The following is a 72,089-nucleotide window of genomic DNA, read 5'->3' as shown; positions in this document are numbered from 1 at the left end:
GAGCATGTAGCGAGCATATGCTAGGCCCTCGCTAGGCGAGGCAGAGGCGAACGGGACAGCCGTTGATATTTGTTATGTCCTATGCGTAACCTGATCTATTCTATGTTAATTATGCATTGTTTTGCCTGACATTCATGCTGCTGTGTTTTCTTTTGCGGTGTAATCCTCGATTGCACCCTGATTGGTATTCTAACCCGTTTGCTGAATTTTGTAAAGGTTCACATATCCCAGGAAAAGAGTGTTGTTTAGGCCTTCCACTTTATTTGTGGGATACCCTTATGAAGATCCACCCTAAATTGCTTAATTAATTTTAATGTATTAATTTTAATGTATTGATTTTAATGTGGAGATTCATCCTAATCACCTAATTGACTTTAAAATATGACCTTTAAACATGTGATCTTGGACCTCTCTTTGTTACCCTACGATTACGGTATAATGGTCATGTCCCGCGAATATGGGGATACCCTTAGCAAAGACCCTTCGATTAAATCATCATAAAATAAATCATAGTCCCTCGGATGTTGCCTTCGAAAATACGATTTTGTCCCTCGATGTCCCTTCGGTGTAGCCTACGGTTAAATGATGATAGTCCCTTCGAATGCTAAGGTATCCTCACAACTGTTGCCTTCAATGACCAATCGATGACCCTTCGATGACCCTTCTACATCCAAAGGATAAAACTACTTACTTCTCAATAGTAAGGACAGTTTTACCCTCATAAGGATAGGAAACGCCCGCAAAGACCTCGGATAGGTATAACTCTTAATTGCTCATTCATAACCTAAAACTACTTTTCACACCTTACACTTTTCAAAACCTCCATTAGAAGATCACCACTTGGCATACATTCGCACTAGAATCATTGCCGAGTTATATTTTTCTAAACTATTTTCAAAACTAAACGAGATAACCACTTTGTATACATTCATTCAAGAATCATTACAAAGTTAAGTTCTCCTTTTCAAAACATTTTCTACACATTTTTCAAACACTTTTTCAAACGAGAAAAACATAAATGATTGAGCAATTAAGAGCCCATGGATAACCATGGATACAAAGGGTGCTAACACCTTCCCTTTGTATAATGTACCTCCCGAACCTAAGAATCTAAATTAAGGTCTTTCCTGTTCTTTTCCACCTTTCCTTATTGGATAAAAGAAAAGTCGGTGGCGACTCTTGCTAACCGCGACATTGCGATTAAAAAAACACAAAAAGTCAGTTCACCGTATGACAATTATGCTAGTCCCAAGAGAGGAGGGCAAATTTTGAGGTGTTACAACAATGATAAAAATAAACAAGCGAATAATGCTAAGGTACATGGTTACCTCCGGTTAGAATTTTAGAATGCATTAAGAACTTTACTCTTTTCGTAATTGAATATTGTTCTTTTTGCAACATAATTGAATGAATGATTCATCTAAGACTTAAAACCACAAAGTGTGAGGAAACCTCCATTGTACACTTAAATGCTGGATTCTAATAAACTTTGTTGATTCATTTGATTCATGTCTTGTCTTTTATTATTGTGAATTTGTGGAAGCAATTAGAAATGATCAAGGCGCTTGTTTTCTTTCGAGCACAACCAGTTCCAAATACAACTTATCCGTGAGCAGAAAGAGTATTCGTTAACCCCTTTGAGCTTAAACAGTTGAATCTCAGCTTGAAATAAAGCGAGATGTCAAAAATCTTTTTTCTTGAAACCCGAAAATTTTTGATAATTGTTCTTTTGCCGTAAAAAGTCAAGAGCATTCACTTAGGGTGAGTAAAAGATAAGTTGGGGAGAACGAAAAAGAGAATCGGTAAGTGCCACAACTCTTGAATAACCGAGCAAGGATTGAAAAAAAAATAGAAAAGAGAAACATTGTTTTGTGAATACGATGTGAAAAGAAAAAAAAATATAGAGAAAATGAAAATGAATGCTTGCTTGGAAGAAAAATAATGAAAAACAAAATTGAGTTGTGAAATAAGAGTTGTGAGGTTTCAAATGAGAAACAAATGGAACGAAGTTGAGATGTGTGAATAGCTTGTACAGTGAATGTCTCTTTTGTATCGGCAAGTTCGTTTTCAATGGCCTTAGATATGACCCTTGTTTGTAAACCTAACCAAGCTACAACTGGAAAAGACCTTAGTGATCTTCGTGCTTCCGCATTTTCATTTATAATTGTTAGACATTGTATGAATTAAATTGTCTTTTGCATTGTTTGTTGGAGAGAGAGACTGTCCCCGCGGTTGCAAACGCGTAATTTCTTCAATCCTTATTCGAAGAGGAGAGATAGGGTGATTCATTCAGGATGACATTGTTGTAGATTGATACATGTTTTGCATTGCTATAAGGCTTTAGTTCTTGTGTATTATGTTATTCTAACCATTGGGAACTTGTGTCTGGTTGATTCTCTTGTGTTTGAGCCATTTTATCCGATTTCGGAGAAACCTTTTTCTTTAAGCAAATCCTCTTGTCCTTCAAGAGGCATAATTTGCTTGAGGGCAAGCAAGAATCTAGTTGGGGAGAGTTGTTAGATGCCCAAAAGTGCTTATTTGAGCTATCAAATGTGGACATCTTTCACTCCTTTTTGTCGAGAAAGTGTTTGAAACCGCCCTTGCTTTTGATGATTTGCAATACAATGTAAAATGATCTTGGTACCCTTAATTTATGTGTTATTGTGCAAGAATTAGGCATGAAAGAGTAGAAAACAAAGACACAAGAAAGTTGGCAAAGGAACCAAGAAAGGAAGCATTCATCAGCATGCTCGCTAGGCGAGTGATGTAGCGAAGTGCTCGCTAGGCGAGCACCCAACGAGCTGCCAGCGAACATTCCGAGAATTTTACAGTAGCAAAGTCAGCAAACTCGCTGTGGCGAAGGAAGTAGCGAACACTCCCAGACTTGGACAAAACCATAGCTAGCACTTACTCGCTAGGCGAGCCACTAGCGAGCTTCCAGCGAGCAATTCCAGTAGCAAAACCATCTAAACTCGCTGGAGCGAAGGAGGTAGCGTGGGCTTCGCCTAGCGAACGTATGCATTCTGGACTTGGATGTTTCTTCTAGGCGCAGGTACCTCAGATGGCCTATTTTGGGGCTCGCTAGGCGAACCATTATGCTCGCCTAGCGAGCATGACAGCGCAGGAATCAGTATTATAAGTAGCAGGGGCTACTTTTTGGAAGAGACCACTTTTTAGACTTAGATATTTTTCAGCATTTCTTGGGATCATACTTTTTAACCTAGAAACCCATTTTTTCTCATTTTCTTCATCTCTTAACAATATTCTACAAAAAGAAGGTGGATTCCCATCCAATCTCGATTCTTCGACTCGGATGTTGATCAACCTTCAACCGAAACTTGTTGACCAAGCTACCATGAAAATGAGTAGCTAAGTCCTTCATTTTGTCAAGGTTAGATGTAGATGATCATAAGCTTTGTATGTATATGGGATGATCTTCATTTGTAAACTCTTTGATGATGAATATATGGTGAAAACTTTGTTTTATTGATAACTCTTTGTGTTGGTTTATGATCGAGAGATGTTTTCCAACTCTTTACCTAGGTTTTCATCCAATCTTGTTTGTTAGCTAGAGATAGTAATGAATGATTTTGTTCACCATAAAGTTGAACCAAAAAGTTGTCATTTTGATAGATTGTGTGAGAGATCAACAATGGATCAAAATGGGAAAACCCACAATGTGTGTTAGATATAAACACATTGGGAGGACTTTGTGAAATAGTTTATCATCTAAAGGAGTTTATGAGTTTTGTTGATCGAACATATGCATGCAAAGTGATCGTCGAACCCTAACTTTGATAATATTTCTCAAATCTTAAAACCAAAACTTTTACCGCATTTTCTTACCTTTTATGCAAGATACCGTGACCAAAAACCAAAACCCCCCTTGTTACTACAAGTTAAGAATTAAACAACTGTCGAACGGAGGCGATATCTCGCAATCCCTGTGGAGACGATAATAAAAACCCGACACTCTAACCCTACACCCAACAGTGAGGTGTCAAGGTCTATACCTCATAGGGAAAGAATAAATCCAGAGTCTGTACTCTATAGGCTGAAGGAAGATGCCAAGGTCTGCACCTCGAGGGCAAGCAACAAAGTAGGCCATAGTCTGCACTGATAGGCGATGTATGAAGCAAATGATTAAGAGATGGGTATGTGACCCAACATAATGATCCCAAGAAATGTAAGAACATCCAGGAGGAGAGTCTGAAACTGAAGGAGGATTGATGTGCAATGATGTTTCACTATTGAAGTGTTGAATGCCTGATGTTTGCTTGAAGAGGAAGACTTATCAATTGTATGATTCAAATTACACTAAAGTCTATGAACAAAGGCAAATACCTTAAGCAACTGAGTCATTCATCACGTACCCGAGGATATTCTAGATAAGGATAAAATTTCTCCACTCTCATCATTCTTTATTTCTTAAGGCTCATAGCGTGCAACTCGAATCAAAATTAACAAGTTGCTGACAAGAGATCCTTGATGTAGTGCCACTTGTTGTAGAAGAAGACTTGACAATCATGTAATTTAAATTGTGCTAAAGTCTAGGAATATAGGTGAATACGATGAGCAACAGGCCAAACGTCCTGCACCCAAAGATATCCCAAATAAGGATAAGAATTATCCAGTCTCATCCCTTCTCTATTGCTTAAGGCTCGTGCCACACACTTTGAATTATGATCGACAAGTGTTGATACCTTTGTAATGCTTGAGAAGTAGTCCACTTTGCTAACTATGCTTGATTTGATATTGACTTGAAGTCTTAATCTTGTATTTGAAGCTTGAGGTCTTGAGCTCCTGAGATTCAACGTATCCACAATAGCTTGAGCGCAATGGACTTGCCATATCAAGTGATCAAGGGTCTTTTGATCACTTGAAATTGGCTCGGGGCTTAGAACATGATTACAAAGAATTTGATTGACCAAAGTGACCTTTGGTCAACACCAATCAATGAGATTAAAATAATAGTTGAAACTATGTACAATAATAATCTATTGAGTTAATCAACTAAATAAATGAGACAAATCTCATCAAGACCCTAAACTAAGGGAACATGTACAAAAATCAAGATTTTGAGCCTTAAGGGCAAAATAGTCATTATATGTAAAAAGGAATAATTAAGAAAATAAACTATATTCAAGAACTAATTCTAATTAATTAAGAGAACTAAAATCCTATTTTTATTTTTAAAAAAACCTAGATTACTCTAATGTGAATTAAGAAAAAAGGTCCTAAAAATAAATGTACATAACTATGATAATTTTTATAAAGAGTATGCATAAAATCATTTCTAAAATTTTTCAATTAATTATCAATCTACTAGTACCATGTAAATATGCTATGTACAATTCAGCACTAATGGCATGTGGTAATTATATAGAATTAATATAAAACTAATATAATACTAATATATAAAAAGTAATAGTAATAAAAAACGCAATAACAGTAGATTACATAAGCTTAATATTCATAAGATTAATATGCCTAATGTACATAAGATTATACGAGTTTAATGGCAGTAAACATAATATAATACTAATATATACATAAGCTTAATGTACATATGGTATATTACATATAATTAATATAAAATTAAATATAATGATAATATATAATAGAGTAATAGAAACAAGAGTAATAGCAATATTTAAAAACATGAGTATTGCAATATCGGAAAAGAAGCCGAACGTGAAACATGAGTATAACAATATCTAAAAAAAAAATTAAAGTAAGTGTTAGGTAACAGTCAACGGAACCAAATTTAACGAGTTAACATATCATTGAAATTAGAATTTTATAAAGAAATCAAATACATGTTACAAATTACGAAATAAACTATGAATTATATTGAAAAGGTAGAAAAAGCGTACGAAAATTTTGATTAATGAATGCGGCAGTTCGGTTAAAATATGCATCGGAACGAAAAGTTAATCATATGTTCATGATCGGCGCGAAAAATCGATTTAAATGGTATATTCACATGTAATTAACGGTTAAGAATTAAAAGTCACTATTTTCAAGTTTATGTGTCTCATGCCAAAATAAATGATTATTTAATAAGCAACATTCAAAACAATAGCTAAAATTGATCAACAAGAAAAAATTCAATAATTAATGGCAAATGTGTGGAAGAGATGATTACCGACGGAGCGGAGATTTGCTTCGGTTAGCGTTGAAAAATGAGCGCTGAAAAGAAATATGGAATACTTCAAGAATAAGCTCCATTAATCCAATTAACTTTCAAGTTTTGATAATTATTCTTGATGATGAATGAATGTAGAAGATGGATCATGAATGTAGAATATTGATGAATAAGCTTGAATTGATGAATCTTGGATGACAATTGTTGATAAATCTTGATAAACTTTAGATGATAATTGTTGATAAATTTTGATAAACTTTAGATGATGATTGTTGTAGAAATTGCTGATGGATGGTTTTTGATGATAATGCTTGAATTGTTGATTAATAATTATTGATGATAATATAGAAATTGTTGATGGCCAAGTTCCACCATTTTAGAACTTCAATGTGAAGTTCTAAATGGTGATGAAGATGAACTTTAGTGAGGGTGAGAGAGAAGATGAATATTGAGAGAGAAATTGAGAGAGAATAAAAGAAAAATGATGAAAAAATAACGGTTAAGTGTGAATTTTCTAAGTTAGGTTAGTGATATTATCTAATGCCAAAATTATGAGAAATAACATGTTTATATAGAATTGGTAGGTGAATGATCACCCTTGGATTGTGCTCCAAGTAATTGGTTTACCAATGGTTAGAAATTAATTTAATCCTTAGTTGCGGATCACCAATTTCAACCATAGGATTAATTGTTAAGAGTGGTTAGAATTGAGTGAAATAATGGAAGTGGAGATTTGTGCTTATTTGAAAGTTTTGTGTTAGTTTGGAAGTTATGGTAGTTAAGGGTAATTAGGTAAATTGATGACTTGTGGAGAAATAGGTAGTTAAGGATAGTTAAAGACCAATGGTGTTGGAGTTTAGCAAAAGTACCAAGTTAGGATGTAATTAACTTGAACTTTCATGCATTTGCCTTGATTTTTCTACCACTTTTGGCTTGAATTTTGAGTGGCTTAACCCATGATTTTTAGTACTTTCTAGAAGTGATATTTTCCAATAAATGAATTAAATCTTCCTTTTATTCCAACTTTGCCCTTTTCTTTGAATCCAAGCAAACCTCCGAAATAACCATGAATCTCAAATAAAGAGATGATCCCCACCACAAGTAATACGGGAAATAAACATGAATAATTACCAAATAATATCCACCTCGAAAATCCAATTAAATCGATTAAATCTATTATCATCGAACCTGTGGCCTAAATTTGTTACCATATACAAATGTCGATGAGTGCATGATCAAAATAGAAAAAGTATGCAAATGAATAAAATCATAAGTCAGTCAAATTAAAAAAAGCAGGGTGAATTTTGGGGTATAACACCCCCACTACATGAGCTTCCATTCTTCTCTAAAACTCGGATGCATGTTGATTTCCCCGCACTTGGATTGGCTGTTGTTGCACCTGAGGTTGGTAAAATTCTTCTTTGTTCCCTACTGGATCATCCTCTTTATCATGTTGAGCTACTTCTGCTGGGTGATTATGCTACAACCTCTTAATTGTTGAAGCATTAATAGGTACTTTTGGGCCTATCATCTCGTCATTAGGGTAGATGGGTACTCCATCTCTTGCACAATTAATTAATAACACAAAAATGCCCACAAGCTCGTTGTGCAACTTTATCCATATATTTAATATTTTCAGAAATTAGACACCCCAAATCAATTGATTCTCTCCTTAAAAGAGCTAAAAATACTAAACACCGCTTCACAATAAATTATGATTGGTTAGACGTGGCTTCCAAAGACTGCACAAAAAATGAGGCCTAAGCCCTCAGAATTTGGAGAAATTCAGCGGTTTTAAGCCGCGGTGCTAAGTCACACTCAATCACCCATTGCACCCATTGTCTACAGAAAATCTCAAGTATTTCTTGGGCCATAACTTTGTTTATCACCATATGCTCATTTCTATAGGTTCTAAGAGCATATACAAGAGGAGGTTAAAGATTAAAAAGAGAGTTAATAACACTAGTAGTGTAATCAATATACTCACCTCGCACATAAGAAATGTAAGTACCCACATCGCTAAAAGCCTCATTTGCATAAAACTCAAGGCCTATGGTTTATTGGTTTCTTGAATTAAATTATTGAAACTTACCCAATGTCGGTGCTGCAAAATTTCCATCACTTCACCAAAGCCTATCAGGTCCTCGCATGAAAATTCTCTCTATCTAACAATGTGGTAGTTAACCAACTTTAGATCTTTCTCCGCATTAGCTTCCGAAAGAAACTTAAGATTGGGAAAAGTTGGAGCATTCAGTGCGAGGACAGCTCGTGAAGATGAACCTCTTGCAATTCTTCCTCTTTTTGAAGCCATAATACCTGCAACAACATAACATAATAACACTGCATAAAGAAAAATTAAGCAAATGTTGGTGATCAGAGGGAATTTATGATGAAGAAAGAGTAAGAAAAGAGTTGGAATGAGAAGAGATTTAAAATCACTATTTATAGGACAAGTTTCCGTTATCATTACGCACGTTATGCGCCCATCGCGCGCGTGGTGCTAACAAACATCCCAGCGTCTCTCAACCAACGTCTATATCGCGTGCGTTATGTGTCCATTGCACACGTGATACCAACAGTTTACAGATTCCCCAACGTCTCTATCACACGCATTATGCAGCCATCGCGCGTGCGATATAACCCAATCACACGTGTGATGGCCTGTATTATTTTTCCAGGGGCTTCCTCCTTTTCTTCTTCTCTTGTTCTCTTTTGTTGTCTTTCCTTCTTTTCTTTCAACTGCTTTATTTTATTGCAAAACAACATACAAAAACTACATGTTTTAATAAACAAAATTAAACAAAAAAATTTAAACACTTACTTAGTGATGGGTTGCCTCCCATCTAGCGCTTCTTTACCGTCATTAGCTTGGCGACCAATGCCTAAGGTACGTCAGGCGCAAAGGATACCTTTACGCCGGATAAATTACCTTTCTTCTTTCCTTTGTCAACCTTGCTACTTTTTTCTTCAATCTGGTAGCATGTTTCCAGATCATCTACATACGATGTCCATTCATATACATTAAACACCACGTTTTCCTTGTTGAACTTCAAGCTAAGTTCGTCGGTTTTCGCGTCTATTAATGCTTTCCCGATTTCCAAGAATGGGCGTCTGAGAATAATTGAACCACCTGTGTCTTCGTTCATGTCGACTACAACAAAATCTGCAGCAAAAAATAGACTGTGGACATGTATTAATAAGTCTCGTAAGATACCATGAAGGTGAGTAATAGATGATGTTAGACGGTGTGGCTAGTGATCGAGAGAGGGGTGAATAGATCACCTCTTTGAAATTTAATGGATTTAAAGTTTTATCAGAGTTTTTAAAGTTGGCGGAAAATATCAGTCTCGAATCGACTTCCGTCTATTCTGAACCGCTACTAGAAAACCGGACACACGAGTTTAATGCTGGATTTGAATAAGAATGACAGAAACAATCAACACCAGAATTTTAGCTAATTGAATGCACTTATCATTAAAGTCTATTTCCAATGAATAAAACCTAGCTAACAATTTTGTCAAACAGTTGGTGTGTATGTGATCAATGATGAACAACAGTAGAGTTTAATTAAAAAGGTTTTCTTGCCACTGCTGTCTTGCAAAAGGAACAATCACAACACACTAACTGAAATTGCGAAAACTGTTTTAAACGTAAAGAGGAGTAAGGTAAGAATACGATACGCAGAGATTTGGTAAGGAAGTTCCCCACGTTGTCCTCGCGTGTGGGTACGTCTCCCTCTCAATTTCAAATGAAATTGAGAACTTTGATTATCAATTATTGCCGAATTCGTTGATACAAGGTTATGATACAAAGATATAATTCTAAATTCCAAGAACTTCTTCTTGTATGAACCTTCACTTGATCTGAGCACGATCAAGAATTTCCTGCACGAAATTGCAAACAATTCACCGGTTCCACGACCTGCTTGCGAAATCCCCCGATCTCCAAACGCAACGCTGCGACTGAATCTGTTCTGCAAACGTGACTCACAAACCCTCAAGAACACTCCAGTTCTTGAAGGATAAACCAGTAGGTTTTTCTTCGAAACCCCCTTCAATCTTCAACTCAGCTAGATCCTCTATCGTTCCACTGAAAACCACAGCTAGATCCTTGATCGTACCACTGAACGTTATCTCGATAATCCTTTAATCCAGAGAACAAGAATGGTTATGTGTTGATGTTCTTGAAGAAAAGTGATTGAGAAGATGAAGAAGATGAAGTCTCTTTCAGGTTTCTATGTGCTCTCGAACAATTGCTGCTACACTGCTTTTGATCTTGTGTTCAATTGTTTTTCCCTCAAAGAATTCGTTCTCTTCACTGCTGTCACAACATCTCTTATATATGTTGAAACATAAACTGTTAGAACATAAAACAAACTTATGCATTGATACATGAGGGTATGCATCGATGCATACTGTAAGATATATGAGTTTTTGGTGAAATGAATTAAGCATGTATCGATGCATAATTCGTATGTATTGATGCATATGACATTTCAACTAACATGCATCGATGCATAATTCATATGCATTGATACATAGGACATTTCAACTAATCATGGATCGATGCAAGGCACGTATGGATCGATCCATAGAGCATTTTTCCTGTCCATGTATCGATACATGACTCGTATGCATCGATGCATACTGAACAAAAAAAGTTTTGTGATTTGCAACATGCTGTATGTATCGATGCATAGGCTTATGTGTTGATGCATACTGACACAAAATGGATTTTATGAGTTCTTTTAAGAGATGTATCAATGTAGGTCTTTATGCAATAATAGAATGGGATAAAAACACAATAACAACACAAATGTATCATGTAATGTGATGCACAACCAACATTTGGATGATGATCACACAATTTTCTATCATTCAAAATATATTCAAAGTAAAGAATTTTCTCACAAACTCCCCCTTTTTAATGATGGCAAATTTTTGGCAAGATGTGTGATACTCCCCCTGAGTTTGTGCATGTCTGTCAACATCTGCATTGATACTCCCCCTGAGTTTGTGCATGTCTGTCAACATCTGCATTTCTCCCCCTTTGTCAACATCAAAAAGAAAAAAAAGGTTTATCAAGGCAACATGTAGCAGAACACAGCAAAATTGATAGATAAGCTAACAATCACACAGAATGAAGCTTACAAAGTAAAGAATCACTCACAAAGAGTGACAAATAAGGGCAATAACATCAGAAGTAAACAGAAGGTTATAAGCATTTAAGTAGTATGAACGAGTTTAAGAATTACATAAGCTAAACCATATATTGTGCAACAATTAAAAAAAAACTTAAGCAGCATGAAAAAAATGCATTTAATCCAAATAGCAGTCAGTATGTGTCGATGCATATGGCCATGAATCGATCCATAGCATGCAATTTGTTTTTAAAGGGTCTATGTATCGATACAAACGACAGATGGATCGATACATCCTGAACCAGTTTTGAGAAACTTGAAATGCATAAGATATGAATCGATGCATACATGTTTGGATCGATACATACTGATGCCAAACCAGATTTTAATGAATTTTTGTGCAGTATGGATTTGCATTATGCCCAGAAGTATGTCATGATAATTATGCCCAAGTATGATTCACAAATCAGAATTTTTAATGTTCAAACAGTATAAGAAAAAAACTTTTGTTCTAACATACACAATCATATAATTCTAAATGAGATATAGATAGGAGTGATATTACCTCTGTTGGTGTAACCTTGTGAGGAATAAGTGTAATCTAAAACAAATCTCATCAACCAAGGTGAGGCATAATAAAAATAAGAAGAAACATGCTTATCCTTATCCAGATTTCCGTTGGTAGGCATAGGGGTGTCAATTGATTTTGAGTCATTCATTCCAAAGCGCTTGAGTAGTTCTCTGCAGTATTTTGTTTGACATACTGTTGTACCCTCATCAAGTTGCTTTATCTGCAGTCCTAGGAAGTGATTCAGCTCCCCCATGAGACTCATCTCAAATTCACCCTGCATAACCTTAGAAAATTCTTCGACCAAGTGTATGTTAGTTGAACCAAAAATTATATCGTCTACATAAACTTGAACTAAAAGAATGTGCTTTCCCTTGTGTTTAATAAAGAGAGTATTATCCACTTTACCTCTTGAATATCCATGATCAATTAGAAATTTGCTAAGCCTTTCATACCAAACCCGAGGGGCTTGTTTAAGACCATACAAAGCTCGTTTTAATTTGAAAACATGATCTGGATTTTCAGCATTCTCAAAACCAGGAGGTTGTGAAACATATACTTCTTCATTTATGACACCATTAAGAAAAGCACTCTTTACGTCCATTTGGTAAAGCTTAAAATCATTAGAACACGCATAGGCAAGCAAGAGACGTATAGCTTCAAGGCGAGCAACTGGAGCATAAGTTTCCTCATAGTCTATGCCCTCCTCTTGGTTATACCCTTGTGCTACTAAACGTGCCTTGTTCCTAGTAATCACTCCGTTTTCATCAAGCTTATTTCTAAAAACCCACTTAGTGCCTATGATATGATGATCTCGCGGACGAGGGACAAGTTCCCAAACGTCATTTCTTTTAAATTGATTAAGCTCTTCTTGCATGGCCATTAGCCAAAATTCATCAATCAAGGCCTCTTTGGCATTTTTAGGTTCTACTTGTGAAACAAACGCGAAGTGAGAACAAAAAATACTTATCTTAGAACGGGTCATTACTCCCTTTGAAATGTCTCCCAAGATGTTGTCAATGGGATGGTCTTTTGAGGATTTCCAAGCTGTTGGAAGATCATTCACTTCAGCTGTCTTTTCTTCCTCATTTTCTTCATGACTAGTATCTTCCTCCTTCTCATGGGCAGCTGTTTTGGACTGATCAGTTTCCTCAACAGCTTCCTTGAGTATGTCTTCTGTAGATACACCTGCGTCATCAAAAGAAATACCTTTTCCGACATTTTTCGGATAAGACTCATCAAAAGAAACATGGACAGATTCTTCAACAGTAAGTAAACGCTTATTATATTATTTACTCTTACTCCCTTAAACACAATGTTCTGTTCAGCATGTTCAATTTTGCAGCAAGTTTTTGTGAAAGAAACTTTATAACCCTTGTCACGCAATTGACTTATGCTTAACACGTTGTGTTTAAGTCCCTCTACTAAATGGACATCAGAAATAGTAGTGGTAGAGGGATTACCTACACTACCTTTGCCGAATATAGTTCCTTTGTTATTGTCTCCATAAGTAACATATCTCTTCTTCTTTGCTTTGAAGTTTATGAAGAGCGATATGTCACCGGTCATGTGCCTTGAGCAGCCGCTGTCAAGAAACCATCTTCTATCTACGGAAGCAAGGCACTCATCCTACAATATCAAAAGAGAGAAGTTGGTACCCAATTTTCATTGGGTCCACGTGGGTAAGTGCTAACATGGTTGCCTTTTGGCTTCCATTGATAAATACCTTTAGGAACAAGAAATCTCCTAAACTTGCATTTCTCAATGGTATGGCCAGCACGACAACAATAATGACATAAACCATGATGATGCGTTTGTTTATTCTTGTTCATTAAATCCTTTGGAATAAAAGAGTATTTTGCATATGGAGGATTTAATGACTTCTTAAACAACCTAGAGTCAACGACATAAGTAACCTTAGGTTGTAACGCTTTCTCTAATTTGACCATGAGAGTGTTTACCTCTTTTTGCCAAATATGACAAGCGTCACAATACCTAACTTTACTACATCCATCAATGTCAATATATTTTGAATTTTCTGCAATACTAGCTTTTAACGCTTCTAAATCATTTTCAGCTTTGTATACTTTACCTTCCAAAAATGAAAAAAAATTGTTTATCGGAAGATAGTCTTTTAAAAGCATCTACAGCTTCGTTATGCAGTTTTTCAAAAGCTATTTTTAGTTCAGCAAAAGTCATAGAAGAGAAATTATTATAATAGGCTTGTTTTACCTTTTTATCATTGATTTTCTTCTTGTGGTAGGACAGATTTTTGGTGTGAGCCGTAAGGCACAGATTTGCGGTTTCATCACCATCACTTGAACTTTGTGTGCTTGATGAATCACTATCACTTTCCCATGCAATGTAAGCTCTTCTTTGTTTGCTGTACCCTTTTGGTGAAGCTTTTCTTTGATCCTTATACTTCATAGGGCAGTCCGTTTTATAATGTCCAGATTTACCACAATTAAAACAAGATCCTCTTCCTCTACTCTTCTTGTTCTCTTCTTGTTTCGAATCTGTAGATTGTCTTCGAAACTTCATGAGATTTTTGTCGGAATGCTTGACTCCGTTCTTTCAAATGAATCTATTATATTTCCTTACAAAAAGTCTCATTTCCTCATCATCCGAATCTTTGTCACTACTAGAATCATTGTCATTTTGCTCTTTTCGTGAGGACTTAGAGCTAGAGGCCACAAGAGCTATTGGCTTCTTCTCTCCCTCTTTGTCTCTTTTCTTCTCCTTTTCCTTCTTACTTTTGTTCTCATATTTTTCAAGACTTTCCAATGCTTGCTGATGTTCTTCCAGCTTTCCAAACAGAGTTGTAATCGTAAGTCTCGTTAGATCGTTGGCTTCCTTAATTGTTGTTACTTTAGGTTGCCATTCCCTGCTAAGACACCTGAGAATTTTATTAGTAGCAATTTCATTGGAAATAGGTTTTCCAAGCGCATTCAATCGGTTAGTGAGATGAGTGAATCTCTTTTGCATGTCGGAGATAGATTCTCCTTGTTTCATGCAAAAGAGCTCAAACTCTTGATTAAGTGTGTTAATGCGGGACTGTTTTACTTCAGTCGTACCCTCATGGGCAACTTCTAAAGCATCCCACATTTCTTTAGATGTCGTGCAATAGGATACTCGATAATACTCATCAACACCGAGTGCTGAAATTAGTATATTTCGAGCTTTCCAATCACACGATCACTTTTTCTCATCTTTCTCATTCCAATCAGCTTCTGGTTTAGGAACTATGGCGCCAGCCGCATTTGTCATTGTAATTTGAAAAGGACCATTTTCAATGGTAGCCCATACTAGCCTATACACAGAATTTATATGAACTCGCATACAGTCTTTCCAGTAGCCGTAATTTTCACCGTTAAAAATAGGCGCTCTATTATACGCCCCCTTTGGTTCAGAATCCATACTGTTACAGGCAGCCATAGAGCACCAGCGAACCGGCGCTCTGATACCACTTGTTAGACGGTGTGGCTAGTGATCGAGAGGGGGGTGAATAGATCACCTCTTTGAAATTTAACGGATTTAAAGTTTTATCAGAGTTTTTAAAGTTGGCGGAAAATATCAGTCCCGAATCGACTTCCGTCTATTCTGAACCGCTACTAGAAAACCGGACACACGAGTTTAATGCTGGATTTGAATAAAAATGACAGAAACAATCAACACCAGAATTTTAGCTAATTGAATGCACTTATCATTAAAGTCTATTTCCAATGAATAAAACCTAGCTAACAATTTTGTCAAACAGTTGGTGTGTATGTGATCAATGATGAACAGCAGTAGAGTTTAATTAAAAAGGTTTTCTTGCCACTGCTGTCTTGCAAAAGGAACAATCACAACACACTAACTGAAATTGCAAAAACTGTTTTAAACGTAAAGAGGAGTAAGGTAAGAATACGATACGCAGAGATTTGGTAAGGAAGTTCCCCACGTCGTCCTCGCGTGTGGGTACGTCTCCCTCTCAATTTCAAATGAAATTGAGAACTTTGATTATCAATTATTGCCGAATTCGTTGATACAAGGTTATGATACAAAGATAGAATTCTAAATTCCAAGAACTTCTTCTTGTATGAACCTTCACTTGATCTGAGCACGATCAAGAATTTCCTGCACGAAATTGCAAATAATTCACCGGTCCCACGACCTGCTTGCGAAATCCCCCGATCTCCAAACGCAACGCTGCGGCTGAATCTGTTCTGCAAACGTGACTCACAAACCCTCAAGAACACTCCAGTTCTTGAAGGATAAACCAGTAGGTTTTTCTTCGAAACCCCCTTCAATCTTCAACTCAGCTAGATCCTCGATCGTTCCACTGAAAACCACAGCTAGATCCTTGATCGTACCACTGAACGTTATCTCGATAATCCTTTAATCCAGAGAACAAGAATGGTTATGTGTTGATGTTCTTGAAGAAAAGTGATTGAGAAGATGAAGAAGATGAAGTCTCTTTCAGGTTTCTATGTGCTCTCGAACAATTGCTGCTACACTGCTTTTGATCTTGTGTTCAATTGTTTTTCCCTCAAAGAATTCGTTCTCTTCACTGCTGTCACAACATCTCTTATATATGTTGAAACATAAACTGTTAGAACATAAAACAAACTTATGCATTGATACATGAGGGTATGCATCGATGCATACTGTAAGATATATGAGTTTTTGGTGAAATGAATTAAGCATGTATCGATGCATAATTCGTATGTATTGATGCATATGACATTTCAACTAACATGCATCGATGCATAATTCGTATGCATTGATACATAGGACATTTCAACTAATCATGGATCGATGCAAGGCACGTATGGATCGATCCATAGAGCATTTTGCCTGTCCATGTATCGATACATGACTCGTATGCATCGATGCATACTGAACAAAAAAAGTTTTGTGATTTGCAACATGCTGTATGTATCGATGCATAGGCTTATGTGTTGATGCATACTGACACAAAATGGATTTTATGAGTTCTTTTAAGAGATGTATCAATGTAGGTCTTTATGCAATAATAGAATGGGATAAAAACACAATAACAACACAAATGTATCATGTAATGTGATGCACAACCAACATTTGGATGATGATCACACAATTTGCTATCATTCAAAATATATTCAAAGTAAAGAATTTTCTCACAGATGAATCAACCAAGGTAAGAGTCATGTTACTCAATATAATCTCTCCCAAATTCAACTCTTTAGCCTTATCAAGGGGCATTACATTGATATTAGACCCTAAATCACATAGAGTATGTGGGATATTTACCCTACCCATGGTGCAAGAGATGGTAAACTTACCTAAATATTTCAGCTTTGGTGGCATTGCTTGGGGCACTACCGTATCACATTTCTTAGTCATATCTACCTGCTCTTTGTCCGTCTTCTACTTTGTACCATTTAATAATGCCTTCATAAATTTAGCAAACTTGGACATTAACTCTAAAACTTCATGAAAATAAATACTTATCCGAAGTTTGGTCAACATCTCTTTGAATCTGACAAACAACCTTGCATCATCTCCCTACAATGGTTTCTTCTTAATGATTAAATAAGGTGGTTTTTGTCATACCCTAAATTTTTCCTACATATATTGTATTACATTTATCTGCATTCATATAGCCATTTCATTTAGTTATATCTCTTTTCATCTGCATACATTTAGTCATTAGCCTGACCCTATGATTTTGATCAATGCAAACATTTTTTCAATAAAGTTTCATTTGTGTCATTTCGTCATGACCATTTCATTTGGTCATGTACTCTCATAAACATGCATTAGGCCAATCTAGTAGAAGGTTAGGAAGTGAAAATCCAAATTTTGGTCTCTTTAAGTCACAATGTCCTAACCATGCCATAGTTATATGTTTGCCTTTTACTCATTCTTGCTTTTCGGAAGTGAGTTTATTTCGGATCATTTGGTTTCCAAAAGCTTTGATTATTGGGTCTCATAGCAAGCAACAATGTCGAAGATGTAATGACGGTGAAGGCTGAACTCAACAAAGAGTTCGAAATGAAGGATCTGGGAGCTACCACCAGGATTCTTAGGATTGACATCCAGGGAGATAGAAAGAAGTCGAGATTATGCTTATCTCAAGATACATACCTAAAGAAGATTCTCGATAAGTTTGGTATGTCAAATTCAAAGCCTGTCGTAAGACCAACAAATTCTCAATTCAAGATAAGTACAACTCAAATCTAAGTAATGAAGTCGAAAGAGCCTATATGAATAACATTCTCTATGCTAGTATAATACGTTCTTTGATGTATGATATGGTCTGTACGAGACTAGACATGGCTTACGGGGTGAACCTTGTAAGCAGGTACATGACCAATTCTGGAAAGGCACACTAGCAATCTTTGAAGTGGATTCTGAAATACATAAAAGGATCCTTGAGGAGGTTCCTGGTTTATGGTGGAGCCACGAGCAATGGAAAAGTCGAAATCAAAGGATTTGTTGACTCTAACTATGCCGGATGTAAGGATACCATAAAATCTCTTTTTGGATATGTTTTCACTCCGTTTGGTACAAAAATCAGTTGGAAAGCTTCACTTCAAAAGGTTGTAGCCTTATCAACCACTGAAGTTGAATACATTGCCCTTACTAAAGTTATGAAAGAAGCATTGTGCCTTGAAGGGTGTGCTAAGGAACTTAAACTTCAAGGCCAAATTATCACTATTAAATATGATAGCCAAAGTGTCATATATTTGTCGAAGAATTCAACCTATCATGAGAGAACCAAATACATGGATGTTAGGTTGCATTTCGCCAGGGAGAAAATCGAGAAAGGAGAAGTGAAAGTGCTAAAGGTTTTGACTGAAGATATTGTTGCTGATATGATCACCAAGTCATTGCCTAGTAGCAAGTTCTTTCACTATATGCAGTTGATAAAGCTGCATGATGATAACTAGCTTGTTTCCTTGATGTAGTAGAGTTTTTTTCAAGGTGGAGATTATAGTATTTGGATCGAACTCTAGTCTCGACAAGAACAACCTCTTGGTTCAATTGGGATGTGACATTTTGTAGTCGAAGTCTAATCTAGCATTCAGTAATCAAAGAGGTGCATGTTGTATTCAAATTCTGATCTAGCATGCAATGACTTTAGTTATGTACTTTGTTATGTAATAGTTATGTATGTCGTGTATGAGCGTTATGATCATACATAACATATATATACTAGGATACTATATATAGGTTGTACTCTAATTTGTTAGAGCGGTAAATGTTGGTTGTTGTTATTCACTTGTAATCTTTTAGCCCTAATTGAGAAAGTGAATGGAAAAACAATTATAATCAATTCTTCCTCCTTCTTCTTCTCTCTTTTCGTGAATTGAATCGTTTTCTTGATTATTCAAGACCTCTCTCTTTCTCACAAATTTACTGTGTTTGACATTGTTTATACCATCGGCTTGTTTTACTCTCGTATAGATACCCTTTCTTTTGTCTCATAAAAAAAATATCGTACAATTACAAACATTTTAAGACCTTTGTATATTGGAAGGTATACTATTGATAGCTTTTCACATTCAATATGCTAGATTATAATCCAGTTTCAACTCCTCTTGAGATTGATTCAAATTTAAAAGGGAGTGATACTAATGAAGATTGAAAGATAAAACCAAATATAAAACAAAAATGGTGGGGACACTAATACATGTACCTATTTGAAAATCTCAAGATTATTTTTCCTTTTTGGTAAACGTCTCAATTTGAGTCTCACTTGCTTTGCATACATTCTTGGCTTCTTCATCCAATGAAAGAGAAACAAGAAAAAAAAAGTAGATAATAAAAATGCTTTGGAGTTGAGTGAGAGCATCTTTTAATTGTCACTTGAAACATTGAGGACCATATGTTTTTTTTCCTCCTTTATCATTTTCATTATAAACTTCATTCTTTTCATCATAGAATCTAATAAATTTATTAATGTTTGAATGGACCAAAAACCAACATGACAGTTTCACTATCATCACAAAAGAATCTAGTGAAAAAGACCAACACAAAATGCAAACACACTTCTTTTACATGTTCCCAACACCTTTAAATGGTGGAATTTTTACTTTTACTTTAAGAACTCATGTATATAATCTGAAAAAAAAAAAACAGAATTTCCAAATTTAATATAAAGCAAACTAAAGCCAAAAAACTCTTTCTTCTATCATAACTATAAAAAATATCCATGAGTATCATTATTTTAAATCGGTCTCAATATATATTGTAGCACGGTTGTGATGTTTCTGAGAATAGTAAATCTTGTAGATCGCAATTTAAAACTATGATTAATCTTTCTGCTAAGTTGCTTTACATTCAAGCACTGGTTTCAAATTTCATTGAAATTTGTGACTCTATGCTCCACCCTATCTTCATAAGATAAGTTCAAAAAAAATTAAAATTGTAAGACTCATTAAATTAAATTGCGGTTTTTGTACAAACTGATCATGAAACAAATTTTGGATTTTTTTGAACTTATTTTGTTTGGGACACAAGCTTCTTTAAAAGACCACAAAACTCTTCCCATAATAAATCAATTTCCATTAGCACTTTGATTAGCCTTTTTTTTTGTCATCTTCTGCATGTTTGATGAAGCTTGTATGATTCTCACTTGACTAACTTTGACCAGGTGGTCTACCAGAATTTCCAGCTCTCCTGAAAGATTGTTACCAAAGGGTCATTCCAAGTTATTGTATTTAAACACTCTCAATTCAAAATATTTTTAAATCTTGGTATCCGAAAAATCAATTTCACAATCTAGACCCGTTTAAAACTAGAACAAAACTCTGTATGAACATGATCAAATGCAAGAATTGTTTGTATTTAACGGGACTCGAATATGAGATCTTGAGAGAATCACACTCTCGCAATCCAAATCTCCACTACTAAATCAATCCTTATACAAACTCTTTTAATTAAAAAATTATTTTTAATTTAAGATATATTTTTTCGATATAAATCACATATTCTCTACGTACAAACAAACAACAACTGCTCCCTCGAGTTGAGAAAAATCACAATAAAAGACAATTTTCTCTCCAAAGATTTACTATTGTTGCATGTCTAGTGTTAAATTCGAACCAATAATCTTTATTCAGTCTGGAACAAACATTTAGTGTCTCATGAGAACTTATTTGACTATTTTATACCTATTAAAAAATATATAAATAAATAATAGGAAATAATATTTTTATTAAATTACCTTTATTAAATCCTGAAAACTATAAAGATTCACTCATTGTAGAACATAAAAATATTTATGAAATGTTTTCTTTTCATAGGAAGTCTAATCTCATGCATGCTTGTGTCTTGTACTAAAAGAAATAAAGCAAAATCAAAAGAAAGACAATAGAAAAAGATATAAAAACAAAGTTGTTAGTTCAGAGAAAACAGAATGGCATAAATAACTTTAATTGCTTATGATTAATTAAGAAGTGGAATAAAGTTCTTAACATACACTTTATCTTTATTTTATAGCTTTATCCGTTAACCTATTATAAAGGACTATTCTTGTTAAAAGAAGTTAAATCAACAATTCAATGAAACAGTTAAAAGCATCATAATCAATCTTCATAGTTAGCTTTCTTCCTTTTTTTGTTCAAATTCCAATTTAGTAGGATAAAGATTTTATACTAGGGTTAAGGAAATTAAAGATAAAGATTAGACATATAATATATGTTTTATTGTACTTTGAGTAAGTTTAACATATATGATAACAACATAAGAAACCAAAGAACTCCAATCTATAATATGATTGTTTTAACTTACATAGCCCTTACTATAACATCGATATTTTAAAGGTAAGATCAAACTGAATGATTCAATCGGATAAATCGAAAATAGATTAGTTTATTAGTTGGTTCAACCTCGTTTGAAGCATAATATGATCAAACTAGATTTAATCGGGATTGAAATATGATTGATTCAACATATTTCTAGTTTTTTTCTTATTTTTATTACCTATTATTTATTTATTAGTCATTTTGTTCGATTAGGTTAAATCAGTTGAATAATGATTCGGAAGTCCGTCTATCTTAATCTAAAACTCGATTTTTTTAACATTGTATGTAAATTATAACTTGTAGTGCGAACCTATATTGCAACACATATAGAGTGTTACATGCTAAATAAATAAAGGAGGTGATTATATATAATAAAGAAAAACTTAATTTTCAATAAAAAATATTTTCATTTATTATTTTAAACAATATATATATGCCACTATAAGATTTTTATTATTACTCAAAAATTTTAAGAAGATTTTGAGTTCAAGTTTTATAGATGAAAAACATGCTTAAGACGACAGACCTTATTAAATATGGTTAATCAGATTTTCGAGACGAAATTAGTCATCAAGATAGTCGTAAATACATGACATTAATAAGATGGTTAATAATATATAAAATAAAAACAATGTAATATGAAGAGATATTAAAGAAAATAGAAACCTGTTGTGAATAGGATCTGGTCCATTGGGAACTCTTCTTTTACTCATATAATTGAAATCCAATTGTGCATCATGGTTACCAACAACAACAACTTGTTCATCATCATGTTTTGTTGTTGTTTGTCCTGTTCTTGCACCACTAACTAAGCTACCAAAAAACATAAAACAAACAAACCCCACCACTACAAGTACTCTAAACAAAAACCTTGAAACAAAATAACTACTACTAGTTTTAGTATCCATATGCAACACTTTTTTCTTGTTATATAATTTTTATGTCATAGGACACTATATAGGAGGATGAATCAAGATGTGTGACCCTATACTACTATATAAGACATATAGAACAAGATACAAAAAAGGCTATAATAATTTCATAATGATTGAAGAGGAAGAAAAACAAGAGGGAGAGAGAAGAAATGAAATATTTTGACTACGAAGGATTAAGGGGTGAGGTTGGTTTTCTTTATAGGTTGGAGAGATTATGTTAAGACTTTCTCGAACTAAGAGCGTGACATGGAGGCAACACTTTGCTTTATACGGAGAAAGGTGATAATACACGACACTATACTTTTGCTTTGGTGTTTTTATTGTGTGTGAGTGTGTATTTTCATGCAATGCAACTACGATGTGTGCCAAAAGACTGCTTATACTTTCATTCTTTACGTACAATTGTGTTAAAGGAAAATTATATGTTGCCTTGCATGTTGTGTCATACTTACACACTCTCTCTCTCTTGATATGCTTGTGGAATCAATCAAGAGAGTGGAAAATGGATAGAATTTGATCTAGATTGATGACGCGTGGCGGCGGGTGGCAGTTCATTTCTCATATCGGAGGAATGTATGTGTAAATATTCTAACGAGCAAGTCAGTTTAAAAATGAATATGGGAGAGATTTTCTAATTAGACGTGTGTTGGTGTCCTTATTATATGAGACGTGTAGGAATGAAAGATGAAAAACTTGATGAGTCGGTTGAGTAAAATTCGGTTTAATTCTCGAGTCTGTTTTTTTCATGATCTTTTAAGTTAGAGAAAAGATAATTAACAACCTAATAAAAAAAATTATATCAATTATATTTGTATTTTATGAGATTATTTGTGATGCAGTGCTGAGTGTTAAGCATAATAATCAAAAATAGGTTTATAACAATTGGTTTGCAAGTGTATTTGTGGTTGTGACTTCAAAAAACTTGATGCTCTTTTGTAGAATGATTTAAAACTCTTAGCAATCAAATATAGTTATTCTTTAAAGCACTCAAATGGATATATTGGAGAAAATACTAATAAATTAATTTAGAGCTGCCATTGGAATATTTGGTTCTCTGTTTTTGGACTTAAGTTTGTTATGTGACATGATTTTGAAAATAAAGCATTTTGTGTATTTTTATTCTAATTTGACTAGTAAAGTAAAGCTAGAAAAAGTGAATTAATAATACAAGAGTACAGAAGAAACATAAAGGAAATAAATTAGATCACACTGTAAACATGTTAGATTGTGTGGGCATTCAACATTCTACTTCTTCATAAAATTTGAAACCTAAAGGGTTGGTCAAGTCTTACATTTTAAAAGGCACGTGATTAAACCCATTATTGCAACTTCTCAATGTTTCAAAAATATTAGTTTTCAATGATTGAATAGGACAACTATATCATTGAGGTTTTTGATATTTTCAATAAGTGGTAAAAAAGGGTCGCACCTATTTGTTTATTTCGTTGGTGGATTAAGGAAGGTAAGGTGTTCAATTTGTCTATCTATTTTGTCAATTTCGTCTCTTTTTTTTTACGGGACTTCAACGAGTAGAGTCCAAAACCGGAAGACATAGTTTTTGTCATTTTTAGGTTTTAGAGGTACTAGACTCATTCATTTTGTTAAAGTTTGAGTGATAATTCAAGTGCAAATATGCAGTTCAGTAGTAGAGAAGTCTGGTTTTCGAAGGCGTAAGCAGTTACCAGGATTGGTGTAACCGGTTACCACTGGAACTGAATTAATTCTAAAATTAATTAGTTTCAGGTGTAACCGGTTACCCACTTTGGCGTAACCGGTTACGAGCCTGAGTTTTTGTTTTTTCTGCTATTGTACTTGGTCAAAGTGTATTCCAATCATTGTGTAATCTCTGTATAAGTATGTAGGGTGCACTTTCACCCCAGTTAATGAAATATCTCATTCTCACCCTTAATCCCCCCTCTTTCTCTCTCTCTCTCTCTCTCTCACACACACACACACACACACACTATTCTCCTCTTTCACTCTCCACACACCAAACTTACTCATTCCAAGTTTCACCAACTTTGTGGTTGCTTGTTCTAACATTTGGCATCAAAATCCTAGTTCAGATCCACAAACACCTTATATGCAACATGAATTCAGTTTCCAATGAAAGAATCCCTGCAAATTTACCCATTCTTGATGCGAAGAACTATGACAAACGGTGCAAGCAAATAAAGATGTTATTTGGCTACCAAGATGTTCTTGAGGTGATCAAGAACGGTGTTACTTCTCTTGTTCAGAATGCTACTAAAGCGCAACAAGCAACGCATAAAGAAGAGAAGAAGAAGGATTACAAAGCATGGTTCTTGATTCATCAATATGTTGATGGTGACAACTTTGAAAAGGTTGGTGATTGTGATTCTCCGAAACAAGCTTGGGAGATATTAGAGAAAGCTTATGCATGGGCTGAAAAAGCAAAGGTGGTATGGTTACAAACTCACAAACGGAAACTCAAATTGATTAAAATGCAGGAAAAGGAGACAATAAGAGATTTTGTGACGAGAATCACTTGCTTGGTGAACCAAGTGAAGGCATGTGGAGAAACCATTATGGAGCAGTATGTTGTTGCTAAGATCTTGTGTTCTTTAACGCCAAGATTCGATAACATAGTTGTGGCGATTGAGGAGTCGAAGGATCTTGTGGCGATGAGTAAAGAGGAGCTGCAAAGTTCTCTTGAGGCTCATGAGCAAAGGATGGAGGAGAGGAACAATGATAAGGAAAAGGCGGAGATAGCTTTGCAAGCTCGTTTCAATGAGAAAGAGAAGAGATCGAAAAGAAAATGACCCTTGAAGAACAAAGGAAATTTTCAGAATTTTGATGGAAAAGAGTTTCATAATTCAAAGAATTCGATGAGTCAAAGGGGTGAGAGGAGCTACAAGAAACATGGTGGTTGTAACACCCCAAATAAAGAAAAAAGAATTATTTAATTAAGTTGATAATATAATTATTAATTTAATTAAATAAATTGGATTATTGGATTATTATTATTATTATTATTATTTTGGAATAATAATAATTGGAATATATATATAAGTGGGAATAAAGAAAAGGGTTTCATTCTTAACAAAGAAATTTCACGTGAAACTCAGAGAAGCTGCAGAGAAGAGGAAAAAGGGCAAAGAGCCGAAAAGCACGGTTGAGGAGCGGAAAAGCTAAAGCTTAGAGAATTGCCGGATTATCTCAGGTAAGGGGGGTTTATCGTCGGTTAATGGGTATTATAGATTAACATGTCATGGGTAGTGATGAGCCGTTGATTTAACCCTAATTGGGACTGTATATGCTGAAATTGACGTTGGATAAACCGTGGTAAAAACTGCAAATTGAATTGATAGTTGTGTGAGTCGTAAATGTTAGACTATAGCACGGATCACAATTAAAAACTTGATTCGGCACTACTAAATTAAAGACAAATTAGGTTTTCTTAGAAAGGGTTTTAGATGCGGAAGCGGCCGGAAAACCTGATCTGCGTGAAGCTGACGGAACTTGGAATAACTCAGAAAAATCTGAGTCTGCGCGCGAGCGGTCGACCATAGGGTCGGCGTGCGCTGACCCGTGGGGCATGCGCCGACTGCATGCGTCGACGCAAGGCATTTTGGCGCCGACCCGTGAGTTAAGCGTCGACCCCATGCGTCGACGCAAGGGGTCTTTGCGCCGACTCCCTCCAGTTGAGCAGAGCCTTTGCGCCGACCGCGAACTTTGAGCTGACCCCTACGGTCGACTCAAAGCCTTCAATTTTGTTCGTAGACGTGCATGATGGTTTTTTTTGTCAGCAGCGAAACTTGATAACACTGTTGCAGTGTGGAAAATAGTTGATTTTTATGTTGTAAATGCAATTGGTAGTTGCCTTATTGCAGTTAAATTGATGAATAAAAATTGTTGGGTTTGTGTTGCGAAATGTTGATGCAATTATGTTGAAAAGTTAAATTCTAAGTTGTGTTGAAAAATACTGAGTTGTAGGCTGATGAGCCAAAGTTGATTTTAAGTTGCTTTGTTGAAAAATACTGAGTTGTAGGCTGATGAGCCAAAGTTGATTTAAGTTGTTTTGTTGAAAAGCTGTTGTGTTGCTGTTGCTATTATGTTGTTAAAGTTTCAAGTCGTACATGTCATATACATCCATATGCATTAAGTCGGAGCTTCGTCTCACACCACGTTGGCCTGGATTGGCAAAAATATGGGGCTTTTGCTCACACCACGTTGGCCTGGATTGGCAAAATTTTAAGTTGAAAGTTGAAGGCTTATGCCTTGATGCCCACTAAACTGGCAATGATTTTAAGTTGGGAGTTTTACTCCAAATGGTACCACATGCATGAAGAGTCGAGTCTCATTGAGTTGCATTTTATGTTGTTATTGAGTTGCCTTTACGTTGTGTTTGAATATGATAATTGAGTTGACTGTGCCGTTGCCTAATGCATGATATAATTAGGGTGATTAACGTGTAGAATTACTTAACATAACATGATAAATTATAATATTTGTTATATCGATTGAGGAACTCACCCTTACAGCTATATTTTTCAGGTAACGAGCAGTGAGTCGAATAGAAGCTAGTGCTTGGAGTCTAGTGTGGTTAGAGGGTCATGCTCTGATAGATGTAACATCGGGACGGGATGTTTGAATTGTTGAATAAATGTTAATTTTGATGAATTACAGATGTTGAAATATTTTATCCGCTGCGTATTGTTAAAGAAGTTTTATGTTGAATAAAATTGAGCATGACTGATTTTATATTGACTTTTGTGAAGAAGTTGTTATGTGACACCCTTGAGATGCATGATTACTCTGATATGTATGATTTAATTGTTGTTGTTTTATAATTAAATATTTGGGGTATTTTAGAAGGGTGTTACATTAGTGGTATCAGAGCAGGTCGGTCCGTCCGGCCAGTTGTCGTGTCGTTTTGTCTAACAATTGTGTATTGTTACCAATCTAACTTTAAGTTGTGTTGTATTGATAAGTTGAAATGGCTGGAAGGAATGACGCTGCAATGGCTGCCGCAATGCAAGCAATGGCACAAGCTGTGCAGAACTTGCCAAATGCTGGTGGAGATGCTGGATCACGTAGCTTGGCGACTTTTCAAAGAGAGAATCCGCCGGTGTTTAAAGGAAAGCATGATCCAGATGCAGCCTTGGGATGGTTGAAAGAGATTGAGAGAATCTTCCGTGTTATGGATTGTACTCCAGCTCAGAAGGTTCGGTATGGTACTCACATGCTAGCAGTCGAAGCTGATGACTGGTGGCTAGAGACTCACGAGAGGTTGACCGCGGCAGGTGAAGTCGTTACTTGGGATGTATTCCGTAGGGAATTTATGAGGAAGTATTATCCAGAGGATGTCCGTGGTAAGAAGGAGATTGAATTCCTTGAGCTGAAGCAAGGAAACATGTCTGTCACGGATTATGCTGCGAAATTTGTGGAGTTGTCCAAATTTTATCCTCATTACACTGGTGCTGGTGCTGAATTTTCGAAGTGCATCAAGTTTGAGAATGGATTGCGCTCTGAAATTAAGAAGGCTGTTGGGTATCAGAAGATACGCATTTTTACCGAGTTGGTTGATAGCTGCAGGATATTTGAAGAGGACAATAATGCTCATTACAAGATTGTCAGTGATCGCAGAGGCAAGCAACATCAAAACCGTGGCAAGCCGTATGATGTTCCAGCTGGAAAAGGGAAACAAGTAGCTGCTCCGGCTCAGAGGACTAGTAGGGGAGGTGCTCCTACTGGTATAGTTTGCTTCAAATGTGGTCAGGCTGGTCATAAGAGTAATGTATGTACTGCTGAAGTGAAGAGGTGTTTTCGCTGTGGTAAGACTGGGCATGCAATAGCTGATTGCAAGCACAAGGAAGTGATTTGTTTTAATTGTGGCGAAGAAGGGCATATCGGAAGTCAGTGTCGGAAGCCGAAGAAAGGGAATCAGTCAGGAGGCAAGGTCTTTGCTTTATCGGGTTCTGAGACCTCTGCAGATGATCGTTTGATCCGAGGTACGTGTTATATTAATGGCTTTCCTCTTGTAGCTATTATTGACACAGGTGCGACTCATTCCTTTATATCTTTGGATTGTGCTGTGAAACTTAAGTTAGAGATATCTGAGATGTTTGGTAGTATGGTGATTGATACTCCTGCGAAGGGTTCAGTGACTACTACTTCGATTTGTTTAGATTGTCCTTTGAGTATTTTTGGTAGAGAATTTGGGATGGACCTAGTGTGTCTTCCACTAGTGCAGATTGATGTTATTCTGGGTATGAACTGGTTGGTGTTTAACCGAGTTTCTATCAATTGTTTTGATAAGACGGTAGTCTTTCCTGAGATTGAGGAAGGAAAGAGTTTGTTTCTATCAGCAAGGCAGGTGAATGAAGAAGTAGCTGATGGGGCAGAGTTGTTTATGCTGTTAGCAACTTTGGAGGCCAAGGATAAGATGGTGATTTGTGATCTAGCCGTGGTGCGTGATTTTCCTGACGTGTTTCCTGAAGAGGTGAATGAATTACCACCAGAACGCGAAGTGGAGTTCTCGATTGATTTGGTACCTGGTACTAGACCGATATCGATGGCTCCGTACCGTATGTCTGCTGTTGAGTTAACTGAATTGAAGAGTCAGTTGGAAGACCTGTTGGATAAGAAATTTATTCGTCCGAGTGTGTCACCGTGGGGTGCACCAGTGCTATTGGTTAAGAAGAAAGAAGGTACTATGAGGTTGTGCGTGGACTACAGGCAACTGAATAAAGTGACGATCAAGAATCGGTATCCTTTGCCGAGGATAGATGATTTGATGGATCAGTTGGTTGGTGCAAGTGTGTTCAGCAAAATAGATTTGAGATCTGGGTATCATCAGATCCGTGTGAAAACCGAGGATATTCAGAAGACTGCTTTCAGAACAAGGTATGGACATTACGAGTATTCTGTAATGCCTTTTGGTGTGACTAATGCGCCTGGAGTATTTATGGAGTACATGAATAGGATTTTCCATCCGTACCTAGACAAGTTTGTTGTGGTATTTATTGATGATATTTTGGTGTATTCGAAATCGGAAGAAGAGCATGCTGAGCATTTGAGAGTGGTTTTAGAAGTTCTCCGAGAAAAGAAGCTATTTGCTAAACTCTCTAAATGTGAATTTTGGTTAGAAGAGGTTAGTTTTCTTGGTCATGTAATTTCAAGAGGTGGTGTTGTTGTTGATCCTTCTAAGATAGAAGCGGTATCTAAGTGGGAAGCTCCGAAGTCTGTTGCCGAGATTCGAAGTTTCCTTGGTTTGGCTGGTTATTATAGGAAGTTCATTGAGGGATTTTCTAAGTTGGCGTTACCGTTGACGATGTTGACTAGAAAGGGGCAAGCATTTGTTTGGGACTCAAAATGTGAAGAAGGTTTCCAAGAGTTAAAGAGAAGGTTGACTACTGCTCCTATTCTGATATTACCGAGTTCGTCGGAACCATTTGAAGTTTACTGTGATGCTTCATTGTTGGGTTTGGGTGGCGTGTTGATGCAGAATAAGCAGGTTATAGCTTATGCTTCAAGACAGCTGAGGATTCATGAGAGGAATTATCCGACGCACGATTTAGAGTTGGCGGCTGTGGTGTTTGTTCTGAAGTTATGGAGACATTACTTGTATGGGTCAAGATTTGAAGTTTTCAGTGACCATAAAAGTTTAAAGTATTTGTTTGATCAGAAAGAGCTGAATATGAGACAGAGGAGATGGTTAGAGTTTCTGAAGGATTATGACTTTGGGTTGAATTACCATCCGGGTAAAGCAAATGTAGTGGCTGATGCGTTGAGTCGGAAATCATTGCATATGTCTATGCTAATGGTTAAGGAGTTGGATTTAATTGAACAGTTTAGAGATTTGAGTTTGGTGTGTGAGAGTACTCACAATAGTGTTAAATTGGGAATGTTGAAGTTAACAAGTGGTATTCTGGATGAGATCAGAGAGGGTCAGAAATCTGATGTGCTTTTGGTTGATAAGTTGACTCTGGTGAATCAAGGTCAAGGTGGTGAATTCAGAGTTGATGAAATGGTGTTTTGAAATTTGGTAATCGGGTGTGTATTCCGGATGTTGCCGAGCTTAAGAAGAGTATTCTTGAAGAAGGACATCGTAGTGGCCTGAGTATTCATCCTGGAGCTACGAAGATGTATCATGATTTGAAAAAGTTATTTTGGTGGCCGGGAATGAAGAAAGAAATTGCAAGTTTTGTTTATTCCTGTTTGACTTGTCAGAAGTCAAAGATTGAGCATCAGAAGCCGTCTGGGCTAATGCAACCGTTGGCTATTCCAGAGTGGAAGTGGGATAGTATCAGTATGGATTTTGTTTCTGGGTTACCGAGGACAAGTAAGAATTTTGAAGCTATTTGGGTGATTGTGGATAGATTGACGAAGTCGGCTCGTTTCATTCCGATCAGAATGGATTATCCGTTAGAGAAATTGGCTGAGTTGTATATTGAGAAGATTGTAAGTCTGCATGGTATTCCGTCGAGTATTGTTTCGGACAGAGATCCTAGATTTACATCGAAATTCTGGGAAGGTTTGCAGAAGGCTTTGGGAACTAAACTGAGATTGAGCTCTGCATATCATCCGCAGACTGATGGTCAGACTGAGAGGACGATTCAGTCACTAGAGGATCTTTTGAGAGCTTGCGTTTTGGAAAAGGGAGGTGCTTGGGATTGTTATTTACCTTTGATTGAGTTTACCTACAACAATAGTTTTCATTCGAGCACTGGTGTGGCGCCGTTTGAAGCTTTGTATGGTAGGAGATGTCGGACACCTTTGTGTTGGTATGAGTCCGGTGAGAGTGCTGTAGTTGGACCGGAGATTGTTCAACAAACTACGGAAAAGATTAAGATGATTCAGGAGAAGATGAGAATTGCTCAGAGTCGTCAGAAGAGTTATCATGATAAGAGGAGGAAGTCACTTGAGTTCCGAGAGGGAGATCACGTGTTTCTTCGTGTTACTCCGATAACTGGGGTTGGTCGAGCTTTGAAGTCAAAGAAGTTGACACCTCGATTTATTGGTCCTTATCAGATTTTGGAGAGGATAGGAGAGGTAGCCTATCGTATCGCTTTACCGCCGTCACTTGCGAATTTGCATGAGGTTTTTCATGTGTCTCAGTTGAGGAGGTATATTCATGATCCGTCGCATGTGATCCAAGTAGATGATGTACAGGTGAGAGATAACCTGACTGTTGAAACATCGCCTATGAGGATTGAGGATCGAGAGTTGAAGCAGTTGCGGGGTAAAGAGATTGCCTTAGTGAAGGTAGCTTGGGGAGGACCAGCAGGTGGCAATGTGACTTGGGAGCTGGAGAGTCAGATGAAAGAGTCCTATCCAGAGTTATTTGCTTGAGGTATGTTTTCGAGGAAGAAAACTCTTTTAGTGGGGGAGAGTTGTAACACCCCAAATAAAGAAAAAAGAATTATTTAATTAAGTTGATAATATAATTATTAATTTAATTAAATAAATTGGATTATTGGATTATTATTATTATTATTATTATTTTGGAATAATAATAATTGGAATATATATATAAGTGGGAATAAAGAAAAGGGTTTCATTCTTAACAAAGAAATTTCACGTGAAACTCAGAGAAGCTGCAGAGAAGAGGAAAAAGGGCAAAGAGCCGAAAAGCACGGTTGAGGAGCGGAAAAGCTAAAGCTTAGAGAATTGCCGGATTATCTCAGGTAAGGGGGTTTATCGTCGGTTAATGGGTATTATAGATTAACATGTCATGGGTAGTGATGAGCCGTTGATTTAACCCTAATTGGGACTGTATATGCTGAAATTGACGTTGGATAAACCGTGGTAAAAACTGCAAATTGAATTGATAGTTGTGTGAGTCGTAAATGTTAGACTATAGCACGGATCACAATTAAAAACTTGATTCGGCACTACTAAATTAAAGACAAATTAGGTTTTCTTAGAAAGGGTTTTAGATGCGGAAGCGGTCGGAAAACCTGATCTGCGTGAAGCTGACGGAACTTGGAATAACTCAGAAAAATCTGAGTCTGCGCGCGAGCGGTCGACCATAGGGTCGGCGTGCGCTGACCCGTGGGGCATGCGCCGACTGCATGCGTCGACGCAAGGCATTTTGGCGCCGACCCGTGAGTTAAGCGTCGACCCCATGCGTCGACGCAAGGGGTCTTTGCGCCGACTCCCTCCAGTTGAGCAGAGCCTTTGCGCCGACCGCGAACTTTGAGCTGACCCCTACGGTCGACTCAAAGCCTTCAATTTTGTTCGTAGACGTGCATGATGGTTTTTTTTGTCAGCAGCGAAACTTGATAACACTGTTGCAGTGTGGAAAATAGTTGATTTTTATGTTGTAAATGCAATTGGTAGTTGCCTTATTGCAGTTAAATTGATGAATAAAAATTGTTGGGTTTGTGTTGCGAAATGTTGATGCAATTATGTTGAAAAGTTAAATTCTAAGTTGTGTTGAAAAATACTGAGTTGTAGGCTGATGAGCCAAAGTTGATTTTAAGTTGCTTTGTTGAAAAATACTGAGTTGTAGGCTGATGAGCCAAAGTTGATTTAAGTTGTTTTGTTGAAAAGCTGTTGTGTTGCTGTTGCTATTATGTTGTTAAAGTTTCAAGTCGTACATGTCATATACATCCATATGCATTAAGTCGGAGCTTCGTCTCACACCACGTTGGCCTGGATTGGCAAAAATATGGGGCTTTTGCTCACACCACGTTGGCCTGGATTGGCAAAATTTTAAGTTGAAAGTTGAAGGCTTATGCCTTGATGCCCACTAAACTGGCAATGATTTTAAGTTGGGAGTTTTACTCCAAATGGTACCACATGCATGAAGAGTCGAGTCTCATTGAGTTGCATTTTATGTTGTTATTGAGTTGCCTTTACGTTGTGTTTGAATATGATAATTGAGTTGACTGTGCCGTTGCCTAATGCATGATATAATTAGGGTGATTAACGTGTAGAATTACTTAACATAACATGATAAATTATAATATTTGTTATATCGATTGAGGAACTCACCCTTACAGCTATATTTTTCAGGTAACGAGCAGTGAGTCGAATAGAAGCTAGTGCTTGGAGTCTAGTGTGGTTAGAGGGTCATGCTCTGATAGATGTAACATCGGGACGGGATGTTTGAATTGTTGAATAAATGTTAATTTTGATGAATTACAGATGTTGAAATATTTTATCCGCTGCGTATTGTTAAAGAAGTTTTATGTTGAATAAAATTGAGCATGACTGATTTTATATTGACTTTTGTGAAGAAGTTGTTATGTGACACCCTTGAGATGCATGATTACTCTGATATGTATGATTTAATTGTTGTTGTTTTATAATTAAATATTTGGGGTATTTTAGAAGGGTGTTACAGTGGTCATGGCAACTTTAGAGGTGAAAGAAAGAGATTTGACAAGAGCAAGGAGCAATGCTACAAGTGTCTACGGTTTAGTCATTTTGCGAAATAATGCAACGCGAACAAGAAGAAATCTCAAGGGGATGAAGGAAAGGTTGCAAGGCAAGGTTGCAAGGCAAGAGTTTGATGAACAAAATACACTCTTGGTCATGATCACAGAAGCGAATTGTAGCAATTTACAATTGCAGGATAGAAGCTGTAGCAGCTCAAAGAACGCAGAAAAATTGGGCTGCAACCGGTTGAATGATACAGTTGACCGGTTGCATGAAGAGGAAGACGTCATGATGAGTATGAAGGGAGTTCAATGAAGTGAATAGTGGTATTTAGACTCGGGTTGTTCAACTCATATGACGGGAAGAAAGGATTGGTTTGTCAAAAATCAATTGTGTCGTGAAGAACAAAGTAATGTTTGTGGATGACACCATTTTAATGGATGAAGGTATCATTGATTTTTTGATCATGAGAAGGGATGAAGGACATTCCTTGATCAAATATTTCTTGTATAATCCGGGAATTAAATGTAACCTTCTAAGCATTGGCCAATTGCTTGAGAAGGGGTACAAAATTCATATGGAAAACAAGGGGATGCGCATTTTGGATGCAAATGGAGTTTTGGTCCTTAAAGTGCCTATGGATGCCAATAGAACATTCAAGGTTGAGTTGAAGGTTATGGAGCATAGATGTCTTGCTACTGCAAAAAGTATAGAAGAATGGATGTGGCACTATCGTCTTGGGCATCTTAGTTTTAGAGATCTCAAGAATTTGCAAAAGAATGGTATGGTAACTGGGCTGCCATCTATCAACATACCAGCTGAAATGTATGAAGAATATATGCAAGCTAAGCAACATAAGGGAAAATTCAGCAATGATGCATACTGGAGAACCAAGAATCACCCTGAGGTAGTGTATTCAGATGTTTGTGGACCGACTCAAGTAGATTCTATTGGTAGCAATAAATACTTGTCACTTTTATCGATGATTATAGTAAGAAGTGATGGACATACCTAATTAAGAGAAAGGATGAGGTATTCTAAGTGTTCAAGAAGTCCAAATCCAGGGTGGAGAGGCAAAGTGGTCACAAGCTCAAAGTGCTCAAAATGGATGATGGAGACAAATATGTCTCAAATGATTTTGGGAAGTTTTATGATCAAGAAGGCATTGTACGTATACACCACAAAAAAATTGTGTATCCTAATGGAAGAATCGTTCGATTATAAACATGGTGAGAAACATGTTGAAAGGGAAGAACCTGCCGAAGGAGCTATGAGGAGAATCGGTATCCACAACTACCTATTTTTTGAATAGGTGTCCTACTAAGAAGCTGGAAAAAGTAACACCGGAGGAAGCATGGTCGGGGTTCAAGCCAAATCTGAACCATTTGAATTTTTTTGATTTTATTGCATATCGACATGTTCCGGGTCAACTTAGAAAGAAGTTGGATGACAAGGGAGAGCTGATGATTCTTGTTGGATATCACTCCACCGGTGGTTACAAACTGTTTGATTCTATTAACATGAGGATCGTGATTAGTCGGGATGTCGTAATCGATGAAATGAAGCAGCTAAAATAGGGTGTAGCCGATTACCAACAATCTGTAATCGGTTACATGCATGATGTAACGGGTTACCAGCCTGTAACCAGTTACAGGTTTTAAATTTTGGATTCTGAGGTTGTAAGAAGTACGAAACAACATGTCGTCGAAGCCCATGATGAAGGAAACGTTAGAAGGTCAACAGGGAAAAATGGTTTTCCTCAGAGACTCTAAGATTGTGAGTTGTTTCGTGACAATGAGGTCAATGATGATGGTGATTTTGTTCACTTTGCACTTATGGTCGAATCTGAACCCGTTAATGTGGAAGAGGCTTTCAGTGTTCCAAAGTGGATTTGTGCTATGAAAGAGGAGCTGGAATCCATTGGGAAAAATAGTACTTGGGAGCTTGTTGATCTACCAAAAGCGAAGAAGGAAATTAGTGTGAAATGGGTGTTCAAAGTGAAGGCAAATCCTAAGGGTGAGATAATCAAGCATAAGGCTAGATTAGTGGCTAAGGGATTTTTACAAAGAGAAGGTATAAACTTTGAGGAGGTATTTGCATCGGTTGGTAGGATTGAAATCATTAGGCTTGTTGTTGGTATTTCTCATAACCACAAATGACCTATCTATCAAATGGATGCCAAATTCGTGTTTTTGAATGGACCACTTGAAGATGAGGTATATGTAGGACAACCCCATGGTTTTATAGTGAAAGATCAAGAGATGAAATTCTACAAGTTGAGGAAAGCACTATATGGTTTGAAGAAAGCTCAAAGAGCTTGGAATAAAAGAATTGATGGTTTCCTAAAGGGCATTGGCTTCAAGAAATGTGTATCGGAGCATGGAGTATATGTGAAGATGGATGCTAGGGAAGGAGTAATCATCCTTTATTTATATGTGGATGATTTATTGATCACGGGCAACAATGGCGAGTGCATTTCAAAGTTCAAGAGTGAACTTATGCATGAATTTGAGATAACGGACCTTGGTATCATGACTTATTTTCTTGGCATTGAGTTCCACAAGTCTAAAATGGGTTTGCTCATGCATCAAAGGAGACATGCTCTTAAGATATTGAAAAAGTGTGAAATGGAGCATTGCAATGATGTCATTTGTCCAGATGAACCAATGTTGCAATTATCTAAGAATGAGGATGAGGAAGATGTTGATCCAACTCAATATAGGATGTTGATTGGATCTTTGCGTTACTTGTGCAATACGCGACCGAACTTAGTGTTTAGTGTCGATATTGTTAGTAGATTTATGGAGAGACCGAAGGTATCTTATATGAAAGCAATCAAGAGGATCTTGCGCTATGTCAAAGGTTCTGTTGGTTGCATAGTACTCTTTCCCGCAGCGGATATATTCAGAAAATGCAATTTGCTCGATTTTACCGATTCTAACTGGTGCGGAAATAAGGATGATCAAAAGTCTATAGCTGAATACATCTTTATGTTCGGTGCAACACCAATCTCTTGATGTTCGAAGAAGGAACCAATAGTTGCACTATCATCTTGTGAGGTTAAATATATTGTCACATTGTTATGCGTGTGCATGGCTTATGAGTCTATTGGAGGAGTTGAGCAGCAGTTAGGGTGAGATTATCACATTATTAGTTGACAACGTTTTCACGATTAATCTTTATAAGAACCCAATTGCACATGGGAGGAACAAACACATAGAAATGAGGTTCCACTATTTGAGGGAACTAGTTGGTGAAGGGAGGTTACGATTGGGATACTACAGAAGCGAGGACCAAGTTGCTGATTTGTTGACAAATGGAGTCACAAATGATGTTTTCAAGAGGTTGAAGATGATCATGGGGAGGGTAGACTTACAACACTTGAATTAAGGTGGTGTGTTGAAGTTTGAGTGATAATCCAAGTGCAAATATGTAGTTCAATAGCAGAGAAGTCTGGTTTTCGAAGGCGTAACCGGTTATCAAAATTGGTGGAACCGGTTACCATTGGAACTGAATTAATTCGGGAATTAATTAGTTTCAGGTGTAACCGGTTATCCACTTTGGCGTAATCGGTTACGAGCCTGAGTTTTTATTTTTTCTGTTATTGTACTTGGTCAAAGTGTATCCCAATCATTACGTAATCTCTATATAAATATGTAGGGTGCACTCTCACCATAGTTCATGAAATATTTCATTCTCACACTCAATTTTTTCTCTCTCTCTCTCTCTCTCTCCCTCCCTCTCTCCTCTCTCTCTCTCTCACACACACACACACTCACACGCACACACACACAATATTCTCCTCTTTCACTCTCCACACGACAAACTTACTCATTCCAAGTTTCACCAACTTTGTTATTGTTTGTTCTAACACATTTGACCCGTCATTTTTCACTGATCAAACAAAGGTTTTCAACCCACCCTCTACTTTGTCCACCCCGTTGCTTCCCATCTTATTTTTTTTCCGGATTTTAAGCAGATAAATATATCTATTTGTCACCTCTAATTGATATTCAATTGCAAATATAATATTGAAGTATTTTATTCACTCACTTGTACTCTGTTGGGAATTATAGCCAACACAATATTAAATAAAAAAATATATTTTTGTCCTCACACATTCTCACTTTTTCTCCAAACAAATCTCTAATTTGAACAATTCTACATCAAAATATCCTCCCATTAATTCCAATTATGCTCTATAGTATGTACCAAACAATAGCTGCCCTAAAAATGGCCCACATATTTATATGCTGTGTAGCACTCTTAGTTGAGGCTGCAAATTCTATACAACCTTAATGGTACATAAATAATTATTTAAATAGGAAAAAAGAAGGGCATATGCATAAGAATTAAGAACTATAGCATATAGATTACAAACAGAAGCTGGTTCTTTTGAATGTGAGTTTTGATAGGGGGAATATATATATTTATATACTCTCTAACACCGATACATCTGGAAAAAAATGTGTCAGCGTCGAATACCAACAATAATATTTCTGATTTCTTTTAATTTTTTTTCTTCAAAAAACGTGTTGTGTCTAGTGTCCGTATCTGTCTTTTACGGTTTATATGTATACAGCACATCAAACAGATTAATACTTCTTTTCCATAAGGCCAAAGCATAAAGAACATTTTACTGTCTTATCCATTATGCATATGAATCTTCCTGTAATCAAAAACCAAAAGTAATTTTTGTTGGAGAATCTAATGCTTTTTACTGTAATAGCTTCCCCTTCAAGTTACATGGATAACTGTTTTGTTCATAGCATCAACTGATATATATTACTCTACATAAGTTGCTTTAGGCATTGATGCCATTGCCTATGGCACACATGTTTGAGGTGTGGAATATTGCAATATGTATTGATATTTCATATTTGACAGTGATTTATACCTAAAGACATCAATACAAAATCAATCCATTTGAGAGTTGTAAGGTTGAGGGAATGAAGCATGTTGCCTTATGCTGATTTGCTCATTCAAGAGAAGTTTTTTTTTTGGACTTTATGTCCATGATTGATTAAATACTAAGCAATTTTATATGAAATTTGTGTTTTATTTTGTGTAGAAAATAACAAAAACACACCTCCAGGTGAATCGATTCATATTGTCCAAAATTTTAATTCATAGAATTGTGTGAATCAAATCACAGTCAAAAATCCTAAAATAATATTTTGAGCAGATGAACCCTAATTTAGATGAAGACCTAATTTATGGTGTTAATGTATACTTGGTCTATTCTATTCTATTCACTATAGTGAACAGTTCAAGTGAGCTATAACATCTAACAGAACTAATCATCCTTCAACCTATGACATACATCAGAAAATTTAAGATTTCACAACTGTTGAAAACATTGAGTATAAATCTTTATTCTTGGAATTCATATATTTTCTCTAAAGCTAAAAACACATCCAAACATTAAGCTTCATAACAATTTTGTATAAAGCATGTAGTATAATTTGAAAGCTGCATGAATAAAGGAGGTTACTAAAACTAAAAGTAAAAGCATTGGTATACATTTTCCTAATCAATATACCATATAATTGTTACCATCAAATCAAACAGTTGAGAATGTTTTTTTGGAAAAGAATCTACATGGAAGATATTATATGGAAATGAAAGATGGCAAACACATATAAGAAGTGGGGGCTAAAAATTATCTCATAAGTTTCTGAATTTTGTTGATTTGTTATGAAAAAAGTTAATCTTTTTGTATCTAAAGCTAGAGGACTGACAGTAGAGAGTGATATACCATTGCTTTTGTTTATAAGCATGGATTCTTTATATGGAATAAAATAATGTATCAAGCTTCACACTTTAATTTTGTGCAGGAATCTTTACTATATGTTGCACATTTTGATTTTGGCTTTTCTGCATGCCTAAAGAAGCTTCTGTAGAATTGTGTATCCTCTGCATTTGAAGTTGGCATGTGAAAGATAGGTTACCGCACATAGCTCAAAATTCGACAAGTTTAAACTGTGGCTAAAAAGAATCTCAGAAAATATTTGTCACGGTTGAACCATGACCAAATATGACACATGTTTGATTTTCCACGCTTAAGTTAACCTACATAGGACCTTTAGAAACTTAAGACAGCTCTGAATATCAGATATCAAATGTGTAAACATAATCATCTAAAGAGACATACTAATATAGTACTATGCATCATAATAAACCAAATATAGGTTAAAGATTTTCCACCTTGTTGTGAATCTCACACCTTTTATGGATTCGTACACTACAACTTTGTTAAGTGCTTCCCTACAGTTAAATGTGATTAATAATATTGTTCTGTCTTGGACTGGAATAATTAACACAAGAATGTAACATGTGTCATAGTCATAATTGGTCATTAGGAACTCCATTGCATGATTCTATACAAAGGAACAGAACATGTAGATTGATTTTGGGTGTAAAAGCTCCTAATCTAAATATGCTTACAGTACTAAAGTTCCACTTGGGAACATCATTCTCTAATAAGCTTCTTTCAGTTTTACTTAATGTTTTATTTTGAGGTAAGTATCTGGTTAATTAACTATGTAATCATTAAGATACTGATGTTTAAAATATTCAATTAGACATATTGATTGAGAAAAAGGATTCTCCATTGCATATGTAGAATTATGGTAATAACAGTAACACTACATTTCATGTCAGTATTATACAACATTTGAAACACTACAAAAAAAATGAATACTTTGGAGGCTGTTGCTGAATCTCAACATTTCCTATTACAATCAAATATCATACATTGTAATTAAAAAAAAAAATGGAAGGAAAAAAAAGTTTAAGTGTGGAAGAAATCTCATCAGAAAGTCTTGTATTTCAAAACCGAGAGTTTGGTTGACCCCTTCCGGCTACTACATAACCTGACATAGCGGCGGCCCTCTTTTTTTTCAGGTATACAAATGACCCGCTAATGAGCAACAAGAATATCACAATACCCTGTATAAAGATTCCCATAAAATGTTTCATGTTAACATAAAACCTCTTTTATGGTTAAACAAGTAAACTGCAATGTAACGAAGAACTAATGAGATGACAGCAGCAGTAAAATCTCGAGCATTTCAGGGTACATTGATATCAGGATGTGCGGTTGAAGTATTTTCATTTGCAATTTTTTTTTAAAATTTGCGGTGGAAATTAAAGCCCCTCAGAGACATATCACTGAGAACTAGTCCTAATAACACCAACAAACTATCGAATGAGTATCATAAAGTAGTATGCTAGATCACAGAACAAGGACAATATACTGTATCCAATCTCCTTATGACATCGAAGGAGGAAGGATAGCTTCTGAAATGAGATGAAGATTAAAACAAAGGTTTAGAGATTTTGGACATCCTTAGAGATTTGAATATCTAACACCGTCAGTGTAGTCAAGATCCAGTGTTGGATTGTAAGATTGTAAGATCTTGCGTGCTAAGGATGCCTAAAAGTGCTACAATCAGAGAAAGATCGTTTTCGACACCAGCATGATCAAGATCGAGATTTTTGAAGCAAGATCGTAAAAAAAACGTGTCGGGCCTTTTATTTTTGTTTGTATTATGATTTTCATGTTGTTGTGTGTGTGTGTGTGTGTGTGTGTGTGTGTGTGTGTGTGAAATTACCCTTTTTCCCTTCGGTAGGATCTTACATGTCGTGCTAAAGATTCGAGTTTTACGATCTTTCACAAGTTGACCAATCCTACATTGGACACTGTGTTTGGATCAGTTATGTTTGATTTTCTCACATCCTCTATAACTTTAAGACTTAGTTTAGAGAAGTGGGAAATCATAGAGTTAGTGCATCGGGTAGTGGCACCATGCTTCCTTAATCCTTATTAAATGATAATGTTGCACCTAACTTATGAACATGACTGACATTTTGCAAGCTTTTTGCGAGAATTACCTTAGTGCTTAAGAGCCATGACCACATGGAAAAACTAAGTTTATGCAGATTCATGCAGCTTGGGATCTAAATAATAGAACTTTCCTTTGTTTCTTCAAACTCTACCAACAAATATCCTCCCATTGACAAATGCTGATAAGTGAGAGTTTTTCCATCAGCTCAGCTCAAAAGATAGTGGCCATTATTTGTTTATAAGAGTAGTCAATAGCAGCGCTATCCCGCTACAGCGGAGCAGATCAGAGGCTGACCGCTACGGGAAAAGCCTTAGCGGTGCAGAACACAATAGCGGCCGCTATAGAGTAATTAGCAGATAGCAGGGGCAGAGCAGTTCTCGGCCCGAAGTGGTTTCTGTTCTGCTATCCTTTCCCCTCTGAAAAACCGAAACAAACACCAAAATTTAAAACGTATCAAGGATAATTTTGGATTTTTCAATCAAATTTGAGTTGAGACTCAACCCTAACCTTCCTTCACTGACGTTTTTGTACTTCAACTATTCAAAACAAAAATCAAAAGTTCTTCCCTTTGCACTTTGATCCAAAAAATGATCAAATAGTGGTCATCCTGCTATACGCTATCCTATTTTTAGGGTCAGCGGCTCCGCGCCGCTATCAGGGATTGACTACTCTGATTTATATATGCATATATAAATCATCACACCCGTGGTTTGCCATTAGACATTCTTCCTTGCGATTAAGAACCAAACACTAAATAGCGACTGACATCACAAGTTAATCCTCTAAGATGGACACATTAGTTCAAAAGAATGCGCAACCAAATATTCAATATACAATATGCTTTCTCCATTTGATTAAGTTCAGAAGCTAAATATAACAATAAATCTGAGCTAGTAACTGAAAATTACCTCAAAACCAAGCACCGATAACTTCTCTTCAGAATCTGCGGGTATACAGCTTCTATAAGTGACATAAGCCTGTGACTGATTATTTGAAGCCAATGAATCATCCAGTAAAGTTCTATGTGACCGCGAAGTTGTTACGACTCCAGAAACATGTGAAACTTTATGAGATTTTGCAATACTACTAGAGATTTCCAAAGCAGTCCGAGTTTTCTTAGCATCCTTCTTTGAGCCTTTACTCTCTTCACATTTGAATGGAATTCGATACCCTGTCTCACTGCAGCGATATTTCTCATCACCCTACAAACTCCCCCGAGAAAGCTTGTAGTTAACAATAAAGTAAAGAGGCCTATAAATAACAACTAGGCATGTAGGGATGTAGTACAGAGTAAGAAGGACCCAAGCATACATACAATACAACCAAGAGATCCTAAACGTAGACATCATAAAAGGACGTACCAAAAGTCCAGAACCAAACCAGACAGTCTAGCCAGTTGAACTCTGAACCAACATTGTCCATGATTGGTCATTTGAACGATTTAATCGTGGTTTATCCTAGTTTGAGCGGTTCACAATGGTTGAACTATGATCACAAGGACTTGCGGGTCAATGTCCAGACCGGTTTTTAAAACATTGCATAAAAGGTATTCAAATCTTTTAAAAGCTTCACAAAACGCTTATAGGTAGTGGAGACATAAGATTTAACTTTAATCATATTTCATCTACGATCCTAATTAGAGGAATGCCAGGAACACTCTCTCTAACACTCAATCTTTTATTGGGTGAAACTCATGTGGGTCCTACCACTTTATGTGGGACCCATTTTCAAAGTGAGAGACTCGCATGTGTTTCATCCAATAAGAGAGTGTTCCTATCACTCCTCATGTGCACAAATACATAATAACACATAACACATTAGTCCATATATTGGACTCATATCTTTGCATTCATATATGATATATCTTTCCAACCTTCAATTCTCATTACCTAGTTTCAAAATGTTTAATTCTATTAGTCTTCAAAAGTTGTGCAAGCACTTCAAATATTATTGGTAAAGTTTTAAATAAAGGTTCAGAGTCAGGTTAAGGACTGTAATGTGAAAATTAGACCCAGACCCATGCTAGGTGTAAGCGTGGGTGTTGAAGTTGTATTTGTGTTGTTGGAATCCAACATTGCCAGAGTTCCTAGGAATCCAATTGTCACATTCCATTCTTTAACTCGGCTCTGATATCATGTTAAATGAGTTTGGATCTCATCCCAAATGCTATCTCATAGGATGAAATTGTCCAAACACATTTATTTATACATCTAACAGTTCCGGAACCTAGGCAATTTAAGACTCAAACCACAATATCAACCGCAAACGGACATCCATTGAGGCCACATTTGACTGAAAATCTCCGCAATATAAAAAATTCAAACGTGACCAAAATTGTTACTATGACAAACTCAAATCCCTACTTATGTGAATAACTCTAACTATTATTCTTTAAAAAAATGAAAAATGGAAGCACCTTCTCAGAGTAGATGCAGGGAACACAAGGACCAAAAGGAGTACAATCAAAGGTAAAGTTACTTCCTGCGGGCTTTTCTTTCAAACTCATAAGAACTCTGTGCCCAAACCCATGTCCATGTTGAGAATCATCGCTGTTCCCAATTCAAATAAGAAGAAAAAGATTATAAATTTGAAGTAAAAGAGATCAAATCAAATTGAATAGATCATAATCAGGCTAATCAGCGAGAGAGATTAGAGCTTACGTTTGTTGACCTAAAACGTGAAATGGTGTTTCGTGAAATAGAAAATTGGCGAAGAAGATGAACAAGAATGGAAGAAAAAATGGTGAATTTGCTGAATTCATTTAACTTTCCTCAAAGATTTTCACCTCTCTTCTCCAAAACTCTCCAACGCATTCTCTCTGTTTCTTATTTTATTGTTATTTTTTATTTATAAAACACTAAATTTATATGAAACCCATTGTTTATTTAAATTCTATTTTTTACTGTACGAATTAGACTTTTGAATCACTTATTTTTTCTCGAAATTTATGAGAAAACTGTATTAAAAAATCATTTTCAAAAGCGTTTTAAATTATATAAGCCTTCGGAATTAGCTACATATCTCATTTTTCTCATTTTTTTTAAATATTGTTTCAACATAATAATTTTTTTAGGCCAAAGTATATTAAATAAAATCAAAGTATATTAAAGTAAAAAATCACACATGTAAAATTAAAATGTATTAACCATACATAACAGGTTTCAAAAATATATAAATAAACAATACAACCAAACATAAACATGTCTAAACCCTTCGACTTCTCAGCTTGTATTGCAAGGAATCTCGTGCCTCGACAATAATGTCTTCTACGAGGGTCAATTAGGGATTGTCTTCCTCGAAAAATCATGCATTTATGCCTGATCTCGTCATATCCATAATACGCTGACAAACACTGCTTACGTCCTGGGTGTGGTCATTCCTAACCTCAGATACCTCTTAATTAGATGACCTAGGTGGTCTTCTAGGAGTGTCTAGTGTTATAATAGGTGTGACACCCTATAGAGCCATGTCATGTAGCCATCTGCATAAATCCAGTGTACATGAGCTAACACCTTGCCATACTCCTCTGATACAAATGACTCTCGAAATCCTTAAGTATCGCATCAAGATCTCTGCGGCGAACGGTGGGAGGAGCGGACTCTGAGGGGTGTCTCGAAATGATTTGCAAATATCTAAACTGACGCATCACTCGTTCGGGCAAATACTTACACATCAGACTTGGCCCACATATGTCAGTCATCTGGAGTATAACGAAATGAGGTACATCTGACGCGTCTAGCAGTTACCGTCGTATCACTACAATAAATAATGCTTTTAATGACGAAGCTTGCACCTCAAACAATAAAAAACTGAGGTATAAAGTCAAGGCGCGCTATTTTTTATTATTTAAAAAATAAAAAACCATATATTTCCTCGGGTTTTCATAACACCGGGGTGAAAAAATAACTCAGTACAAGTTTTGATTCTCAACTAGATTTTATTTGGTTATAGGTGTAAACAAAATGTCTTAACCCTTCAGTTTTCTATTTAACCAAGGTGTTTAATCATCATATTTTACTATAAAAATACTCGTTAAAACAGTTTTTACCCTAACATTTTCCTGTCCTTGCAATCTATCTCACATAATGATGTTGATGTTGTTGTTGTATTTTTATAATAAAATTCCTATGTTGTCAATCAAAGAAAATATTGAGAAATTTATTGCTTTCATCGGTTGACAACATTGAGAAATTTATTCCTAGAAACAATTATCAATTTCTCTTTCATGTTCTCTGTCATGTGAAAGCATTTGGCATGAAAAACATTTGCTCAAGATAATGAAATCTCTTTGGGATGAATTGCAAGTATAATTTTTTTTTAATCTTATTTGGAACAAATAACTTATAAAAAAATTAGAAAGATATGTTGTTCTCCAAAAATCTTTTGTCAAACTCATGATTTGTTTGAACAATTTATTTTATTATTTTGTGTAAACAATATAAATATTTTAAAACAAGAGTTTTTTTCCTCGATTTTTAACGGAAACCGAGAGGTGTGTTGTTGATTTGTTTGAACAACTTATTTTATTATTCTGTGCAAAAATGTAAATATTGAAGAAAAAAAAGTTTTTCCCCCTCGGTTTTTAATAGAAACTGAGGTATTTGGCGCTTAGGTTGGAACATATTTTATTAAGGTAAAATATAAGTGTGTTTCTTCACCGTCCTTAAACAAATCTTTGTCGTCCATTTAATGAGTATCAACGGCCAAGACACTGCCATGAGTGATTCTCGTGAAACCTAAAAGCCTCATGATAAAAGTTTTCTGAATATTAGTGAATCCACAAGAAACTCAAACATTGTGAAATCATATATGTTTAATCAGAGCATTGTATCAATGTGATAGATTTTGCAATATTAGAAAAAAAATAGGTTTTTAATATGTGGTTGGTGAGAGTATTGTATTTACTTTGCGATGGATTGCAAGTGTAGAAAATTATTTGGGTTTCAATGTTTGTGTTCTTATATAATCATATAACTAGATATTTATTTTATTTATCTAACGTTTTTTTGTTTTATATCAGAAACAAATGAATGCAAAAGTCATAGAAAATATATTACATTCAACATTTGATTTTCCTCAAGATCAATGAAACGAGGATCCCCAACAGTTGCTCTTCTCCAAGAGATTCATAATTTATTCTTTACCGACAACGATGACGATGAAGAACAACATTTTTACTTTAATATTATGTGCAAACAATATAATATTCTATGTAAACAATATAGTTTGTAAACAAATTAATTTATTAATATTTTATGTAAACAATGTAATGAGTATATATATATATATATATATATATATATATATATATATATATATATATATATATATATATATATATATATATATATCTTACCCTTCGATTTTGTTATAAAATCGAGAGGTATATGGTGTTAGTTTGGAAAATATAAAAAATCTATTGATGGGGTTCGAATCCATGACTATTTAAACTAACCCCTCAGTTATTTTTAAACCAATGGGTAAAGCTCTAACTTTTCATGTCACCCTTTGTTACTTCGGCATTATAACCGAGGTGAAATATATTTTGCGTCCAACATGACATGGATTATTTGTAGTAGTGTATGGGCAGAAAGACAATGTCATCTGCTACATGACAGTCAAGATACACCTAGAAGGGCTCTATATTTAGATTTTCTCTGATTGAGGCAAAAGGGGCAGCATGTGGCCAATCCTCAATGTAGTCAGGCACGGGTTTTCAACTGGAGATGCGAGGAAAATGGGAGGTGATTCATCCTTAAAATGGTTCAGATAAAATATTAATAACAAGTACAAAAAAAATCTGAAAATATCGATAACAGTAAATTACCGTAAGCAGTGTGCAGATTTATGTCATCTACTTTGTCTTCCAAAGACAACCCTCCCCCAACTCCGAGTACATGTAGACCAAACAAGCAGGCCCCAAATTATACTCGTGTGTTGGTTCTTGTGTTGGCAACAATTTTGGTAAAACCTAGAGTGTTCACAAGTTGTCACATGTGTTGTCTTAACATAAGATATCATGTACCTGCAGGATGTTTAAAATATGATTATGCAGGATTTTACTAAGATGTCAGAACCGATGTCATGACATCTGTATATAGAACATTCAGTTTGAATGTTATGTATTATGTGATTGTGTTTTTAATGTTAATCTGTGTATGATTGATGAGATGATTGAACACGCTATCAATCAGTAATTACAACTAGATTGACTTATTTTCCAAATAAATATAATCAACTGTCATGAGAAGATATGAATGGAAAATAGTGTTAGGGTTTTATGATGTCCAAGCCCAGCCAATTGCTTATATATAAAGGACATGGAAAACCTGGTTTTATACATTAGAAATAACAAACGAAATATTGAGAGAGAATAAGGGTTTAAGTCTTGTGTGGTCGTGTGAATGGTAAGCCATTCAATTCATCCATAGATGATTGAATTGGTCTGATTTTTGAGTTATAATTTGTCCACTCTAAGCTTTGAAGCATGAGTGTGTGTTTACTTGATTGAAGCTTTTAAGTAAGATCAAGTATGTGTCTTTGAAGAGTGTCTTCTTTTCATTGTAATTCTTGTTTTATATCACTGATGTGATTGAGGGGGAGTGAGTAGGATCTCATATCTAAGAGTTCTTAGGTAGAAGCCACACGGGTAGAGATTAGGTGAAAAGACTGTAACTTGAAGTTGTTTATTGAGAGTCTTTGAACTGATTCTGTTTAGTGGATTTCCTTCCTGGCTTGGCAGCCCCCAGACGTATGTGAGTCTGCACCGAACTGGGTTAACAATTGCTTGTGTCTCTTGCATTACTGTTCTTTATCTTTTATCCTGCTTGTATTGTTCAGATATTAGTGTCGTGACATTACCTTCGACATCTCATATCTGATACCAGAATTTCAATTGGTATCAGATCAGGCATCCTGCTCTGGTTCTGGGTGAGATCTAAGGACGTTACTTTCTGGTACTATGGATAGAGAAAGAGGATCTGTTCACAGACCACCTATTCTGGATGGATCCAACTATGACTACTAGAAACCTCTAATGGTAGCCTTCCTAAAATCTCTGGATAATAAGGCTTGGAAGGTTGTTTTAACAGGCTGGGAACATCCAGTTATTACTAAGGATGGAGAAGCTACAACTGATAAGAAGGTTGAGGAACAATGGACCAAGGAGGAGGATGATCTATCCCTTGGGAACTCTAAAGCATTGAATGCTATATTCAATGGAGTAGATAAGAATATCTTCAGATTGGTAAACAACTGTGAGGTGGCTAAAGATTCTTGGAACATTCTCAAAACCACTCATGAAGGCACCTCTAGAGTGAAGATGTCTAGACTGCAGCTGCTCACTACCAAGTTTGAAAATTTAAGGATGAAAGAAGATGAAAATATTCATGAATTTCATATGAATATCCTTGAAATTTCTAATGCCTCAGGAGTCATGGGTGAGAAGATGTCAGATGAAAAACTAGTAAGGAAAATACTCAAGTCACTTCCTAAGATATTTGCCATGAAAGTGACAGCCATAGAAGAGTCTCAAGACATTTCCAATATGAGAGTTGATGAGCTAATTGGATCCCTTCAAACATTTGAGATGGGAATGTGTGATGAACCTGAAAAGAAAGTTAAAAGCATAGCCTTCATGTCAAACAATAAGGAGAAAGAGGAGGAAAGTGGTCAAGATATTGATGAAGATCTGGCAAATGATGTAGCATTGCTGGGAAGACAGTTCAACAAACTTCTGAAAAAGATGGATGTAAGGTCTAAGGCTAATGTTAAGAACATCTCATCTGACATCAGTAAATCCAACAATGTTGGAAGAAGAACAAGATCAGATGAAAATCCCAAAGAAGGAAAAGGAGTTCAGTGCCATGAATGTGATGGGTATGGACACATTAGAACTGAATGTGGAACCTACCTCAAGAAACAGAAGAAGAGTTTTGCTGCTACTTGGTCTGATGAAAGTGAAATAGATGAGTCTGCAAATCTTATGACTGCCATGACTGGAAGATGGGGGTCTGATGAAGACTCAAGTGATGATGAAGTGACCTTTGATGAGTTAGCCACTACCTACAGAAAGTTGTGTCACAGAAGTGAAGAAGTGTGTCAACAAGTTGAAAGTCAGGAGAAAGTGATAGCACAACTGAAGAATGAGAAGGAAGAACATTTGGAAACCATCTCTAAGTTAAAAACTGAAGCCGTATTCTTGAATTCTAAACTTGATGAGATGACAAAGTATGTCAGAATGCTAAACAATGGAACTGACACCTTAGACAAAATTCTCCAGACTGGACAAATGACAGGAGACAAGTTTGGCATTGGGTTCAATGAATATAAACCTGAGTGCAGTCACACTGGTAGCAAACCTAAATCCAAACCTAAGTGCAGTCATACTGGTAGAAAACCAGAGATGTCACATCATATGTCACAACATCATAAAGGAAGACAACAGAAAGGGAAACACCAAAGATGGAGATGTCATTACTGTGGAAAATTTGGCCACATAAAACCATTCTGCTATAAGTTGTATGGCTATCCTAGTCCTTCTCATCATCAACCTAGACCCTAACATCACATACCTATCAACAGAAAACAATGGGTTCCTAGGACTGGTGTTACAAACCTGATAGCTCACACTTACTTCAGAGTTTCAGCCAAAGAATACTGGTATTTTGACAGTGGGTGCTCCAGACATAAGACTGGAAACAAAAACCTGCTAACTGGCCTTCATCCTCATGCCACCAGCTATGTAACCTTTGGTTATGGATCAAAGGGTGAAATCAAGGGTATTGGTAAGCTTAACTGCCATGAAGTTCCTAATCTTGACAATGTCCTACTTGTTAAGGGAATGACTGCAAACCTAATAAGCATCAGTCAAATGTGTGACCAAGTTCTAAATGTAAACTTCATTAAAACTGAATGTCTAATTACTAATATAGAAAATGAAGTGATCATGAAAGGAGTCAGTTCTAAGGACAACTGCTACATGTGGAGTTCTCAAGAAACTGGTTATTCTTCAATGTGTACTCTAGCTAAAGAAGAAGTGAAGATATGGCATCAAAGATTAGGCCATCTGCATCTTAAAGGTATGAAGAGGATTATATCTATTGAAGCTGTTAGAGGAATTCCCAACTTGAAGATTGATGAAGGAAGAATTTGTGGAGAATGTCAGATTGGAAAATAGACAAAGATGTCACATCAGAAGCTCAGACATGACACCACTTCCAGAGTGCTGGAACTTCTCCTTATGGATTTGATGGGTCCCATGCAGGTGGAAATTCTTGGTGGGAAGAAGTATGCTTAAGGAGTGGTGGATGACTTCTCCAGATACACCTGGGTCAATTTTATAAGAGAAAAATCTGATGTATTTGAAGTTTTCAAAGATCTTTGTCTAAGACTTCAAAGAGAAAAAGAAAGTCAAGTTATCAAAATCAGAAGTGATCATGGGAAGGAATTTGAGAATAACAAATTTGCTGAATTCTGTTCATCAGAAGGAATTAGTCATGAGTTCTCATCTCCCATTACTCCACAGCAAAATGGTGTGGTAGAAAGGAAAAATAGAACTCTCCAATAATCAGCCAGAGCTATGATTCATGCCAAGAAATTGCCCTACCACTTTTGGGTTGAAGCTATGAACACAGCCTGCTATGTTCACAACAGAGTAACCTTGAAGAAAGGGACTCCTACTACCTTATATGAAGTATGGAAAGGGAGAAGACCTATAGTCAAATACTTCCATGTGTTTGGTAGTAAATATTATATCTTGACTGATCGTGAACAAAGAAGGAAGATGGATCCCAAAAATGAGGAAGGAATATTTTTGGGCTACTCAACAAACAACAGAGCATCTGGAGTCTTTAATTCCAGAACAAAAGTAATGATGGAATCTATCAATGTTGTGGTTGATGATCAATAGACTGATGTCACTGACGATGTTGAGACATCTCTAAATGATGCCCCAACTGATTTACCAAACAAAAATAATGAGAGTGAACCTCCTCAAGCTAAACCTGAAGCTGACAAAATCAACAAGGGACTCTCCATCAGAGTTCAGAAGGATCATCCCAAAGATCTCATTATAGGAGACCCAAATAAAGGGGTCACAACTAGATCAAGGGAAGTGATCTCACATGGCTATTTTGTGTCCAAGATTGAGCCTAGGAATGTCAAGGAAGCCTTGACTGATGAGTTCTGGATCAATGCCATGCATGAGGAGTTAGGCCAATTCAAGAGGAATGAAGTATGGGAACTGGTTCCAAGACCAGAAGGAATAAATGTCATAGGAACAAAATGGGTGTATAAGAATAAATCTGATGAACAAGGGGTGGTTACTAAAAATAAAGCAAGATTAGTAGCACAAGGATATACTCAAGTTGAAGGAGTTGATTTTAATGAAACATTTTCCCATGTAGCTTGCCTTGAGTCCATTAGACTATTGCTTGGAGTGGCATGTATTCTGAAGTTTAAACTGTTCCAAATGGATGTAAAAAGTGCCTTATTGAATGGCTATTTAAATGAGGAAGTATATGTTGAACAACCTAAAGGATTCACAGATCTTCCAAAGCATGTGTACAAGTTGAGGAAAGCCCTCTATGGTTTGAAACAAGCTCCTAGGGCTTGGTATGAGAGACTCACAGTGTTCCACACTAACAATGGATACATGAAGGGAGGTATTGACAAGACCCTATTTGTTAAGAATGAAGGAGGAAAACTCATGGTGGCTCAAATATATGTGAATGATATTGTGTTTGGTGGGATGTCAGATCAGATGGTCGAACATTTTGTTAAACAAATGTAGTCTGAGTTTGAAATGAGCCTTGTTGGAGAGCTGACCTATCTTCTTGGGCTACAAGTCAAGTAGATGGAAGATTCTATCTTTCTATCTCAAAGCAAATATGCCAAAAACATTGTTAAGAAGTTTTGCATGGAGAATGCAAGTCATAAAAGGACACCTGCTCCTACATATCTGAAAGTCTCCAAAGATGAAAATGGTGTTAATGTAGATCAAAGTCTATACAGAAGCATGATAGGAAGTCTGCTATATCTCACAGCAAGCAGACCTGACATTGCTTTTGCTGTAGGTGTTTGTGCTAGGTATCAAGCTGAACCAAAAGTCAGTCACATAAACCAAGTGAAGAGGATACTAAAATACGTCAATAGCACCAGTGACTATGGGATGTTGTATACTCATGGTTCTGGATCTATGCTGACTGGATATTGTGATGCTGACTGGGCTGGAAGTGCTGATGATAGGAAAAGCACACCAGGAGGATGTTTCTTCTTGGGGAACAACTTAATATCATGGTTTAGTAAGAAACAAAATTGTGTGTCCCTATCCACTGCTGAAGTTGAATACATAGCAGTTGGGAGTAGTTGTTCTCAACTGGTTTGGATGAAACAAATGTTGACTGAATACAATGTCACACGAGATGTCATGGCATTGTACTGTGACAACCTGAGTGCTATAAATATTTTTAAGAATTCTATTCAGCACAGCAGGACAAAGCACATTGATATTCGTCATCACTTTATTAGAGAACTAGTGGAAGAGAAAATCATAGCCCTGGAGCATGTTCCTACTGAAATGCAATTAGCTGACATATTTACAAAGGCTTTGGATGCTAATCAATTTGAATGTTTAAGAGGGAAATTAGGGATTTGTATCCATGAGAATTTATAGCAATTAATTTGGAGTGGAAAAGGTAATAAAAATATTGTTTGCCCACTTAAAAAAAAGTGTCCCATTTATGGTAAATCATTACCTAGTATTGGAACTACCATCTATAGCATTCTCACACGCAACCTTAGCTCAACCAATTCCATCTTCCTCAAACTTTATCGACCATTTATGCTAGGGCAACGAAAATTCTTTCACAAGCTCAACAAGATGTCACGACATCCTCCATCTTCTAGTTCAAAACCTGCGCACGAAGCAAGAACAGCATCCATGGATTTTCTTCATGAGGACATTTTGGAAGTGATTCCCCTATCAGTCATCCCAGGCGACGCACCTGGTCCATCCTCCACTACTGGACATACTCAAGGTAACAGTTCTGATAACCCTACCTCTAAAGATGACATGCATCATACTGATTGTGTCATTAGAAATTTGGTCACGAGGATCCTAAATGAAGGACACTCAGTCAAGGGAGTTTTGACTCCTCTATCTAGAAGGGATCCCTCCCCTGAGGTGGAACCTCACAATGAGAAAGATGATGATTCATCTAGGTCAGAGAAAGATATTGCTGCAGAAGGACTGTATTCTTTAGGGCAAACCCTGCCTAGTAGGAAATCTGTAGATGCTTCTCAAAAGCATGACTCTGGTAAGAAGGTGATTGACTTGGAAGAAGAAAGCTCAGATGATGAAGATGACAGCTTGCTTCATCACTTGAAGCCAAGTGTTACAAAGAGAATGAAGACCAGAAAAGGGAGGTCTGTGGCTAAGATGATGACAACCAAAACTAGTAAGAAGGCTACTGTTGTAGGCCCTTCAAAGTCATGGAGTAAAGTGGAGGTAAAGAAGAGAAAGGTAAGATAAAGTTTTGATTCAGAGGATGATGTTGAAGAAGATGTCCCAGACATCTCTTCTATCAAAAGGTCTACTGTTAGAAAATCTCCTGCTAAGGTTGTTGCTGTATATTTGGATAACATTTCCTTCCATCTGGAAGATGGTGCAGCCAAGTGGAAATTTGTAATCCAAAGGAGAGTAGCTGTGGAAAGAGAACTGGGAAAGGATGCTGTGGAAGTTAAGGAGGTTATGGATTTGTTCAAGTCTGCTGGTTTAATGAAAATAGTTAGTGGGTTACCTCAATGTTTTGAAGGTCTTGTTAAAGAGTTTGTGGTGAACATCCTTGAGGATATTGCTAACAAGAACATCAAAGAGTTTTGTAAGGTGTTTGTTAGAGGAAAGTGTGTGAAGTTTTCTCCTACTATGATCAATAAGTTCCTAGGAAGAGGAATAGAAGGTGTTGTTGAATTAGAGGCCACAAACAATGAGGTATGTAGGACAATAACTGTTGGATAGGTCAAGGAGTGGCCAAGCAAAAAGCATCTCTCTGCTGGTAAATTAACTGTGAAATATGCTATCTTGCATAAGATAGGGTCAACAAACTGGGTACCAACAAACCATATCTCTACAATCCCTAATGATCTTGGAAGGATCATATTTCTATTGGAACCAAGATTAATTTTGATTATGGAAGGTTCATGTTTGAACAAATTGTCAAACATGCTTCCACAAGTGCAGTGAAGCTGCCCATTGCTTTTCCCTCAATAATTTGTGGGATAATCCTAAGCCAGAACCTGGTATTTTAAGCACAAGTGATATCCCTAGTAGAAGAAAACCTCCATTGTCAGTTCATTACAAGTTATTTGAAGGCAGTCATGTCAATGACATTGTCATGACATCTGCTATGAAGAAGCCAACCTCTCAAGGTGGCCTGATTGCTGAACTGAAAGAGACCTGTAAGGAATTGGAGACTGGGATTAGGGTGGCTAAAGCTAGGAAAGAAGCTCTGGAGGTTCTGATTAATAGCTTGGATCAAGGAGACATGGATAATGTTAGTCAAGCCTAGGACACAAATGCCCACACCTCAAGTGAGAGGTCTGAATCTCAAGATAAATCAACTGGAAGTTCTGGATCTGAAGCTGATGAAGATGCTAGCTCCTCAGACTGAGTTGTGGTGAAGATGGTCCCCCTGTTATAATGATGTGCTGTTCTGGATGCATTGTTGTTTGTTGTTTGATGTTTTTTTGGCAGTCTTGTTTGATGCCATGATGTAATTTTTGGGTTCTCTTTGTGATTTCTCTGGATTTCTTTTTATCTCAGCTCATATAGCTGTGTATAATTATGGTTCTGTAACACCTGACAATATGTTTTAACATTTTATATGTTATAACATTCTATGTGACATTCTCTGTTGGACTAATTGACATTTATTTTGTCTAATTGGTCTCTTTGGTCTATTTTGACTAAAAAGGGGGAGAAGTTAATATGTGGAGAGCTGTAGTTAATATGTGATGACAACTGATATGTGGAGAGTTGCAGTTAATATGTGATGACAGCTGATGTCCTGTGTTGTACAGGTGATGTTGAAGGAGATGTCTGATGGGGTGATGGATGTTACAGGTGTTGTTGAAGGAGATGTCTGTGTTGAACATACTTAGGGGGAGAAGAAGCTCATGTGTGTTTAATGTGTGTTTACTAGTTGCTGTTATAGCTAGTAAATGTGTGGTTATTACTTCTGTTGCTGCTTAACTGCTGATATGTTTTTTTTACTCTTGTGAACAAATGGACTGATATATGTTTTAGCCAAAATTTGCCAAAGGAGGAGTTTGTTGGTTCTTGTGTTGGCAAAATTTTTGGTAAAACCTAGAGTGTTCACAAGTTATCACATGTGTTGTCTTGGCATAAGATATCATGCACCTGCAGGATGTTTAAAATATGATTATGCAGGATTTTACTAAGATGTCAGAACTGATGTCATGACATCTGTATACGGAATATTCAGTCTGAATGTTATGTATTATGTGATTGCATTTTTAATGCTAATTTGTGTATGATTAATGAGATGATTGAACACGCTATCAATCAGTAATTACAACTAGATTGACTTATTTTCCAAAGAGATATAATCAAATGTCATGAGAAGATATGATTGGAAAATAGTGTTAGGTTTTTATGATGTCCAAGCCCAGCCAATTGCTTATATATAAAGGACATGGAAAACCTGGTTTTATACACAAGAAATAACGAACGAAATATTGAGAGAGAATAAGGGTTTAAGTCTTGTGTGGTCGTGTGAATTGTAAGCCATTCAATTCATCCATAGATGATTGAATTGGTCTGATTTTTGAGTTGTAATTTTTCCACTCTAAGCTTTGAAGCATGAGTGTGTGTTTACTTGATTGAAGCTTTTAAGTAAGATCAAGTATGTGTCTTTGAAGAATGTCTTCTTTTTATTGTAATTCTTGTTTTATATCACTGCTGTGATTGAGGGGGAGTGAGTAGGATCTCATATCTACGAGTTCTTAGGTAGAAGTCACACGATTAGAGATTAGGTGAAAAGACTGTAACTTGAAGTTGTTTATTGAGAGTCTTTGAACTGATTCTGTTTAGTGGATTTCCTTCCTGGCTTGGTAGCCCCCCAGACGTAGGTGAGTTTGCACTAAACTGGGTTAACAATTGCTTGTGTCTCTTGCATTACTGTTCTTTATCTTTTATCCTGTTTGTATTGTTCAGATATTAGTGTCGTGACATTACCTTCGACATCTCATACCTGATACCAGAATTGCATCGTGAATCATCGTCAAGTCGATTAAGAATCTAAGATAGATCTCATTGACGTAGGTTGCAATTTTTTTCACAAACATGGACGTGCCAACCCAGAACAAGAGGTAACACCTTAACACACACTATCGATGGTACTCAACCAACATATCATCACCATCAGCATCCATATCCATTTGCAGGTGGTCTTTATATATTTCTTTAAAAAATTTAATCTATCATGAGCACCTTTGGGGTCAAATACCTCATTTGCGGTGTCTGTTGGTTCAATCCCCAAATATGTAATTAGTATCTCACTAGCTTCCTATCGACTGATCCTTCCGGGGTCTAGTAATTTTCCCCTAATGGAAAGATACAAAAAGGAATGAGACGCCATCTAGGGTGATGGTCATCTCTCCAACAGGAAGGTGGAAATATGACCTCTCTAAATGCCATCTCTGTACATATGGCGCTTTCATGTCATGGTTTATGGTAGTGTACATAACAACTAAAAAATTGACAATACCAAATTAGTGGATAACATTCTTAAACCAGTCAGAGTTGTGTTGTTCCAAATCCAATATCTTTATTATATGGTTTATGGATTTTAAATATGGACGCTCTTGTTAAAAAAAATTCACCATTGGTTGCGATAAAATTGGTTTAAAACAAATGTAATCAAAGGTAAATAAATGTACCTCTCATTCCAAGACATGCATAGCAGGATGATCTTCATATATATGAAGTAATGAGGTGTCTAATGTGACACCTGGATAACTATATACAAGGGCATTAACATCGGGTTCCTCCTGGGATTTAAAGGCTTCATAAGCAAGGGATGTGTAGCCTCGTGAAGTAGATACCTGAGACAGGAGGCTATGGGAAGTAGAATCAGGTGGTTGTGAACCTCGACCATGTGAACCATCAAACAAGGTATCATCAACTTGTGGCCTCGTGACCTTGCCCCTAGTCCATTCACATTGTAAATATGTGTGTTGGGACACACAACCGAGCCTAATTATGTTCGGGTTGTTTTCAGCCATTACACCTGTAATAAAAATAGAAACACATCAATAACTCAACCGAAATACAGTCAGATACAAATTCGGAGATACATCTCCGAAATCATCATAGGGAGAATTCAGAGATGCATCTCTGAATGAACTTGTGATTTTCATCAATGGGAGAAATACCAATTGCTTCCTTAACCTCAAATGAAATGATAATGCATGTCTCTATCAGCTACCTATTTTGATTTTACTAGTATCTAGTGCAACTTAAACAACACATATTACCTAAAATTTAATTCAAAACACAAAAAAAAAATAATGAAATAAGATACTTACCAAATTAGAGTTATGGATGATAATGTTGAATGAAGTGAGTAACTTTACAGCAAATGAAGTATAATGAAGTGAGTAAACTTTATGAAACTTGCTCAAATGGGGTTTGGAAATGGTTTGTAGAAAAAGAGCTCAAATAGAGTTTTTTGAGTGAGTATTCAGAAAATGAAAGAGGAAGAGGGAAGGGTCTGTCGCAAGTTAATGTACGAAATGTGTCCAGAGATGCATCTTTGTGACACCCAATGAATTTTGAATTAATGGTATTTACGAAGATGTATCTTCGGACTCACCCCTATGTTATACTGAGATAAATCTCTAGATTAAATTTTGGAAAAATAAGGGTGGCTCATCCACTGTCTCTAGATTAAATTTTACAGTGAGTAGAAATCCCAATTTACATTATTTCAATGTCTATTGAATTAATGGCATTGTTGTATGCTATTTAAAGAGAACATATTAAACACTTGATGGTGAAGGTGCTTTTATAACTCCTAGTTCTGTTCATCTGAAAAAATTCATTCTATGGTGGCATCGTCCAAAATAAAAAAATTTCTTTCCTTATGAAAAATTTAGGTATTCCAGCTATCTCGGAGGTGGTAACTCGTGAGGCAATATATTATGGTCTATCTGATTGTAGCTTTAAGGAGTCATTGATCAATATTACTCTTCCATATGCTCAGCGCTACATTTATAAATCTCATCATGATAAATATATTCAACTTAAGCAATCTGGTTTCGGTATTTTGAATGATCTTAAAGTCATCGTTGTTGAGAAGCCGTTCTACAGGAATGTTATAAAGGGCTGTGACAGTGTTTCAAACAAACGGGTTGAATGTAGTTGTCTTCTACAGGGAAACATCAGCATACACACTGAACCCAACATGTGTGAACTCTGCATAAAATGCCCACTCATGACCAAAAGGCTAGCCAAATGATGAAGCAAAAAAACATGGCCTGCATCCAACATAAAAGCAACCAAGTTCAAACTCTTACAATGCAGTAGGTGACAAACCAAAATCTAAACCATGCCACATCAAACTGAATGGCTAACAAGGTTGCAAATCCAATTGCATACCTGAGTGCAAGACATGGCCCATTTTCAAGACCACACTTACCATGCCGTGACTTGGTCACTTTTGCCTTGCCAAGCGTGACTCTCCTTTGATGGACATAGTCCTGCTTTCACCATCAATCAAATACCACAATCACATGATCAAACATGGCACATACATGGTCAATTTGACAAAACAATGCACATGAATGTTGGCTTTGAACTCACCATGATACACCTTACACTTGCACCCTGTCATCATCTTGTAGCAGCCTACAAAAATCAACTGGCATGTTCTCAAATAGGAGCTAGACAATGATGCACCATAATTCTCCATCACACCAATCCAGCCTTGAACCTGTCATGGAACATGCTAACAAACTGTCAAGCATATCAGTTCACTAACAAGGTAACAAAACCAAGAACAACTAGCAGGAAATATCAACATTGCCAAGATATCATAACTACCTGACTTTGAACATGCCAACATGCCTATCATGTACCAAATCCTTTCTTCTTTTGGTGAAGTGTTTGCAAGCACAGCTGCTGTGGATTTTACACCGCATGTGGTTACTGTTAATACCGGAGAGGATGTTGGCGGGAAGATCTTGTCATTTGCGCAGAAGAGTCCAAGAGCGATATGCATTCTTTCTGCCAATGGAGCTATCTCTAAAGCCACACTACGTCAACTCGGTTCTTCCGGGATTAAGAACTGAGAAGATCCTAATGGCGTTCATGTCCATGAACTTGTCGAAGTTGGGAAACAACACCAATCCATAGATGAGCAACACAAACAAAGCCTCAAAGGCATCCTCACTCATGGCCTTCCCATAAAAGGTAGCTTGGGCAATGAGGAACTCGGAAGGAAAACCCTGAATTCCGCCTTTGGTGGTCAGATTAGCCCTAATCAAATCTTCATCTATGTGCAACAAGCTGGCAATCTCTCGAGCAGTCGGAATACTCTCTAGGCCACTGAACGGCACTTGATCCAGAATCGGAATCCCAATGAGATGAGAATACTCCTCCAAGGTTGGCAACAGCTGGAAATCCGGAAATGAGAAGCAATGATACAGGGGGTCATAAAACTGAGCCAGAGTACTCATCAGCCCTTCGTCAACCTGAGTAGTGAGCAGAGGTAGAAGCTTCCCATAGCGAGCTTTGAAACCCAAGGGATCTAATACATACGATGTCAGATTCCTTAACTCTTTTACATCGGGCTGCTTAAAGTTGTACTTCTTTGTATGCCTTTTTGGTCTTTCCATGTCTGAAAATTTTGCAAATAAACCCTTTAAGTTCCTTGAAAATTTTCTTTTCTTTGATTGACATGAAGTGCAGATGAATGAATGAATGCATGAATGCAACAATCACACTCAAGGATCAAGCAAGTCACACCAAACAAAGGTCATGGGAAAGCTCATTGTATCCCTAATATCAATCATCCATTTTGGTGGATTTAGGTTTTCACCTTATCGACACCCAAGTTCCATTGATATTAACGGTACATGAACCGGCTCGAACATCCTTAATATCAACCATCCGTTTTGGGGGATTTAGGTTTTATACCTGATCAACACCCAGGTTCCATTGATATTAAGGTTGTCTGAACGACTCAACCACGAATCACGGGTTTGCTGAGAGTCACGAGCATGGAGTCTCGGTTAAGAACCACCCAAAGGGAGTGTACTAGGGTTTAAACCTGCCAGACATGTTCTACCAGAGGTTCCCATAATCATCGTCCCATCTCTTGGATATTATCGGAGGAACGAATACTCGTATTCCAAGAATATTCTCAAGAGAAACTCTTATGAGTGTAGTATCGCGTAACAATCGCATCAGAACTTACATCTGAACTACCTCCGCACTACGTTCCTAAAAATAGGCCAAGATGGGTTTGGTAAACTATGGTCCTTGGCTTCTGCGGCACATGATTGAAAGAATAATGCCTAACCACAAATAACTTGTGTGACATTATTAATCCAACATGACCTCCACCAAGTGAATGGGCTCGCAAGTCAACTGGCTAAGGAATACTCCACACCAGTCAACAAGACTATGCCATTCTCCTATCCTAGAGTGCACTCGAGTTCGGGTATAGAACTCATCTCACAGATCACCAAAGCAAACAGCAATTGTATATCAAGCAATTCAAACATTACAATCAATACAATTATCCCAAATGGTACAAAAATCTGTCATATAACAAATAATAATATATCACAACAAGGGTGAAAAGTAGGCAATACCACCAAGGATCGAAATCTCCCCAGCAGAGTCGCCACTTTTCTGTAGCGGTGTATTCGTCGCTATATGATTTATTGGTTAAACCATAAGCAAAGCATACAATGAATTCGAGTCGCCACCGCACTTTTATTTATCCAAAGGACTGGCTAAAAAGCGAACAAAAGCCTAAGAAGTTTTACACGTAGAAAACTAATGAAAAGATCAGAGAGTCTGGGTAAGGTGTAAATTACGCAATGGGAAGGTGTTAGGCACCCATCACGTCCTAGGTACTCCTAGGGAGCCCTTTTCACACTTGTTGTATAAAATTGTTATTTGTTATGAAATATTTATTGTGCAAACATGAGTGGGATGATGAGAAAAGAATATACAATTTTTATTGTTTTTGTGTTCGAACGGATGAACCCGTTGCCTACGTACCTTCCATCAAAGGTAAGGATCAAAACGCCGTAGTTCGGCTAAAAGATTTCCAAAAGGTTTGTGAGTTCAATTTTAAACAATAGCACTTGAGGCTTTTCATTATCAATGGGAGAAAACTCGACCAAGACCAACATCCACCACGCGAGGATAGCTTCGACGTACTAGAGGGGTTAACCCTGTTTTCAGTACGGAAGTCTTATAGTCGACTCACTAAGGATAGGGTAAGATTTACATCAACCACAATGATAATTGAAACCTATGGCTAATGTGTGAAAACTTAGCAATGGACAAAGCCAAAACAATTGAATGGGTGAAGTTAATTGATTGTGATTATGAAAGCAGGGTCAAAGTATGATTAAGATTGATTCAAAAGAAGTATTATGAAAATGGGGTTTGAAAAAGTCAAGGACTTGGGTCCAGGTTTTTGATTTGAAAACATGAAGATGTTTGCACAATATCTATCTCAAGTTTGAAAGTAATGTGTGAAAAGGTTTAGGACATAATGGGAATGAATGGATGAAGATGGATTGTAAAACTTCTTAGAAGGTTCACCTCTTGAAATCATATTGAAGATGATTCAAGTGTGTCCTTTGGAATAGGCAATGAGCAATAGCAAAATAAGCAAACAAATGATACCGGATGCCACTCGATGGTCTTACTCCAATCTCACAAACAAAGCGGATACCAGATACCAATAAATGGATTTACACCAATCTCCTAAACTAAGAAACAAGGATGTCAGAAGCCAATAGATGGACTTATTCCAATCTCCTAAAACAAAACGAAACTTGGATACCGGATGCCAATCTGTCTGGACTTATACCAATATCCAACATATGATCATAGGAAAGCAAATGCCGACTTGCAGGGACTTACAATTGCATCCTCACAAAAGCAAAACATGGATGTCAAATGCCAATCTATCTGGGCTTACTCTAACCTCCACAGTATGGTCCTAGGAATACAAATGCCAACTTGCAGGGACTTACAATTGCATCCTCACATACAACAAACAAATGCATCAAGCAAAGAGAAGATGAGTGGCCAATGAGATGGTCTTATACTCACTTCCATATCACAGGAACAAATGGCCAAAGGATGGTCTTACAATTGTCCTCCATGGGCAAACAACAAAGATATGTCACAGAGACAAATGAAATGATCATGCACTAATGAGTAATTGATGATGATAAATGCACAAAGCATGCAAGCAGACATGTGTATATGAGGTAAGCAATCAATCAATTAAAGTCATTCAGCACACACTATAACCAAACAATCAGGCTCACACAAAGGGTTAGGCATTGAAGCCAACTGGAATAGGGTTAATGGTGCTCTTAACCTTGCCATTGAGGGGCTAAGGTGAAGCAGATGAAAGGATATGAGGGGTGTGCCTCATTGCTCTTATCCCTGGTCAGGGAGAGCATTGGATATCAGAAGGTGTGGGAGTTCAGAAAGATGGAACTCTCTCCACAGATTATTGACTCGATAGATCTTGGGTTTGGATCTCAATTCTACAACCATGCAATGGGAGCAAGGAGAAGACTCACAGAATAGTGGGAGATAGACTACATATCTCTTATATCCACCAATTGCCTTATTCAAAGGACTTTTCCTGCTTGGGACAAATGTAAACACACACAAGCATTGCCTCTTAAGGAGGACTTCAGACAGTTGCCTGGCCAAGTAACAGGCCAGGTCTTCCAGACTACATGAAGAAAAGGGATTATACCTCAATGCAAATTGCTATTAAGCAAAGCAAAGCAAGTTCTTAAAGAACTAACCAACTAAAGGTACCTGAAACCAGTCAAACAGAATCAGTACACAACTCAAAGTTTAAATCAAAATGAGATAAAGATCAACAGTCAACACAATCAGTTAAATGTGCAATGCACAAGGCTCAAAGCATGTGAGCCAAGCAACCTACAAAACAAACAAGTTAGTCATGATAAACAAATCAAACTCATTCAATTTGTAATGATCTTTTTGGAGCATTTGTTGCTTAACCTGAAACAACAAACTTAAACATGAGCAACAGGACCACTAGGACAAGCCTAGGGTCAAAAAGAGACAAGAATTCCAAAACAGAAAGTGAAATTCAATCAAAATCAAGTTCAAACAATCAAGAAGCAAACCCAAGTGGTTTCATGTTCATATCATTCACCATTATCATTTCATGAACAAATTAGGTCAAGGCATGGCATATAGAAGCTCAAAGAAGTCAACAGCAAGACTTAACTCAAAACCAGCCATAAACATTTCAATAAATTTTCAAATAATTCATGATCAAACATCATCCATAACATGATATACATACCAAATTTCAGCTCATTTGGACAAAGGGAAGTTGGTCAATGAAAATCAGAAAGGCAAGGCTAGTTCAAACATGCTCAAAGAAGTCAACCAAACATACACCAACTTCAATAAATCATAAATCAGTGACAACATATGAGAAATGAATGGGATCAAAACTATGACAAAGTTTAAGGTGTCTAATAATCACATGTCAAATTTCAAGTCCATCCAATTAAGTATGAGAATTTCACAAAGCATATGAGATGATGTGTCACAAAAAGTCAACATATGACCAAACAGGGGAGAAAATCCCAAACAATTAGGAAATGCCATCAATAATTCCAAGAAAATTCACATGTAAATTAGACATCCACAAGTAGGCTCATGCAAAAATTCAGACCAATTTGAGTTCAAGAAGCATGGTAATGAAAATCAAGAAGTGGGACATCAATGGTGTGACACAAATTGTCACACCCTAATTCAAAAAATCATAACTCACAAACCAGCAATGATAAATTCACAAACTCTACACCAAAATCACCATGAATGTGTCTAGTTTAAGCACAAAAAATTTCAAAGGCATTGGATAAAGTATCATCATTTAACAATTGATTTGGCAAGACATACACAAATGGACATACATGAACAAAACCCTAGCTCAATTAAAAATCCATCCATGCCAAAAATCTGGAAAAATCATGACAAATAACTAGAGATCAAGAGGAGTATTTTGCAAAAAATCCCATGAATTTTGGATAAATAATGAATGCTCTATGATTTTTGTAAGATTGTGATCAAAATGAATACAAATTGTGAAATAAAATGATTAAATGAATTTAATGTAACACGGCATGGCATTTTAGTAATTTCTTGGAACTTTAAGTGAAACTCTGCGTTTCACTTAAAGCAACGCTGCGCTCTGATTGGTCCTGGGGAATAAAACAGTGATTCCATGCACAGCATATATAAAACACGATCCAAGCAAAATTTCTGGGTTTTTAACTAGGGTTTTGGTTAGCTACAGTAACATTCATCTTCTTCAACAAATCGTGAAAAATTTTGGTCACAGTTTTTGAAAACAAGCATGGCATTCGAACCATCAAGCAATGCACATTAATAATGCAACATCCATATTCACTAAATCAAGCTAACAAGGAAGCATCGAGCAAAAACATGTTTGGATATGAAACTTTAAAACCAGTTTTCTCGTTCATCACACAACCATTTTGCACGATTTGAAGTTCATTGTGACCAGCAAAGCAAGACCTATCTAATGTATAACATGATTTTGAGAAATGAGGGGGTCGAAAACTTACTTGATCTGGAGGGCAGTGGTGAAACAGAGATGATTAGGCTATGAAAGGTTGAAACAGATGTTCAACAAGCTTCCAGATGATGAATGAGTGAAGGATTTTAGCTCAACCAAGCTTGAAATAGCTCCAAACCAACTTTGCCATGGAGGAGCTTGGAAATAACAACCACGAGTTCCTTGCTTACAACTGGGATTTGATGCTCCCAAATGCTTCCAAAGTGAAGGTGAATGATGAAGCAACCAAGGCTAGCTCGTGTTCTTTGAAGTTTTCAGCAAGAATTTCAAACAATGAAGAAAATGTGAGTTTGAGAGAAAAGAGTTTTTGGTCTGTTTGTGAGAGTTGTGGCTAGGGTTTTCAGAGTGTAAATGTGACATATATACTCTGTTTAAGGTTGGTTAATCATGGTTAATGGAAATGTAATTGGAAAATTGGTTAATGAGTGTTTTTTGCTAATTTGTGCATTTCCACTCAAATGACATGCCCATGTGCTAACAGCTGCAAAAATGGGCCTTGTACACACTCCAAACATGTTTTCTGATCATTTTCAATTGGTAGGAGGTGTTGGAATTGATTATTTTGCAAAGTCAATTTTTTACCTCACTTGAAATAATTCAAGTCACTTCAAAAAGTGCCATTTTGATTGGTGAGTTTTTGGTAAATTGTGATGGAAGATTTGGAAAGAGGGCATCAAATAGGACTTGTAGCAAAAAACCCCATCCAATTTGGCCAAATGGTTTGGAAGATATGGCCTTTTGAAGTTCAAATTTTTTTGAGAATGATTTGATCATAACTTGCCAACCATACATGGGAATTGAGTGTTCTTGGACTTTTTGGAAATGGTAGAACAAGATCTTCAACTTTCATGTTGGGAAAAAATTCATTTGAAGCTTGTATGATGATGTAATTTTGAGGAGAAGAAGTTTCCATTTTTGGCAAATTCCAATTACAGGTCAACTTTCTATTTTTGGCAATTTCTTGTCTGACTTTATTTTCTTCACTGTGGATGCTTGACATGTTATATGAGGCTTATATGGACATGAATGAGACCTCTTAGACCAATTCCCACCATCAAATCACTGATTAAATGCCCAGTTGACCAAGGTTGACTTCAGTTGACTTCGCTAGGGTTTTGCTTGACTGAACCATGTTCTGATGAATTACAAGCCCTAACCACTTGATATCTTGATTCAAAATGATGTCACAACTCATATGAACTCTTGATGAATGATCATGGTGCCCAAATTCTGCAAGAATGGCCACCATCTATCTCAATGACTGACTTTGACTGATTTTGACCTAAATTGGCTTCATCTGCAAGTAACATGGTCAGATGACAATATTTTTGTACTTTTGGTTAGTAAACAAATGAAAAGCAAAGATATACAAATGCAAAACATGCTTGGTGATCAAGAACCACACTCACTAGGTACCCCACCCACTAGGAGGGAAACTAGGGCATGCAAGGATCCTTGAGGCAATGATATGGTATGATATGGGCCATGAGGGATCTTAGGGCCAAAATTGGGGTCTTACAGATGCCCCTATTTAAGATCATTCTAGCCGGAGAAGTGAAGTTTAGAAATCTTCATCTCGACGCGGTAGAATGGGCTTAAATAACAGTAATGAGACAAATTTTGGTCCCTAAGAGACCTCATGATGCAAATGTATGCATGCAAAAGACACAAATTCTGTGGGGAATATGGTTCACACAGAAGAAAAGACGATCCATCGGAGTGATACACTCACCAGGAACAGAGACTCTAACAAGATTCTTGTTGGGAATAGACAAAACTGATACAGCGTGAACAAGACACGACTCTGATTAGGGTAATAGAAATCAGACTGGAGGCCTCACTGGGGAGTGAAGGACTCACACTGGGGAAAAGAAAATCCCAAAGGAAAAAAAATCCATTGGAGAGACACAAGCTGACTCCTGGGGAGAAGCAACAGGAAAAACTTCACTGAGGAAGCACCAAAGAATGAGGTGTTACCGGTATAAGGGTAACAAACTCCGGAAGAATGAATATCTAAGACCGGTATAAGGGTGAGAGATATCAATCAACCAAGCATCTGAGAAAGACCTGAAAAAGGTACATAAACTCAGGGAAATCTGACTCCACAAGGGACCGAGGTCATAATAGGGAGCAGAAAGGAAGGAACACCAAGGATACCGGGTTGTAGGTATGCAACAGGTGACCGACCAAAGACGTGAATTGGTGTGTGTTCCAAAACACTCATCATCCTGAAGAGAGCGAAAGCAAACTTGTTTATAGGATGGATATTTGATTCTATAAGGAATGCAAATCTTACTCAGTTGGGGAAACAAACAAAGTGTTCGACAAAAGAGTGCATGAGGTATATTATCTATAGCCGTCAAAACGTAGATAATGTACTCGCATGGAAAATTATCCTGAACCGGGTTGTAGGTTGTTTATAGGATAAGATCCTAAATCGTGAATCGGTTTGTGTTCCAAAACACTCATCATCCTGAAGAAAGCTAGAACAGCAGACTTGTTTATAGGACGGACGTTCGATTCCACAAGGAATACGAAACTTACTCTGCGGAGAAAACAATCAAAAGATTGACCCAAGAGTGAACGAGATATAATATCCATTGCCGTCAAAACGTGGATAGAATACTCACATGGAAGATTATCCTGAACCGGGTTATAGGTTGTTTATAGGATAAAATCCGAAGACGTGAATTGGTTTGTGTTCCAAAACACTCATCATCCTGAAGAAAGCTAGAACAACAGACTTGTTTATAGGACGGATATTCGATTCTGCAAAGAATGCAAATCTTACTCAACTGGGGACACAAACCCAAAGAGTGCATGAGATACAATATCCATTACCGGCAGACCGTGGATAAGAAAACTCGCATGAGATTTATTATCTATTACCGTCAGAACGTAGATAATAAACTCGCATGGTAAGAAACACCAGAGATACCGAAGTATATAATAGGTGATCTACCGAAAATGTGAGTTGGTATATATGCCAAAACACACATCATCCAAAACACAAACTGGTTAAAGGATGGACATTCGATTCTACAAAGAATATGAATCTTACTCGACTGGGGAATATCAACAAAGGACTCCAACCAAAGAGCGCATGAGACATATTATTCATTACCGGCAGACCGTGAATAATATACTCGAAAGGAAAAGACACCAGAGATACCGAAGTATATAATAGGTGACTAACCAAAAAGAGAGACAATCAATACCAAGCATCCGGGTAAACGAAAGACAACTCAAAGGGATAAATTGCAAGCATCCGACAATTATCCAGCAACAAGAATATTCGACTTCGCAAAGGGAAGTAACGAATCTTACTCAACAAAGAAAACACAAAAGGCTTTGACTGAAGAGTGCATGAGATATATTATTCATTACCGGCAGACCGTGAATAGTATACTCGCATGGAAGATTATCCACAACCGGTTACTGGGTTAATAAAGGATAAATCAACCGAAAAGAAAGGCATCGGGATACCAAACTAGGTATATAATGATGACCAGTCAAAGGGAGCAACAGACATTACCAACAAAGGGGGTAAATGAAAGAAGACTCGCTGGGATGCATTGATGACAATCAATGATCCGGGGAACACAATCACTGACAAAAGGTGAAAGAACCCGCTGGGGATAAAATTGCTAGCATACGGCAATTATCCACAAAAGACTTGCTGGGGGATATAAGTGCTTATCTGAGCAACTTATCCAAGCGAAGGAAAAAATCAATCGAATATTGAATGAAGATAACCGCAAAGAGGGGATTACATCTACCAAAAGAAATTGGATAGAAAACCACAGAAGAGTAACTGTCATCGGTTGGGATGAACAACAAAGTTAACTCTGCTAGTGGAGAAAACAAGGTTTATAACTACCGGTTACCAGGTAGAAAACCGACAACTCTGGCTGGGGAATAAAAGGTGTATAACCACAAATTCTGCCAAGAAAGCCAGGAAAAATAGGACTTATAACTACCGGTATGAGGGTAGAGGCCCAAAACTACTCCGCTGGGGAACAACCCACTGGGAAGCACAAGACATTTGACAAATAGCCAATTCGGGAATAATCCGAGAAGACGGACTGAATCAAGACATGTCCTAATGAGGATGTAACTCAAATAGGAAAATCCATCCCAATATATGTGTTGGGAGGAAACGGAAGAAACCGTCATCCACGAGGATATATCTCAGTGGGGAACTGCAGAAGGAAAGACCAACACTTTCTGCTTATGGGGCTGACTCTATATGGAGAGATTTTGACACCCGACATCTGCTAGGGGAGATCTATAGAGAAGATCTATATCACCCGTTGCAGGAAACAACAAACAAAGGATATATGGCAAGAAATGCAACATGAATATCTGAATGTTTTATGAATATGCATGAATATGCGTGATTTATGTTTGATGAATGCTGACAAAACAGACAGTTCTAACACAAACAGGTCCAGGAACTAAACGCCCGGTATTATACTTCCAGGGGAAAAACCAGCTGGAGAGTCAATCTGCGGAGATCTACATGCTGTAAAGCAAAGATCTGCGGGTACTGCTGGAGAAGCAGAGGATCAGAGATATCAGGAAACAACCCAATCCAGGTACAGAAAGTCACAACGGGCAAAGCAGCCACCAAGACAAATCTGTAGGGGAACAAGAGAAGTCCCAAAGTATCTGCCGGGGATCCCAGTGTCAACTGAGAAACAAGAAAGTGCATTGCACAAACACGAACTGCTGTAGAAGCAACTCCACATAACTCCACTGGGGAACAACCCACTGAGGGAGAATGTACCACACAAGTAGATTCTGCAACAAACCACTCTACTTGGGGAGAATACACATAGCAAACTGATCACAACAAGTAGATTCTGCAATATAAGCCACTCTACTAGGGATCACAAACAGTCAGGAAATCAATCCCTTCTCTGGATGCTAGAGCCATCATCCGACCATACTGGGGATTGAAGGAGTATTCAGCAGGCGAAGCTGCCACAACAAACATTCTGCAGACTACGCTGAGGAAAAGATGGATGCAATATACTGGGATGTCAACCCAAATCAACCACTGAGTAGGAAAATAATTCCTGCTCTGCTGAAGAGAAAAACTCTGATGGAGAGATAGCAACAATTTCGCAGACGACTTCGCCGGGGAAAAAGGTAAAGTACCGGGTATCAAACCGCTGACTTACCGAGTCTTTCAAAAAGAAAGCGATCATGCTGAGGAAACAGACAATTCCGCTGGCAACTGCACTGGGAAGAGTGACAACAACTCTGCTCGCGACTCCGATGGGGATATCAATAAAAGCTCTACTCGTGACTGTGCTGAGGAGACAAATAAAGTCTGGGGCAGGCGACCCACTGGAGAAAGTGACGGGGCACCAAGATGAAAAACCAATCAACCGCCGAAACTCACAAGGAAGCACCCATGCTGGGGAAAACTGCTGCTGGAGAAAACGAAGTCTTCAACAACACTCTGCTTGGGGAACAACCCCAACAACAACTCTGTTTGAGGAACAACCCCACCAAAGATTTGAAGAAAGAAGATACAACCAAACCAGGAGTATGAACAAATGTCTTACCTGTTGGAAATCATGTCACCCTCGGGAGAGCACTGAGATATTCTTGAGTATCCTTTCAATATTGTGAATGTTCACTTTGTTTAAAACAATATTTTTTTTGAAAAATTTGATTTGTTCAAAACAATGACATTTTATCAATTTAAAACATGCAAAACATTTGTTGAATTGAAACAAATAAGAGTGTAAATAATTGGATAAAAAGCTCAAATTGATTTGATGGAATGGTAGCCTGCAAATGGCAAGACCCCATAGATCTGTACAAATTTGAAATCAGTGATATATATTGGAAGAGGGCTACATTGAACATAATGATCCTTTCTCTACCAATTTGAATCTCGATATATTCGAAGCTTCAGTTTGACGATGAATCGAGAATCCCCTGACGAAATGACGACTGGTGAACAGAAAGTCTCGTCAGGATGCAGTTACTTGTCAAATCCCTAATTTTTGCCTAGATTGCCCCAGGGTGAGGTACTCAATCTAGCGGGATGCAAATATTTTTCTTTTTCCAAGTCTCTAATTTTTGCCTGAATTACCCTTGCGGGTTCTCCACCGAGACGCTCATTTTTGCCTAAGCCGCCCTTTCGGGTTTTCAACTTAGCGAGCTATTCTGTTTTTCTTTTGCATATACTTTTTTTTTAGGCAAAGTATCTCTTGACTGCATCTGAATTCACAGGACGAGTGAAATCCTCCCCATCCATTGTTGTAAGCATCAAAGCTCCGCCTGAAAAGGCTCTCTTAACAACATATGGACCCTCGTAGTTTGGAGTCCACTTGCCCCTGGAATCGGGCGCGAAAGACAAGACTTTCT

The 72,089-nt window shown here is 36.9% G+C and overlaps 2 protein-coding genes and 1 long non-coding RNA gene across 3 annotated transcripts; 1 reads left to right on the top strand and 2 right to left on the bottom strand.

The window, feature by feature from the left end:
* Positions 1-35,751: 35,751 nt before the first annotated feature.
* LOC127123216 (uncharacterized mitochondrial protein AtMg00820-like) lies at positions 35,752-36,075 on the top strand. The gene has a single exon (XM_051053458.1). The coding sequence runs from the start codon at positions 35,752-35,754 to the stop codon at positions 36,073-36,075; it is 324 nt and encodes a 107-aa protein (XP_050909415.1).
* A 4,434-nt stretch (positions 36,076-40,509) lies between these two features.
* Positions 40,510-44,618, bottom strand: LOC127119450 (uncharacterized). Its single transcript, XM_051049680.1, has 4 exons — positions 44,427-44,618; positions 44,183-44,315; positions 42,675-42,968; positions 40,510-40,867 (listed from the first exon to the last, which is right to left on the bottom strand). The coding sequence occupies exons 1-4, from the start codon at positions 44,525-44,527 to the stop codon at positions 40,748-40,750; spliced, it is 648 nt and encodes a 215-aa protein (XP_050905637.1). The 5' UTR covers positions 44,528-44,618; the 3' UTR covers positions 40,510-40,747.
* On the bottom strand, positions 41,486-42,668 carry LOC127119451 (uncharacterized). Its single transcript, XR_007802829.1, has 2 exons — positions 42,274-42,668; positions 41,486-42,182 (listed from the first exon to the last, which is right to left on the bottom strand). It is a non-coding gene; the product is annotated as an uncharacterized LOC127119451 (long non-coding RNA).
* Positions 44,619-72,089: the final 27,471 nt, after the last annotated feature.

Source organism: Lathyrus oleraceus, chromosome 2 (assembly GCF_024323335.1).
Source record: "Lathyrus oleraceus cultivar Zhongwan6 chromosome 2, CAAS_Psat_ZW6_1.0, whole genome shotgun sequence".
In the NCBI taxonomy this organism is placed as follows: domain Eukaryota; kingdom Viridiplantae; phylum Streptophyta; class Magnoliopsida; order Fabales; family Fabaceae; genus Lathyrus; species Lathyrus oleraceus.
The sequence above is the reverse complement of the archived record's forward strand: the minus strand, read 5'-3'. Positions and strand labels throughout refer to the sequence as shown.

Coding starts and splice junctions, on each gene's coding strand:
- LOC127123216 (XM_051053458.1), top strand. CDS start 35,752: ATGGTCGAATCTGAACCCGTTAATGTGGAAGAGGCTTTCAGTGTTCCA.
- LOC127119450 (XM_051049680.1), bottom strand. CDS start 44,527: ATGAATTCAGCAAATTCACCATTTTTTCTTCCATTCTTGTTCATCTTC. Junction 44,316..44,426: donor CACGTTTTAGGTCAACAAAC/GTAAGCTCTAAT, acceptor AATTGGGAACAG/CGATGATTCTCAACATGGAC. Junction 40,868..42,674: donor TATCGGTGCTTGGTTTTGAG/GTAATTTTCAGT, acceptor ATCTTTATACAG/GGTATTGTGATATTCTTGTT.